The sequence below is a fragment of the Lytechinus pictus genome, chromosome 13, assembly GCF_037042905.1.
Source record: "Lytechinus pictus isolate F3 Inbred chromosome 13, Lp3.0, whole genome shotgun sequence".
Lineage (NCBI taxonomy): Eukaryota > Metazoa > Echinodermata > Echinoidea > Temnopleuroida > Toxopneustidae > Lytechinus > Lytechinus pictus.
In genome coordinates, this window is record NC_087257.1 from 8,621,636 (window position 1) to 8,693,724 (window position 72,089).

The 72,089-nt window shown below is 37.3% G+C and overlaps 3 protein-coding genes across 6 annotated transcripts; all 3 read left to right on the forward strand.

Moving 5' to 3' along the window:
* The first annotated feature begins 317 nt into the window (after positions 1-317).
* LOC129273952 (deleted in lung and esophageal cancer protein 1-like) lies at positions 318-33,278 on the forward strand. 4 transcript variants are annotated; one of them, XM_064108463.1, is made up of 30 exons: positions 318-409; positions 1,090-1,345; positions 2,874-3,027; positions 3,770-3,880; positions 4,876-5,000; positions 6,392-6,606; positions 7,177-7,346; positions 8,213-8,386; positions 9,130-9,263; positions 10,115-10,207; positions 11,261-11,351; positions 11,872-12,034; positions 13,195-13,393; positions 13,854-14,285; positions 15,905-16,129; positions 16,505-16,669; positions 17,484-17,653; positions 18,678-18,831; positions 19,325-19,435; positions 19,859-20,007; positions 20,645-20,851; positions 21,988-22,213; positions 23,108-23,282; positions 23,808-24,154; positions 25,214-25,434; positions 25,865-26,207; positions 27,565-27,729; positions 29,680-29,833; positions 30,566-30,686; positions 31,132-33,278. In XM_064108463.1, exons 2-30 carry the CDS (start codon positions 1,127-1,129, stop codon positions 31,253-31,255), a joined length of 5,337 nt encoding a protein of 1,778 aa, XP_063964533.1. In that variant the 5' UTR covers positions 318-409; positions 1,090-1,126; the 3' UTR covers positions 31,256-33,278. The 4 variants fall into 4 exon arrangements, with proteins under 4 accessions (XP_063964533.1, XP_063964535.1, XP_063964534.1 ...); XM_064108465.1 differs by having other exon boundaries at positions 17,511-17,653; XM_064108464.1 differs by having other exon boundaries at positions 328-409; positions 6,395-6,606.
* Positions 33,279-35,175: 1,897 nt separating this feature from the next.
* Positions 35,176-47,818, forward strand: LOC129274968 (DDB1- and CUL4-associated factor 13-like). Its single transcript, XM_064108676.1, has 10 exons — positions 35,176-35,330; positions 37,857-38,056; positions 38,275-38,382; positions 39,762-39,851; positions 40,725-40,880; positions 41,519-41,679; positions 42,069-42,233; positions 43,540-43,675; positions 44,987-45,150; positions 46,064-47,818. The coding sequence occupies exons 1-10, from the start codon at positions 35,258-35,260 to the stop codon at positions 46,149-46,151; spliced, it is 1,341 nt and encodes a 446-aa protein (XP_063964746.1). The 5' UTR covers positions 35,176-35,257; the 3' UTR covers positions 46,152-47,818.
* Positions 47,819-53,970: 6,152 nt separating this feature from the next.
* LOC135156435 (growth hormone secretagogue receptor type 1-like) lies at positions 53,971-54,792 on the forward strand. The gene has a single exon (XM_064108921.1). The coding sequence runs from the start codon at positions 53,971-53,973 to the stop codon at positions 54,790-54,792; it is 822 nt and encodes a 273-aa protein (XP_063964991.1).
* Positions 54,793-72,089: the final 17,297 nt, after the last annotated feature.

The following is a 72,089-nucleotide window of genomic DNA, read 5'->3' on the forward strand; positions in this document are numbered from 1 at the left end:
GGGTGATTCCCGGGGTGATTCAGTACCCCCAGCACCCCCGCTTCATAGAAACATCACTTTAAAAAAAAACACTTAATTTTCTCAAGACGGGACCCAACCCCTTTAAATTAAAATGGACATATAAACCCTTTTGAAATAAAGTATATTTCCTTGGTAATTTTTTTAGAGAGCTACTAAAAGTACATAGATTTAGGTAAATAACTAAACTTTGATGAAAACTAATCTAACTTGTTACATTATTGTATATAGGCCCCTGATCCACTTTGGAAATTAGAAATAAGAAAAAAAAAGAAGAAGAAAAAAAAAGTTGTAGCGCCACCTTTTGGTATTGAGCCATAGCAACGAAAATATACGGAACCGAGATGTGGAGTAGAAATGTGAACAAACAACCCTCAAAGACAGTGTAAAGGTAAGAAATCAATGATTTATAATCTTTATTGATATATATGGTGATGTAATGAATTCAGTTTTATAAAAGTTTCAAATGAATGCAAGGAAGGAGCTGAGGACAGGCTCGAAATCAATTACGAGAGCGATCCATTGTTTATTAACGGTCCCACTTGTGTATTTTTGTGTAAGCCCCGCCATATCGGTCGTAGGTTTTTTTTTTTTACACTGCCGGCGCGGCGCCGCTTCCGGCTGCAAGCCTGGCCTGGCTCGGGAGTCGGGAGGCTTCTTCCTGACCGGCGTGTGCAATTAATTATACATGGAAGAGAATGGTTGATATTGCGTTCGATAGGCCTAATCTATATGTATTCTTCTGAGTTACACCGAAAGGTTCACAGTGGCAAATTGTCCATGCAATGCATGATGCATAGACTGTGTACCGGTACAACTCTGGCAAATTTTTGCCAGAGTTTTTTAATGTGTAATTTTCAATGGCATGATTTTGTTTGCCAGAGTTTTTTATGGCAACAGTTTTATGCAACGGTTCCCTGGACAACCTGTGGCCTTATTTTTTTTAGTAGAAAATAGATTAGGGCCTAATTGATATTTTGTATTGATTTCCCCAAGATCTTTGTGTGACAAATCAGATGCTTCAGATTCCTTAACTCTTCTAGTGATATTTTAAATCGTTATTATATCCAGATTCGCTCTACAAGCTCAAGGAAACAAACTAGCCATTATGTCGACCAAGGTGGGGAAACTACCGTACGATGAGCCTCCGATGTACCTCCAGCGACCGTCCTCGGGGCGATCTCAAGACGTGACCCACGTCTTAGCGAGGACCTTCCGGGATATCTTCACGAGGGACCTGGTTGAACAGGAGACCGTGAAGAATCTCAACAAGTCACGCAGCGGAGACGATTCCTACCATGAGAAGTACGTGGAGGAACTGAGGAAGGTAAGGAGTGTAACTAATTGTTTTAGGCGGTTGTGAGATGATGTGGCAAGAGTGTCTGGCAGACACCACAAGTAGGGACAGTGATTTTCCGTTTAAAAAAATTGCCTTTTCCGTTTCAGAAAATCGTAAATTCCATTTCAGCATGTCAAAAAACGGAAATTCCGTTTCCCCATAGACTTTGTGTACACGGAAAATTGGCAATTCCGTTTACCATTCAGTAGCAATATATCACTCGCGCTGTGCTGGTCAAAATTTGTATCTGCCACTGTACCAACAACGCAGTAGAATCCGCTCTAATCGGATCTATGCGGGTACACAAAATATTTTTACAAACACATCTGACATAAATACATCCTTACCTTTCACATTATCAGCATTATTTTTTGTTAAATTAAATTTTATCGATAATTTTGGGGGTTTTTGGACATCGTTTCGACCAGTCAACGACTTAAGTCTATCCGCCATTTTGGATTTCAAGACCGGAATATCGTGCTGTTACATCTTCAAACGTAGAGGGCAGCAACACACGACCGTGTTGTTTGCATGTGAATGTTTTCGATACGGCCGACCCCGCCGCCAGCTAAGACGCGGGCGAGGCCCGCGGAGTATCGAGAGTGATGGAGTCAAGAGCAGTCACGATGTGTGAATTGTCATACTTTGTAGTGAAGTGAGATCGTGTTTTGTGAGGTTTTGTGGCCAGTTGATATTCGTATTTTGTTGAGATTTTGGAGTAATTACTGTTGCTGTTCTGTGTATTCTGAGGAAAAATATTTTTTCCGTGATTTTCCGTTTGAAAAGGCACTTTCCGTTTCAAAAGGCAATTTCTGTGAATTCCGTCCGTTTTCCGCGATCGCGGAAAATCACTGTCCCTACACAAGCATTCTAATTGACTTAAAGTATCAGTGGAGAGTTTCATTGTAGGGTGATGGAAAAGAAAGGGATAGAAATAAATGAGCCAGAGAAAGTAGCGAAAAAGAAGAAAGAAAATAAGAAAGGGATAGATACACTTTGTAATGCCGTTTAAGTGTAGAAAAATGTAACCCTTGTGACTAACTGGATTTCTTTATATTCAAACACAGATTCCATATTGTGAGATATTGCAGTTGACTTAATGCGTTTGTTTCAATCTTTGTAATCAAATATAAAGGCATTTGTGTGATTGTACATAGTATAAAAGAGAATTTCCTTTTGGTCTTGTTATCAATTATTTTTCATATTTCCAGAGCTGTTTTTCACAATCTACTGAAATTAATCTGCAACATTTGATAAGCTTTAACATTGCAATGAATAGGTATATTCAAGGGCTCTTTTTATCATTTCGGGGATGAATTCGCCCCAGCCCCCTTGTAGGCCTAATTTTTTCCTGCAGCTTACATTATTGAGTAAAATTCCCTGTGACAGTTTGACATTAAGCTATTAAAGCTGCAGTAGCTTTGAAATATGCATTCAAAGCGACAATGCAGGAAATAAATCAAACCGCTCATATCTCAGCAGAGACTGATTAAACGTTCCAATGTTTTACATGCAGGTCCAAGCAGAGCGTGAGAGGCGGATGGCTGAGGCAGCCATGTTGGAACGTCACATCATGCAAGCCCGGGCGAAAGCCATGGCGGAAGATGAGAAGATTCTGAACCAAGTGGCAGAGGGTTGCGATATCTATCATGACCTTGGTCTACCGCCAGGTAAAAATAACTTCTTAGATGTGATTTCAAACTGTGGTAACGATCTTAAAATCAGTTTGACTTTAGCAAATCAACCACAAGCGTGTGTATATTGTGTGCCACTTAATGATTCTGGTAGGAAAAAAAATTGAATCGCAAAGAAACAAGCTAAATTAGCATGGCATATTTATTCAGCTGTACAGAAATACCTATGTGCAATAAAAATACATTGGAAATTCATACATGAAAGAATGATGCAGAAATTGATATGCCTTCATATTTTTTTCGCACAAATCACACCATTTTTCTCATATTAGATACTGAAGAGTCTCAACAAAAAACATGTACCAATCAAAATGAAAAGACACCAATGAGATAACCTGTATAAATAGATGAGATGATACAGATTTTTACCTGGAGGATTTGGGTTTTCACATGTAGAAAAGTATCTAACATTGGTTACAGAAACATTGACGTATTCATGTTTCTCAAAAGTATATGAATTTAAGCTATCAGTTAATAGATTGTGACATGTTTTTCGTAGAACTAGAATATAAATTATCTTGATTTTTTTCACCCAAAAAATCCACAGGTGCGATCAATATTTAAAGTTTTGTTACAAATCATTGATGTCATGAGATATTGTATCTTTACATCAATGGGCTCAGCTTTCCTCTGTTTTATATCAACTGTATAGCTGAAAGGATATTTTGTTTTTAAGAATAATAGTATTAAAAGTAACCCATTTCTGCTTCCTCTGCAGTTAAATCCAATCTGAATGGATGTTTGGACAGTGATTTGTTACGGAGCCATGGTCTCATTGTACCGGAAGATTTCAGTACCGCCGAGCCACCCCTCACCCACGCCCCTCAGGGTAAGTCTACCCCCTCCCCCATCCCCTCAGCGTTCCCCCCCCCCTCATCGAGCCATGGTCTCATTGTACCAGAAGATTTCAGTACCACTGAGCCTCCACTTGGGGTAAGTCCAACCCCCCCTCCCCGATATTGATACAGCAGGGCCCCGTCTTACAAAGAGTTTGCGATTGATCCAATCAATCGCAACTATGGACAGCCAGCAACATCAACATCTATTGTGCATGTTTGTTCAAAATATTTTCGAACAATGACGTATATTCATGCATTCATTGTTTTCTTAAAATTGTGCTTTTGTTTGTTTACAAAATACATTGTGCAAATTTCCTGTAGAAAAAATTATGACACTGATGGATTTCCATAGAGTTATGATTGATTGGATCAATTGTAACTCTTTGTAAGACGGGGCCCAGGTATGCATATAGCCACCTGTTCTACACATAAAGTGTACCATCTTCACTCCCTGGGGAGCATCCTGGCCAGGCAACCATTTTTTATAGGGGGACACATGCCAATCTGATCACATTGATGTTCACTCCCCAGCGGATACCCATTTAACATCTGGGTGGAGAGTGACAAACATGGATAAGTGCCTTGCCAAAGGACTTTAGCACCGGGTGGGAGTCAAACCCTCGGTTTAATAATAATAATAATCATAGCTGGATTTAAAAAGCGCTTTTTGCCAGAGGATACAAAGCGCTCCTATTATTACCCCGGCTTTAGCTCGAGCTACTATCACTGGCGCTCAGTGCATGCAAGTAATTACTCCTGCCGGCTACCCATTTACCTCACCTGGGTCGAGTGCAGCACAGTGTGGATAAATTTCTTGCTGAAGGAAAACACGCCATGGCTAGGATTCGAATCCACGACCCTCTGTTTCAAAGGCGAAAGTCAGAACCACTAGACCACGAGTCAAGTGACCGAACCCCTACACCACGACACCTCCACATACAAAAGAACTTTTCTAATCAAGGTCTATTTTTTTTGGTCATTACAGCTGGTATAATGCCTCACTATGCTGAAGCCACACAGACATCAACCAAGCACACAGAGGGAGGGGAGAAGGGACACGCCCATGATGCGACGGATCATGGTCATCGTCCTCCCAAGAAAAGATCCGGGGTAAGCATCATGTCTCCACGTGTCTTAGCCAACTTTAGAAATCCCTCATACAAAAGAGGAGTAACTGTAAAAATTGACCAGACATTCCTAGCTGCGAAGTACCGGTAGTACTGATTTTCGCTATTTAGTACTGAAAAATGAGAAGAATGCTGATGGTTTCATGCAAAATACTGATTTCTAAAGTTCCACTTTTATGTGTTGTCCTGTGGTATTTCTTGAAAAATACTGATTTCCAGCTTTTAAAGGACAAGTCCACCTCAACAAAAAGTTAATTTGAATAAATAGAGAAAAGTCCCACAACCATAACACTGACAATTTCATTAAAATCGGATGTAAAATAAGAAAGTTATGACATTTTAAAGTTTTGCTTAATTTCACAAAATAGTATATGCACATCCCGGTAGGTATGCAAATGAGGGAACTGATGACACCACTCACTCACTATTTCTTTTGTATTTTATTATGTGAAATATGGAATATTCTAATTTTCTCCTCATTGTCCAGTGAAACAAAGTTTTATTTCTCCCTGAACATGTGGAATTACCATTGTTTAACATTTTATGGTTCAGTCAAGTTGGTTCTTACCGTCAGATCTGTAAAAATTTAAATAGTGTATAATTCAAACAATAAAATACAAAAGATATAGTGAGTGAGGGACATCATCGATTCTCTCTTTTGCATGTGACTAAATTGTGCATATAACTATTTTGTGAAAAATAAGCGAAACTTTAAAATGTCATAACTTTCTTATTTTACATCCGATTTTGATGAAATTTTCAGTGTCATGCTTGTCTGAGTTTTCTCTATTGATTTAAATCAACATTTTTCTGAGGTGGACTTGTCCTTTAAAGCACTAAAATGTTCTTGTTCAGGTTGGCAGTAAAGCTAATACTGAAAATCACAATTGATGCCAAAGTAACACTTATCTAGGTAATATTATGCAATGAGGCGTAGAATGTAAAATTTTGCTAGCAGGGGCAATGGGGATAGTAGTAGTATTGCATGTTATGATAGTTATTTACATAAAATGAAACAAGAAAAAAATAAATGCATGATTAATTTAAGAAGTACAAGAAATGCTGTAAATGAGTTTTGGACATATTTAATGTAAAGGCACATTATATTAAGTGCTACAAACTAGTATGATTTTATCCTATTTAGCAGGATTTTTTAGGGTAAAGTTGCACTAGATATGATTTTTCCCCTAGAAATAGGATTTTTGAAACTTGTAAGAATGATGATTGGGGGCATGTTTTTCAAAATGTTTTTGAAAAATGGGATTTTAGGCTTGAAAATATTATAAAAAGAAATAATTAATAGGATTGTTTCACAATTAAGGTTGTCAGCTCTGCATATTAATGCTTCCTTTTTCATCCTTTTAATCTCTGTAGAAGAATGATTCCAAGAACAAGTGGAGAGAGATGACGTCACCGCAGACGAGGGAGAGGAATCGCAAAGACATGGCGATGGTATTCAGCAAGTCCAACTTCCTGCGCAACCCCCGTCATCGACCTCCGTCGTCCCTAGGTGGGGGTCGGACGCTGGTCAATCCTAACACCGTCACTCACAAGCTGGGAGGGGCTAAGTCTACTGTGATAGATGTAGGGTAAGATAGTTCTTCCATTCATTCATACATCTGTTCATCCATCCATTCATTCATTCATCTGTCCATTCACCCATCCATTCATTAAGTATTCATTTCTTCATTTATTCTTTCATTCATTCGTTCATTCATTCATCCATCCATTCATCCATCCATCCATTCATCCATCCATCCATCCATCCATTCATCCATCCATCCATCCATTCATCCATTCATCCATCCATTCATCCATTCATTCATTCATTCACTCATCCATACTCATTTAGTCATCCACCCATCCATTCTTTTAATTATTCATTTATTATTTCTTTCACTCTTTGAATAATGTAAGGATGTACATATTTAAGTAAATATACATGTAAGATCGATATTAACTCTTAATATTAAAAGGCACTTGTTTGTTTTACTCATTGGCTAGCTCATAATACATGAAAGGAATGATTGAAAGTTCAATATCTTTTCCTAGTTTTGACTATAGATATATCCACAAGAATCAAAGTTGAATCAATTATTTTTGATGACCTTGAAAAGCATATTCTTATTATAAACACTGCATAACTTATTGTTTTATAGGAAAAAAGAGTCTTCAGTCGTTTTTGTACCCTCGCCATCTACCATTGTCTTCAGCAACTATAAAGTGGGTCAAGTCTACGAGATGACCCTTGACCTAAAGAACGTGTCCGCAGCAAGTCGTCCACTCCGAGTCCTCCCTCCAAAGACGGAGTACTTTGCTGTAGGTCTAGGTGGGTTAAATACGGTTGTGCTCAAAAGTTAGTGAACCCCACCAGAAAATGAACATATTTAAAGTGTTCTAGTTCTGCCATGTTTTTAGAAATTGAATTGGGAAGTCAGGTGATAAAATATTATATTCAATAAAGTTTGTTTCTCTGGGCTCTCCAAACATTTAAGTGTCATTATGGAAGATGTTGATCATCATGGTAGTAGAAATTGCTAAAAAGGAGTTGATCTGGGGCCCATTGCAGAAAGAGTTGCGTTTAAACGCAAGTCAAATAATCAACAAGTCAAAAATGCGCGCTGTTGATTGGTTGTAAATCAAGTTGCGCATGATTTTTAGAGTTGCAATTGATTGCAACTCTTTCTGCAACGGGCCCCAGTTGCCACAAGATGAACAAAGTGGTAGTGCAATGTGTTTAGTGTTGCTGTTGTCGTTGTGGTGTTTTAGTGTTTGTGTCTATATTCAACACTCAGCATGAAGGAGTGCATTTTGTGGCAGGGTTCACTAACTTTTTAGCACAACTGTACAATGTTATTTTGTATAAAATTGGCTAAGTCCTGGTACCCTGTTTCATAAAGAGTTACGACTATTGCCACTTTGTTATTGTGGCAACTACCATGGGAACAGCATCTAATCACAATCAAGGTTTCCAGGGAGGATTCCAATCATGGCAAATTTACAATAGTTGTAAGTCTGTATGAAACGGGCCCCTGATCAACTTTAAGATGTAAGAGTCACCGACACTTTTGGGAAAGCCCTAAAAACTTGTTTGAAATATTTCGTATGGTTTTCGTACGTGCATTGGATCACTCTATTGTAATTATTTACTGTGAATGCGAATTCTATATTTTGAATTGCTTATTTTTGTTGCAGGTAAATTTCCCGGTGAGGAAGGCATCGTCGCTCCAGGAATGAGCTGTCAGTATAACATCCGTTTCATGCCGGATGCTTTGATGGACTTTGAAGACGAGCTGACGGTCAGTACCCAATCCAGTCAACCGATCACGGTCAAGCTCTTGGGTCGCAGGCCACCCCCACTTCTTACACGTAAGTATATATTGTATTATAGAATCAGTGACATGAATTGTATGCTTATAATTTGTCATTACAACTTCTGTTTATATATGCATAGAATAAAATGCTTGATTTGCCCCAGGAATTTTTGTAAGGAAAGAAGGCAGAAAGCGGCTATAACACTCAAAAGATCAAGTAACTTTATTACATTGCTCTGCGTGAAGTCTCCTTTACTTTGATATTCATAGTTTTACAAGCTTTTATTCTAATTTTACCTCACTTGAAGTAATTTTTTTTTCATGCTGTATGATTTTGATTATATATTTTGTGTGTGCATTGTATGTATGAAAAGAAACGATTGAATTGAAAGAGTTTGGAGAGCAGAATTACTCTACTTCTTTTTTTCAATCTATATATTATAAAGTGCTTTTGGCATGTTGCTTTGTAAAGGGGCTATACAAATGCAAAAATGTATGTATTAGTATGTACAGAATAATTTCACATCTCAAATTTGATTATCTTTTATGGTTGTAAGAGAACAGCTTACACCTATGTTCTGTACAGTCCTATGTAAAAAAAAAAATTATGCAAAACAAATTTTGTGGAGCAGTCATGAAAAATTGTGGAGCAAATTGTGATACAATATCAGGCAAATTATTCCCTGATGTATGAATGTCCAAATGACTTTGTGAAGTGAATTGAATTTTTTTTTAAATAGTGGAAGAAATATCAAATAGTTAAAAATACTTTTTGTCTTCTTTGCCTTGTATTTCCAGTATCACCTGTCGTGGATTGTGGTCATTGTCTTGTTGATGGCACCTCAAACACGGAGTTCTTGGTCAAGAACCTCGGCGGCAGCGGACGCTTCTGTGTTATGCCAAAGAAGTGCTGGCCTGCCACCAATTTTTCGGTAAGGTCTACAATTGTTAGCTACAATGGAGAATTCTGGGCAATACCACAAAATGAACGCCATTTTGTATGTCTGACCTCCATTTTACTCCAATCTTACTTTACTATACAAACTGCTCAAGCCATAATAATTTCAGAGCATTACAAATTTATATGTACTGGGCCCCGTCTTACAAAGAGCTGCGATTGATCCGATCAATCACAACTATGGACGGCCAGCAATGTCAACATCTACTATGCATGTTTGTTCAAAATATTTTCTATGATGTATACTCATGCATTCATTGTTTTCTGGAAAATTCACTGCTTCTCTTTGTTTAGAAAGGACATATTTGCATATTTCCTGAAGAAAAAAATAATGACACTGATGGATTTCCATAGAGTTACGATTGATTGGATCAATCGTAACTATTTGTAAGACGGGGCCCTGGAAAATAGAAACAAACCAGTTCAGGGAGTTCTCAAATATAGAGGTTGGAGTGTGATTGACATCCATCTTAAGAATTTTAAGTTAATCCTTTTCTTATTTCCGTGCCAAGTGCTATATAGATTCAATATATTTCAGATTCTTGTTTGTCTCAATTTGGGAAGAATGGTGCGATGTTATTTTTCTTCATATATACGAATTGTGGAGAATATGTCTTTTTAACTCTGATTTTTCATCGATTGTGGAAAATGAGATTTCTTATCTTCAACTTGTTCTATAATTATTTTGAGTGGTATGATAGTATTATATTGCTTTAAATGCTTTGCACCTATCCATGTATATTAGCTAGAAATAAAACTTGTTCAGCACAACTAATGGTATACCATTATCTTTGCAACTTTATTTGATTCTGTATCCTTTTGCAGTCTGTTGCTACGGGAGACCGAGTAAACCTTACACCATTCCAGCTTTATCCTGCCGTCTTCGAGATCATGGAAGGGCATGCCATACCACTCCAGGTCGGTGGGAAATATATTACGTCTTTTTAATCTGCCTTATCAAAAACTTTTAGTCAGTACGCATACTGGGAAGTTTGATTTTGAAATCTGGTGTTGGTGTTGTGACAAAACCACAACATCGTGCTTGAAATCAGGCTGGTGTTGGAATTGACCTAGGAAAATATGACGTATTTCCGGCAGTTTGTGTTGAGCGCTGGTTTTGAATGTTGTCTGCTGGTGTTGACAATCTAAGTGTAATTTTCCCATTCATAGACACCAACCCCAAGATCGGTGTTGGTGTCGGTGTTCATGATGATCAGGCGGTGAGCGAGATGAAACATCCCCGAAGAATTAACTCTTACAGTTAAGATCAGTGCAAATCATTTAGATCTTTATACATTTTACCAAAAAACGGTATTTACTCTTTCAGATTCTTGCAGTGATTTTTGCCTTTGCATTCTGAACGATAATATTTTACTGCAATTTCTCCCTGATTTCACTTTCGTCAAGATTTTTTTATTATTTTTTTTATCAATTCATTTATTCTAGAATATTCAAACACACTCTCAACACCAACACCAAACACTGTACTCAAAATCTCGCCAATGCAGTAGAGCCTGCGGCTCTGGTATATAGCAAAAATATCCAATTTTAAAAACGGGTCTTATGAATGTTGATGCATCGATTAGTGTTCTTGAATGCACTATTAAACATAGCATCATAGATTTCCCTTGGCACAGTGGTCTCGGGATAATGATTATGATGGTGATAATGATAACCATAATGATAATTGTAATGATTTTGATAATGATTACAATTTTGATGAAAATGACAGTAATCATGATAATGATAATGATTATAATGATATTGCAGACAATAATGACATGGATAGCAATGATGATGATAAAGATTTGAGATGATAATGATTCTGGTTTGAGATAAGTTGTAAGTTGTAATGTTTGTGACATTTGGCATTGCCTTGTTGAAGGAACAGACTTAATTTTATTACTTTATTTTCACGTACTCATTCTTTATTTTTTCTTTCCTCTGTTCTTCCCTGTTCATTTTATATAGGTATCATTTAAGCCTACAGACTCCCAGGTCTATGAAGAAGAAATCACAATCGTCTGTGATAATTGCACCGTCAAACACTTTACTCTCAAAGGTAAGGTATATATGATTTAAGCATTTTTTCCTGCTTTGTTTTAGAGATACATGTATATGAACGATTATCATATTAATCCTTATATTATCTTAGACCATAAAATTCAATAAGAATTGCATAATGAGAAATACTGGTTTTTTCTTACATTTTTAGTTTTATTCACCTGAGTGTGTAATATCCTACTTGCTGACTCCCAATACAACATTTTTTTGGTTCTCTTTTTCTAGATGTCGTCAACGCATAGAGACTCTCTAGCACTTATCTGCACTATAAAAACACCATGTTATTATTACATGCGTTCCCCATACTATGGAACAAACTTTCTGAAGACATCAAAGATTGTATCTCTGTTGAGTTTTTCAAACATGGTCTTCAAACCTTTCTTTTTACTTCTTAATTTCTTTATGCGCCTTGAGCACTCTACAGAGTGGATATGACACTTTATAAGTTACATGTATTATTATCATTATTTATTATTTTATAACAATTTTAAACAATTGTTTCCTGTATGTGTGCACAGGTGAGGGTCAGAGAGCCAGGGTACAGCTAGAATCGGCATCGGGTAGCGAGACCAATCCTACCCCGGGTGAACTGGTCGATGTCACAGCTAAGAACCATATCACCTTCGAAGACATCAACCCGATGACCTACGTCACCGAGGAACTCACCATTAGGAATCTCACGTAAGATCACTGGTTAAAACCTGATTTTTGCCTAAAGGCCTCCGTATGCCTTTGGGCATTATGCTTTGTTACTGTAGTGCAGGCTTTTTTTGTGTACTTAATGAAAAATGAAAATGAAAATCCATAATTTATTGTTCGAAATAGACATGAAATGAAATACTCCGAAAATTTGCTTTGCCCAATTGATCGTGGGCCCGGCAGCCGCTGTGCAGCGCCAGATCGACGAGGCTCTATCCCTTTAATCGTTGAACGCCAAACAGGGTAGCAGCAACTCCCATCTTTTAACGTCTTTTGGTCTGACGCGGCCGGGGTTTGAACCCCCGACCTCCCGGTTGTGAGACGGACGCTCTACCAACTGAGCCAACACACCGGTTAATGGTGATAATAATAATAATTTATATTGCTCCATCTATCTAGAAATAATCTATTCAGGTGCATTGTTATTGTCATAATTACCCCAGCTTTAGCTTAAGCAGTGCATTTCAAGGAATTAATCTTGCTGGGTGCCCATTCACCTCACCTGGGTTGAGTGCAGCACAATGTGGATAAATTTCTTGCTGAAGGAAAACACGCCATGGCTGGGATTTGAACCCACGTCTCTCTGATTGAGAGACACGAGTCGTGAGCACTAGACTACAACGCCCCCATATAATGCACACAATAATGTGCTGGACCACTTGCACTGTCTGTCCGCTGTTTGCTGTCATGCCCCATGTATGGTGAACATTGATTATTTGTCACCTTCTGAAATAGTAAAAAGTTTTGGTATAATTGATTATTCATGAGGAAGATATACTGCTTTCGTCTCGTTGAGTCCTCAGTATACTTTTCTTCTATTGCCAAAGTTGATTTATCCCTTTAGAATTCTTATTGTTATAATAAGAGGTTTATTCTCAATGGTGACCCCAACTGGAAACTCTTAGGCCCCGTTTCATGAAACTTGTTGAAATAACAAATTTGCAACAACAGTTTAAAGCTACTGAAATAACTCGATTTGCTTGGCTGATAGTAGTCCTGTTATAGAAGCTGTGCAATTGTTATCATAAGAAGCCTTTTTGAAACAGGACATTAATTTGCCAGTGGGAAACAAGTTTCTTTGTATATAATTTGCATAGACCACATTAATCATCGTGAATCCTTTATCACATTTTGTTCCTCAGAAATGTGGAGTTGCCGTTCCACTGGCAGCTTGTGCGTTCCTCACCAGAATGTCGGGACCCCTTCAAAGAGGCTAAGAGAGACAGGCAGCAGATCTCAAGGGTAGCCGATGAGAGGAATATATTCTGTATTAACATGGAGAAAGGAGTTTTACCACCCTCTGGCACTGCTGTCACCAGTGTTGCTTTTGCTCCGCCAAAGGTAATTTTTTCAAATGTGCCTGTTTCCTTATAAAAAAATTGTTAATTTAAAGAATTTTTTCGTCAGTATATATTTAATTGTAAATTATAAAGAGAAGTTTTGATTTCTTTGTTATTTGTTATTTTATTCTTACATGTTTCGTCTTTACTTGTTTCCTGTTCTCTCTCTTTCCTTGTATGTTTTACTTGTATTTCCCCCTTTCCACTTTTCTGTCTGTTTCTCAATTCTTACCTGTTGTGAATTGAGAATATAAGTATAGATTGCGTAAGTAATAATAAAATTATGATTATGATGATGATGATGATGATGAAGATAGTGAATTGAATTGAAGACAAAGTGAATTTAATTAATTGAGAATGAACTTAAATCGTCACTTGTTTAAACCATGTTATGAGTTTGGTAATTGGCGTTTTTCATGTGGAGACTAAACTCTTGCCCTTTCCTTCATTCCCCCTTTCAGGTGGGGCAGTTTGAGAGCGTGCTCCAGCTTGTCCTGAAGAACATCCCTCGCCCTGTAATCCACAAGGTCAAATCACCCCCCTCCTCGTCACCACCGGACGACACCTCCAAGCAACCTCCCGTCTGCTCCACGCCCCGCCCCAACAGCCATACAACCTCCCAGGCCTTCATTACACAGAGCAGTGATGATGATAGAGGCGATGACAGCGATGGCAAAAGTGGCAGCGGGAGTGGTGATGGTAGTGGTAGTGGTGGTGGCAGCGGTGGGATGAAGGATGGTGGTGTAGGGGAGCATGCAGAGGAAGGCGACAGTCTTGGTCTAGAGGTGGAACTCAAGGGCTTGTGCAAGGAGTACGAGGTCCTGGTCCAGCCCTATGCCATCTTCCTCCCCGGTCAGGTTCTCCAGTCAACGGCAACTCGCAGAAAGTTTACGGTTGGTATTTCAGGTTTTCTTTACATGTGCATATTTGATGTTATCAATCAACAATGAAATAATTAATTGGAATATTTTGTTCCATCAATACATGAGAGCAAAGTTTACTGGAATGTTAGATTGATAAATAAACATTAGCAAATTCAAAAATTAATTTTTGTACATTATTGATGGAAGAAGAATGTAATATCAGAGCTGCCAAATAGTACGATTTTGTCGTATTCCGTACGATTTTTCACTTAAAATACGACACTAGGATTTTTACAAATAAAATAACAGAAATCCACCTCGGGCAATCATTATTGAAAAATGTTAAGTTTTGGTGGCCCGAATCGGGCAACCAATAATTTTCAAAGTAGCGCAATTTTTCTCCCGATTTTGCACCATTTATCAACTTTATACAGTTCAAATTGCAACCAATTCGTCATGCGCCCTTTTTGTTGATCTACACACAAATACACACACACATGACAGTACATAGGCTTACCACTCTAGCATACAGTAGCTATTATGCAGCCGGCCGGCTGGCGTGCGTGAGCTTTGCATGAAACCACTGCAGCTACATGTAGCTATCTGTGCGCTATCAGCCTATTCAGACTCGGGGAGCTACGATACGAAATGTTGCTGCTAAGATATCGTCCACAGAACTTTGAAAATCTATTTGCAAGCATTAAAAACAGGAATTATGACCTCTCTTTTGACTCAAAAAGACCGATTTCCAAATGTATTAATACACATAAAAACACATAGGTGAGTACATCACAGTCCCATATGTGCATTTGTATGTATGTTGATACTTGGTTTCTTTCGAAGCTGTGTCTTTTCTAGCAAAAAATAAGCAGACAGTTTTTTCCTTTTTGTCTCACCTGCATAGCAGAGTGAGACTATAGGCGCCGCTTTTCCGACGGCGGCGGCGACGACGGCGGCGGCGGCGTCAACACCAAATCTTAACCTGAGGTTAAGTTTTTGAAATGACAGCATAACTTAGAAAGTATATGGACCTAGTTCATGAAACTTGGCCATAAGGTTAATCAAGTATTACTGAACATCCTGCCTGAGTTTCATGTCACATGACTAAGGTCAAAGGTCATTTAGGGTCAATGAACTTAGACCATGTTGGGGGAATCAACATCAAAATCTTAACCTAAGGTTAAGTTTTTGAAATGTCATCATAACTTAGAAAATATATGGACCTAGTTCATGAAACTTATACATAAGGTTAATCAAGTATCACTGAACATCCTGCATGAGTTTCACGTCACATGACCAAGGTCAAATTACAGTGAGCACAACAAAATAATGAGATGTATAGTAGGAAAGTACACGACGGGTATGAATAGGATTTTTTGTCTAAAAATAGGATTTTTTGGGTGAAATAATAGGATTTTTTGTCAAGTGTGGTTGGCAGCTCTGTAATATACTATTTGTACAAAAGGAAGGGCATTTTGAATATTGATTAATTTGAATATTGATTAATTTCTTTTGAGTTATTTCTTGAGCATTTGTGTTTTTTATTGGTACTTTTCCTGTATATATATGTTAATTTCTTTTGCATTTATATGAACCATTGTTTTTATGAAGTTTAAATTCTGCTTTCGACCCACATTCATGTATTTCAGATGTTGAACTACAGCAAGTTTCCAGTCGTGTTCCACTGGACCTCATTGAAGGACAGTCACATCATCGAGGTCCAGACCCCGGAGGGTCAGATACCGCCCGAGAGCTCGGTAGAACTCGAGATGACCATCATAGGCGGTCATCCTGGACACATTGACTATACCTTACACTGCCAGATTGACCACCAGGAATCGACTGTACCGCTCAGGGTGGTGGCTGATGTCAAGGTGAATGAATGATTGATGGAATAGATTATTATAGTTTTGGTTTAACCCTAAAAGGACTAGGCTATTCAGATGTATTAAGGACCGGGGGTTGGGGTGAAGGGGGTGGGGCATTTCATATTTTTCATTTCGTATATTTCCATTTCCAATGATTACAATGATGGCCCTCCCCTCTGATCTTGGTTGCCATTTGTTCTTTTTTTTAAATGAAAACTACTACAAACCATTTAACATCTTAATTTAAACCCCAAATCAATTAAGCAAACCAATTTGACTGAAAAGTTGGGGTTGGACTTATAAAAGACATGATAGAATTGTCCCATTTTAAAAGAAAAGAAGTTCATACCGATAATTCATTAAACCTCTTTTTTTCCACAGGGTCCTGAGGTCTCGATCGAGACGCCCTCACTTGACTTTGGATTGGTACGCCTGGGTCAGACGGTAAAGAAGCAGTTCTATCTGACCAACGAGAGTCAGTTCCCTGCTAATTGGAATCTGAAAGAGAGTGCAGAATTCCTGCTTAAAGATCAACAGTCTGGTCAGGTACGGTATTTTGTTATTTTTATAAGGAATACTCCCCAAGGAATGAAGTGGAGCATTGTGGCCCAGTGGATAAGTCTCCTGACTTTGAAACAGAGGGTCGTGGGTTCGAATCCCAGCCATGGCGTAATTTCCTTCAGCAAGAAATTTATCCACATTGTGCTGCACTCGACCCAGGTGAGGTGAATGGGTACCCGGCAGGATTACTTCCTTGAATGCACGAGCGCCGAAAGGCAGCTCGAGCTAAAGCCGGGGTAATAATAATAATAACAACGCGCCTCGGAATAGAATATTTCTAGATAGATGGCGCTATATAAATGCCTATTATTATTATTAATGGAGAATGTGCTTATATTATGAGCCTAATTGAAGCAGAATGAAAATTTCAGAATTCATTTTGGGCAACTTAGTGGCTGGCCACCATAGTGACACGTCTTTAAAAGGTCTACGATATATTCTTGGTGCGCTCATAATCAACCTGATAGTGCCTGATATAGTGTGCAATGTAAATTTGTGGTGGAAACCTAACTAATGCACTGCGATGAGCCAAAAAAATTTAATATTATGTGACATGTATTTACCAATTGTAAGGTACTTATCACTATCTTACTATCATATTCAACACCTTATCAACTTAGAATAAATGTTTGAAATTCTTTCATGTGTAAGTTGTGTTTATAGCAAATCAGATTAGACAATAATTTACGTTATGCTAATGAGAAAAGTAGAACAAGGGCAAGATTGATTTAAATGTTATGTAATATTTTTAAATTTATTTACAAGTTTCTCTATGTTGTTTCTATCCAAAATCCATTAGCTGCACTCTTCCTTCTGTATATTTCAGGATATTTCCGAGTTCACCATCACACCCAGCAGTGGAGAGCTAGGCCCTCTCTTGTCTGTTCTGGTAGAGGTTGTCCTTACTCCGGCCCGCCATCGTCAGATAGACTCTGTCATTGAGCTGACTGTAGAGGGCGGCAAAACTGGGTAAGGAGGGGCGGATGGGAGTCCAGTGAATAAATAAATATTGGCCAGAATATTTTGTGCTTCCCCATATTCTTTGGTAATGTAAAAAAAGTATAATAATGATAATAATGATAATTCTTGTTTTACCCAGGACAGCCACTTCAGCTTTTTGAATTGTTCTCCCAGCGGGCCCTGCATTACATAAAGTTATTGTTACCCTTCTCTATTCTAATATTTCAAGCGCCTAAAAAACAAGAAGATTCTATTTTTTTGTCTTTGATATGACTAGGTCTGGGATCGAACCCACAACCTCCCGTTCATAAGGCAGATGCTTTACCACTGAGCCACCATGTCCGGTTAGATAATGATATGAATAATATGTCGATAAACCAATATGAAGGAATATTGCGTGATATCTGCTAATGAATAGCTAACTCCAACCGGACAATATTTGTTAATCCTTATTCTGTTCAGCCAGGCATGCAGGCAAAGACATCTATGTTGTATTGCTTATATTGCATTTAAATTCCTTCACTGTAAAGTGCATCCCAGAAAAGAGGAAACCGTAATTCAGTGTAATCATGTGCCATCATGATCATAAATTTGCTTCATTAGATGTACATCAATGAAAAGATCTGCTTCCCCTCTTTCATTTAAAGCCCATCTCAACGTTCATAATGTAGGCTTGACTGAGTTAGAAAAATGGAAAATGGTGCTACCACATTTTCATTTGCACGAGCAAATTACGATTTTGAGTGGGTGTTTCTGGCTTTAACTGCTATCTTTTCAGGAAAAAAGGTTCATAACTTGAACATCCATCTTTTCCTCTTCCATATGAGACCTTATGCATAAAATATGAGTGATGCATGGTAAATTGTATATGGCGAGGTTCAGTAATCCTCTGGTGTGTATTCTTGCATGCATCCTGGAGCTACCAGAGATTTTCCTTGTGGAGTTAAAAAAAACTGACTGAATAAGTTTTAGGGAGTTTTTGGAAACCATCTGATTTAATAAGAAATGACTTTATAACTTCCTTCACCTCTAGGTATGTTGGTGTGTATGGTGAGGTCCAGAGCCCTCAGGTCTGTGTCCTGGAGAGTACCCTTGAGCTACCTGAGATCTATCAAGGAATTCCTGTCACTCACACCGTACAGCTCTTCAACCAGACCATGCTACCGGCATCGTACCAATGGCAACAGGTAAGCAATGCATCTTGATCTTGATTATGTCAACGTGGTGAGGTACGTTATCTCGCCAATTCGAGTCATGAAAAATTGCATGTCAGCCATCTCGCTATGTTAACCTGCAACTTTTCATATGTCAAATGAATGTGGTGAGATAACATATCGTGCCATGGTGACATAATAACGTTACTACATCGGCTTTACAAAATTGATTAAGCGATGGCACTTGTAAAGCCTTTGTACTATTTCAACTGTCATCTTTGGGTATTAAGCATACTCCCAATACATGATATGCCAAATGATGCCCTGATTGTTGGAGAGACTCCATAACAACTTGTCGAGAATTTATGAGAAGGGATATGCAATTAATACCTATTTACCGTGGAAAAAAGTGTGGTGTATATCATCTCATTCATAGTTGCTCGGAACTATATCTATGCATTAAACTATTATCAGATACAACAATTGTAATACTTGTTTACTTGTTTCGTGTTTTGATAATTTGTAGCCCAAAGGGAAGCAGTCATCAACTTGTTCATTGACCTTTGACCCGGAGCAAGGCATTCTGGGACCACATGAACAGCTTCCTGTGTCGGTGACAATTGTAGCCAAAGAACAGGTATGATACATCAACTCTCTGAGAGTCCATTTTTAGAAAATTCATTGTTAGATGAAATGTAGGTACAGATATCACCATGTAGCGCAATAGCTCTATCATGTTAATTTATTCAAACCTGTTAAAGACTGAATGATTTTGCTCTAATACACATTTTCTGTATACTACATATTTTCAATACTTTTTTTAAATATATCTTATCCCCCCCAAAAAAAGTGATATATATTTGTTTTCATCCACTAGGTATACTTTCACAAAAGTTCAGTAAATTTCCACGGCCCTTGTGGCATCTCTCCCAAATGCATACTGTTGGTTTTTCAAGAAACCTTGAATAGTTCCATGATTCAGGGTATAAGCTTCCTCTGTCACTTGCTTTGCAGTGGTGATAGATAATATAGCTCTCAATCTCTCTCTTTCCTACCCAAGGGCCCATTGTCTGATGTATGGATACCTTGTTTGGTCAGCGGAATGGTCAAGCCTATATTCCTAGCTTTGTCGGGTGATGTCCAGGGACTAAGGGTGACCTACAGGACACCCGACATCAGACCATCTACTGTGATGGATACGGAAGACAGGTAATGTGATCTAGTGTGGTATTGAGCAGGGATGTGTTCGAGGTCAGTCTTGAGGCCAGATTTTGTCGGCCTCGGCCCCAGGCCGAGTCACGTACAAAGTCTATGGGAGCGGGTTTTTCGCCAGCGGCCTCGTGCCTCGGATGTACTGGCCTTGGCTAAGTCACTGGTTATTATCATTTACTTGCTACACTTAGATATTTCTGATGCCACCAGTGTACAAAATCTATGGGAGAAGGTTTCTCCAACAGCCTCATGACTCCGAAGTACAGGCCTTGACTATATCCCTGGTTCTGAGAACCATACAAATGAAATATGTATCAAGAGATCACTTTAATTTCTGGAAAAAATCTGAAAATGTTATCCTTTCCTGCACACCCAATTTATTTGCATAACTTATTGTAAGTACACAGATGAAGTGCTCACTCTCTTATTCCTTCTGAAACAAGGTTAAATGAACTTAAAATTGCATGTGAATAGGTATGTTTCGTAATGGGGTTCTATAGAGCAGGGCTGAGCAGCATCTGTGCAGAACGTAGTATGTAGAGAAAGGAAATAGAGGTCTGAAAAGTGTGGGGGGGGGCACGTCTCCCAACTTTATTAACCAAACCTACACTTCCATTTCTTTTCAACTCATCAGGCTTCCGGAACCTTGTAACGACGATGCTCCGCTTGCCTTGGACTTTGGCGACGATGTGGAACTGGCGACCACGCCCAAGAGATTGGTCTACCTGACCAACCACACAGCCATCCCGGCTCCGTTCTCACTCACCGTGGATAGATATACTGCAGGGAAACCCCCTACTCCGCCTCAGACGGATAGACCCACTGCTGACAGTCCCAGGAGGTAAGGTTGCAGAGCCTTTAAGAAGGGAACAATGAAAGATTCTTAATTGAAATGGATGGTCCGGGCTGAAAGTATTCATAGCTTAATAAATAGAGTAAAATTAACTGAGCAAAATGCCGAAAATTTCATCAAAATTGGATGACAAATAACAATGTTATTGAATTTTAAAGTTTAGCAATATTTTGTGAAAACAGTTGTCATGAATATTCATTAGGTGGGCTGATGATGTCACATCCCCACTTTTTCTTTTGTATTTTATTACATGAAATTAGGTTTATTCAAATTTTTTCCTCCAAGAACTAGAAAAATTGGATTGACAACTGATTTAGTGCATTAGATATTTATTGCTGCAACTTTATTTCATTATAAGGGAGACATATTATTCACTCAAGTATGAAATAATGAAAAACATATGATTTTTATGTAACAACATAAGAAAACGGAAAGTGGGGATGTGACATCAGAAGCCCACCTAATGAATATTCATGACAACTGTTTTCACAAAATATTACTAAACTTTAAACTTCAATAACTTTATTATTTGTTATCCGATTTTTGATTAAATTTTCGGCATTTTGCTTAGTGAATTCGACTTTATGTATTAAGATATAAATATTTTCAGCCCGGACCATCCCTTTAAAGATTATGGCGTCATGTGGGAGGCTGCTATGGAAAAATCCTCAGTCCTTAAACTGCAAGGTACTGGGTTCAAATCCCTGCTGCAGCGCTAATGTACCTTAGCAAGGCATTTATCTGCATTTGCCACACTCAACCCAGGTGAGGTTAATGGGTACCTGGCTGATTCCTTGTAAGCTGGAAAAGTCTGCCGGCTAAGGCCAGGGCAATAGTGTTAAAAATCGTTGAGAAACGCAGACATGAGATGATTAGGTACTTTGTCGAAAGTCTTCGCCGCATCTGTCGTGCAGGATCGCTAAAGTGGACTTTCATTACTGATTATTACGTTTTATCATAGACAAAGCAATTTGGAGCGCAGGAAAGCTGTTCTGAAAGCTGCTTAGCACCTTTATAGTGGGATATCTGCTAAAAGATGCGGCACTGACTTGTGGGGTACCTTATATGTGATTTGTACCATACAAGTATGGATTATTATCATTATTTTCTCATTCAATCTGCAGGCATGGTGCATTACTGAGCAGGACGGCCAACCTGGCAGACCCCAGGAGCAAGTCCCTGGCTCAGAGCCAATCAGACTGTATGAAGGCTATACTGAGAGAGGACCAAGGAACAGCATTCCTGGTCCAGCCCTGCTCAGGGGTCCTGGAACCATTTGCCACCCTAGAGGTGGCCGTGACGGCTTATAGTGATATGTGGGGCAACTACACCGACCAGCTGACATGCAGGGTAGAACAATGGTTTTTATTCAAATTTTCGAAGTCAGTGAAACATTTATTTTCTTCCATTTTCACAAAATATCAATTTTCAATATAATCCATACAAAATCATCATAATAGAGTGGAAATATAGAACAGATTTGTTAATGGAAGAAGGTGTAATTCCCTAAAAGCAAAAGCTTGTGGCCTCTAATACAAATACAATACAAAATAGGAAAGGAAGTATGGCCAGGAAAGGGCAGGAAGAAATAAAGGCAAGGGAAGGGATCTATTCGGTTGATTGATTGATTTATCAATTTTATTTTTCATGATTAAACACAACAGAAAATTAATACATGAAAACAGTTAAACTGAAAAGATTGAAGTAATGACGTAACACATGAGTATATGAATTTGAAATTAAGTAAATAGGAGAAGTATGGGAAGAACCAGAAGGCTATAAAGAGCTTGAAAAGGGGTTATCCCAGTACTTCTTGATGATTTGATGACAGGTTTTTAGCTCATGCTGGGATCCGATGACTGGGGTCGCTTAGAGACGTTATTTGGATGTATTGAGTGCTACGTAAAAGCAAAATATTATTATCATCACTCATTTCCTTTTCAGATATCCAACTTGGAGCCTGTCTGTATTCCAATCAGTATGGGAGTGACCAGTTGCCCTTTCAAATTTCATATTACTGTACAACGCTTGAGAGAAGTTGTTCATATGTATTGAGCACTATGTTATTATTATTATTATCATATATTTCCTTTTCATGTATCCAGCTTAGAGCCTGTCTGTATTCCGATCAGTATGGGAGTGACGAGTTGCCCTTTCAAATTCCATATTACTGTACAGCGCTTGAGAGAAGCAGTTGAGATGTATTGAGCGCTATGTTATTATTATCATTTATTTCCTTTTCAGGTATCCGACTTAGAGCCAGTCTGTATTCCGGTCAGTATGGGAGTGACCGGTTGCCCCCTCAAGTTTCAGATGGCCACCATCAAGGGTCAGATTCCGTTCGTCAGGTTCGGAACCCACGTCTGTGGCGTGCCACCCATCAACAGGCCACTCAAGATAATGAACAACAGCCCCTATGGTGAGTTTGACTTCCTTCAGACTTCTTGATCCCCTCGTTTGTTTAATCATCATCAGAAGTACTAGTAGTAATCCTGGCTTTTTACATTCAGTTTAGACCTCAACGTCAGTTTGGCCAGATTTGCCTCTCACGGAAATCACCCTCATCCCTCTCCCTCCACTTTCCTCCACCACTTGCTTCTTCTGCATCTACTTCTGTCACCTCAAGGTCATGACTTTAAAAGTTACTGTACAATGTAAGGGGGAAAAATTACGAAAGAGCCTTGGAAAATATAAAAAAGCCCCAGAAAATCCCTGATCAATGTTAAAGCTTGTCCAATGTGGCAGATTTCGGCAGTTGGTTGTAAAAAGTAGCCCACAAATGTAAAAGATTAATTTTTTGCTGTTTTAGCATCACCTGTGCGTGGAAGCGGTCAAACACGAACCGAATGACTATAATTACAGTGCTTTGAGACTTCTAAAGGGATAAGCGCTTTATATTAACAAGTATGATTATTATTACTTTAATGGAAATGTTAATATTCAGGAATGCGCATCGACTGGAGGCTCTTCAACCTGATGGAAGATGACCGCAAGTTGATTGACCTCCAGGTCATCTACGGTGATCCCTTCCCCATCCTTGACCCCAGCGGTGCCGAGGTCGTCCCTGAGGACGACGATGTCATCGATGGCATGCGGCAGAGCGATGAGAGATGTGACGGCGACCCTGAGACCGGGGAAGAGGCTGATTGCGGTCGTGACGGGCTGCTGTCCAAGATAGCCGATGATCTAGAAGCGTGTGAGAAGGATAAGACCAAGGTTCTAAGTGTCTTGATGAGAGAGCATGAAGGCGTTCCTGCTGATGGCCCATTCAGTATTGACAAGAAACAAATGGTGAGAAATGATAATGATAATATTGGTACAATAAATGATAGTGATGCAAACGATGTAATAATGTTTACTACAACGATGTGATGTTCTTTTGTTTGTTTTGGACATTTCAAACTAATGCTTGTATTCGTTTAGTTGTGTTATTGATCAATTTAAAGCTTTCTGGAGTTTTTTTTTTACATCCTTTTCTTTTATGGGCGATTTCATGAAATAATCAAAATTTTTGTACATCCAGCACCCACTTTTCTCCATATTCACTACACTTTACAAATCCTCAATTCAGGAGAATTTTTAGGGGACTACAATACCCTCTACTATGAATAGGAACATATACACGTTCATACTTGATAGAATTGTTTCATGAGTAATGATAAATATGATGAAAAAAATATGATTATGTTTATTATAATAATGAACTTTGGATAGAAGTGGATTTGTATTTGTTAGTCTGCAATAATTCTACATAATTTGAATTCAGACTGAATGAATAATGCTCTTCATTACTTCAATTCTTAGAACGGTTTAGTTTTGTGATTAATACATACAAATTGCTGTAAATGATGCTGCATCATTTATTCATTCATATCCTACACAGGTAATATAACCTAAGCACTTAGTGCGATGTATCTTGAAATGCGAAATAGAATATCAGGGTGATGACAGTGGACTTTATACCTCCTTCATTTTAAAGGTGATACGTGGCCGCGGGACGGCAAACATCGTAGCCAGCTATCATGCAGATTCACCTTGAAAAAACACTCTCCATTTCTTTACTATGCTAGAGCTTGTAACCCTGACCGGGGGGTCTCGGACTTCGGCGGGGACTTAGCCACCCTTGGCTACTTTTCAAATTTATTTCATAGGGGAATATCATGCCTGTTCTTAGAATGGTTTATTTTTTGTGATTGATACATACAAAATTTCTGTAAATGATACCACATCATTTACTTATTCATATTCTACACATGTATTATAACCTAAGCACTTAGTTCGATGTATCTTGAAATGCGAAATAGAATATCATGGTGATGACAATGGACTTTTTTCCTCCTTCCTTCAAAGGTGATTCCCGGCCGCGGGACGGCAAACATCGTGGCCAGCTTCTCTCCTGAGGTCTGTCATCTTCCGAGCCAGGAGTCCTCTGACTGCGTCGGCTATGCCTTGGGATACCTTAGCCTTGATGAACCCGAGCTCCTCAACCAGCCCGGTTCGGTGACCCGAGGTCAAGCGTTCCAGGTGCCTCCGCTACGACTGGATTTCACAGCTTACATCAAGACTGCCTTGTAAGCCATCATTATCTTCTTTTTTTTTTTACTTTAAGGAGCATCGATACACCAGAACAGATAAAACAAATTGTATTATAAGCAGTGAACAATGGTTATGTTGATGATGAGCATGAATAGGATAATGATGATGATGATGATGGTGATAATCATGATCATAATGAAATGATGATGACGGTGATGATAATGATGATGATGGTTATGATGATTATGATGAAATTGATGATGACGATTTCGATGTTGATGTCCATGATGATGATGATAATTATGATGATTTGGTGATGGTGGAGAAGGATACCATAATTCTTCTTCATTAGATATTTTACAAACCTTAAACACCAATCAAAAATATATCTTACTTGTTTTCATTTCTTACAGTCTCACCCAGCAATATCACATTCAATACTCTGAGTTTTTTTTCTCATGATAGTGTCACCGTAGAGACCCCCGACGAGGAGGGCCTCACCTACCACACCGCCGCAAGCAAGCTCCTGGACCTAGACCCGCCCATCCCACCCACCCCGACCCTCCACGACCGCCCAGCCGTCCGCTCCACGGCCCTCCATGCATGCCACCTGACCAGCTTGACCGCCACCCTGACCAACAATACCCAGACTCCCCTATCCTTCCAGGCCGTCACCCCGCTGCCCTTCCTGCTGCAGCGGGTGGACCCGGTTACCAAGAAGACCAAGAAGGGGACGGTCGTCAATGTAAGGTCAGAGGTCACGGAAGCAGGAAAGCTGTATTCACTTCCAACGCAACATAACATGCAGGTTAGCTTTAGTGAATTTATATTTTTAAGAGGATGTTAGGGAGATAGGTTATATATGATTTGATTTGATAAATTGAGATTCTTGTAAAACGGATCGAGCATTTCATCAATTGTGTTTATTATTTGAATGATATTACACAGGCACCACCGCTGTTGTCGTAATGTAAGCCATACAATCATACTTGTGTGAATTGACCGAATTGATTATTTTTAGTTTTGATAAGCCTTTTTGGAGAGGATGAAAGAAATTTGAACAAAGAAATAGTAATAATATAGGTGAGAAGATACTATGCTGATAGATTGGACTTGGTTTATCTGCAATGAAAATATGTAAATATTGAGGCTTTAATATTAGGTAATAACAAATTTGCGGCATTACTCCTATGTATTTAAGATCACATGCTCGATCTGTAATGAAAATCATAAGTCAGAAAAAATTGAAACCAGTGGGATTCGAGCCTGTCATCTACTGCTTGCCAGGCAGCGACTCAACCACCAGGCTATTCTGGTTCACGGCTAAGTCACGATGAACAAGAATACAAATACCCTCGATCCTCTTTTTCTGACTCATTAATATGCAAATGCAGTCCGCCATGGACAATGGATAGTAAATAAAGAGGCTTTTATAGGATGTAATAATAATTTGTGAACAAATTTCGGCATTACTCCTATGTGTTTAAGATTGCATGCTCGATCTGTAATGAAAATCATTTTTTGATGAAAATGTGGGTAGCTGAACATGTCAGAACGTTGTTTAGTCTGCTTTATCTTCATGTTTAAGTATGTTGCTTTTGACGTTGTTGTTTTTTTTGTCAATGGAGCTACAGTTTGTTATACTTAATATTATTCTTAAAACAATTTTAATTAGCTTGACTAAAGTCGGTTTTACCATGAATACAAGAGATATTTCATTCTAATGGGGCATTTGCAAGAAACTTGCAATCAATTGCAATTCTAATTCAGGTTCCAAAGTCGATTGAAAGTCATCCATTCTATTGCAAATTTCCATTTGAAAGCTGATCTGCCTATTGCATCAGCAAGTATGAATAAATTTGTAACTTCTGAAGGTTTCCATGGCGAAGAAGAATAGTGTAGTAGGTTTCACGGTACAACATGTATCTATCTTGGGCAAGTGTTGGTCCTGAAAAGGACCACCCAATCTCACTTGCCCAAGATCGATACATGGTGAACCGTGAAACCTACTACACTTTGAATTGATTGGCTTTAGTATAAATTGATCTATCATTGAATTTGCTTTTGAAATTTACAATGGATTACAAACATTTTCTTGCAGCATTCCTGAATACTCGGGTCTAAATGCTTAGGTATTTATATTTGATTTTGTTTGTATGTCACAGATCAAGCTTGCATTCCAGCTGGACCTGGGTTTAATCATGAACAACCTCGAGCAGCTTCTTCTCAACGAGACCAAAGAGGGCGTCCTGCTGACATGCGAGGACAGAGGACGTAAGCTGCACATCCGCAAAGATCTTCAGCTCTGCTACACCAATAGCACCGTCCAGGTGAGGATTGAGAAGAACAACAGTCGTAGATTGATAAAGCGCTATATAAATGCCAATTATTATTATTATCATTAATACCTTGGTCACATTTGCTTTACGGCTTAAAGGGATCGTTTAACTTTGTGAGCAGCTGATTTAAAAAATTCTCAAACTGAGACAAAACATGTGTATGAGTGCATGTATTTGTCCTCAAAAACCCTGAAACAAACCACAATATAGAATGAAAAACTCTAATTTAGATACAAGTAGCAATTTATTAGCTTGATTTTGAGAACCGTCTAGTAGACAGGTTAAGCTTATGACCAGTTTACTCCAATTCAAAAAGTCCGTTGGCTATTTTGACTGCCTTCTGTTGTGTGTATCTCCTATTTACACACACACGCTATTAGCTGCACTGAACATTCCTAGTACACACTGTATGTAGGCCATGCTGTGTTCATCTAGAGTTCGTGTGCTGTGGTGCACAGGTTCACTGTATAGGGGAAGGCGGGGTAAGTTGTGACACTTTTTGCATTTTGCATGATAGAATTGATATGACTAATGATATTGTAGAAATAAGTACCTTGCCTTTAAATATGATTATTGGGAAATCTTTTTCACCTATATTCAACTTTCTACCCACACACTGAAAGTCGTTGTGACCTTTGAAAAAAACGATGTCAAGTGGCACAACTTGCCCCATCTGTGGGGTAAGTTGTGCCACCTTCGGGGGTAAGTTGAGCCACAAAAACTATGTACAAAATGTATGCGGGAAGAACCAGCATGTCAATATTTTATTTAAAGTCTTTTCACTTGCTAATTCTCTAAAAATACTAACATTCTCTAAAAGTAAAAGAACTGTCATGTGAATTTGCTCTTTTCTGCCTGCATATCGATGACTTATTAAGGTTTGATTGTGTTTTTATTTACATTACCATAAGAATTACCATGGCTCAACTTACCCCAGTCCGAACTTAATGCGATAATTTCGCATCCACACATTTCTTATGTATCCATCATGTAAAAAACTGTGACGAGAATGAAGATCCATACCTGGACTGACAATGTTGTTCATATGCTTTATTATATGTAAAGAAGTGTGTGTGTAAAAAACACTTATCTATTTCACACCCTTTTTTACTTTTTTGGCTGAAATTTGTATTTTCCCCTCTAAAAAAAGTACTTTTTGTTTCAAAGTTGAAAACAATGTGGTGGGGTTAAGGGTTATGTAATGGGTCATCAATACATGACACCACCATAATGTCTAACTAATTTATTATTGGCCTGGGGGCGGTGGCTCAACTTGCCCCTATGCTCAACTTACCCCGCCTTCCCCTACACATAGTCATTGAAACCAACTCCCAATTATTTTCAAACTTTGGCTTACATCTTTAAGGTTTTAAAATTGATCCTGTGGATATAATACTTTGAAACTTTTGGGATGGTATTTTTACACTATAAGCCTAATGTTAAGCCCATTTTCAAGAACCAAAATGAGAATTTTTTAAATCAGAACAAATTGAAATGATCACTTTAATATAGGTGGTTTGAATAAAAATGAATAAAACGGCTGTTTTCGACTCGCCATACTGCCGCTGTAGAGCAAATGTGACCGAGGTATAAGTTTTTGTTAAATGTTAAGATTATTTATTTTCAAAGTTTGGAGTCACTCCTAGGTAAAATTAAAGGTTATTTCTCAGGAAATATGCTGAGTGAAAAATGTGATACGTAGTCAAATGGGGAGAAATATCAAGAAATTCTCTGCGAATTCAAATGCAATACTTTTGCTAGTAAACTATCCTGTTCGTGACAGTATTCCGCCCCATTGACTACTCCTAAGTGTGAGGTAGATTTAGTAGAGTCCACCATATTTTTGTGAGAGGGGATTTTTTGCATGAATCTCTCCGTTGAACCAGTTTGCCTCCCTGTCCAAAATGAAAACTTTGTCATATTTTGTTTCATCACTTATAGAAACTGCCTCTGTATGCTGTTATAGTCCTGCCGTCTATTGAGCTGACCCCCATGGTGCTGGACTTTGGGGTCTGTCTTGTCGGTCAAGAGAGAAGCTTGGAAGTGACCATCAGCAACAGGACGGCCTCGGGATCCTACTGGACAGTCTCATACGGTCAGTTTCAGAATACCCTTTGCATAATGTGACCACTTCTCTCTTCATTGAGTGAGGTTTAAAAATTCTTGGAAAAATGCTCTTCTTAAAATTGATAATTTCCTATGTTTCAATTTTTTTCTTACAGTTTTTGACATGAGGAAAATGATTATGACATGAAAAAAAATAGATAATTGCAAAATTTGGTTTTAAAAATTGCTTTTACTGATTTGATAGTTAATTTTACATATTAATTTGATTGCCAATTCAGAGATTACCTACATCTAACCTGCATTACGTGTTGTATCTTGAATTGATTGAAAATTTTGTAGGACTTTTTTCCTCTTTCTCTTTATGTATATTTTCATATTTATTTGTAATGATATCATTCAGGATAAAAACTCCAAAATTATTGCATAAGTAGACAAATTTTCTCTGAAATCCAATGCGTCTCTCTTGTTACCTCTCTGCCGAGTGTCCCATGCTCATTACTACATAGCTGCCAAGTAATACTGGTTTTCAGTAATTATTACTGAAAAATGAGAAAGAATACTGGTGGTTTCATGCAAATAACTGATTTCTAAAGTTTCAAGTTTATGTGTTGTCCGATGCTATCTCTGTGAAAGTACCAATTTTCTTACCAAAATACTGATTTTCAGCCTTTAAAATACTGAAATGTTCTTGATTATGTTGGCAGCTCTGTAACTAGTATTCATAATTGTGAACATTTGTGTTACTTTAATACTCCATCAGATTCCCAGAAGACCACGTCAGACAATGTGTTTGAAGTCTCACCCCCTGCCGGGTACCTGGAACCACACGTCACTCACGTCTCCAACAGCAAGACCATTCTCACTGTCTACTTTACACCACCGTAAGTTCAAACATCAGCTTTAAACCCTGTCTTTGCTCTTAAACCTTTTATTTAACTAAGCCAAAAATTAATATGAAGCAATTTTTATTTCTAATGAAATAGGAAAGATCATGATCAAGATTCCTGAGAATCACTCTTTCTCATTAATTTTATGTAACTGTTTCTTCATGGTTATGAATTTGATCAGTCCATGACATGTTTTCATTTATAAAAATACCTTAAAAATTTAACAGAGTGGACTCTCTGGATAATCTTATTGTTCATCAATATCTTTAGTTCAGAAATATTTGTATGAAATTGAGATTTTTTACTGTGAAAATAGATTAGACTTTTCAGCATCCGATGGTAATCTGTTACAATTAAACCGGTATGAAATATTGATTAATTTGTCATTTGAATTGTTGTTTATCCAGTCTCATGACTTTATATTGTTCTATTCTTACAGGCACAATATATCCTACGCTGGTACATTTGTCTTCAGGGGTCTCCTGGGGGAGGAAACTAGGTACCTACAGGTCAAGGGTCAAGGCTCATATGACAGCCGACAGGAAGCCTTGGTCAACCAATGATGATGATGCTTGCACATCCGGCCAGCTTGCAGTGGATATTAAATATAAAGTTTAGTTTTTGCATCCTGTAACACAAAGATTAGCAATTGATCATATTATTGATTGCAATGATGGATTGTACATTGTGGTCAATGTAACCAATTGTTCACATGTGACTTATGATCAACGGCTGTGGCTTGTGATACAGGGACCTAGTGATAATTTTGGATTCTGAAAGATACTTCCTCAAAATGTCTGGGAAATGATTTTTATGATGCACCTCAGAACCAGTGTTTTCTCTGATTTATCAAAATCACCCAAATGTAATAACTTGAAGCAAATCTGTTGTGAGTCACACGCTCTGTATACAGTAACTATTTGGGGGATCACATACAAAATTACCATCCTCCTATTCCAGCAAAATTCTTTTATCATAATTTTAATTGTCAGCATGGAGATGTGAACACAGGAGTGAGTTTGTGCATCAACTCCCAGATGAGCCAACATTTTTGCAGTGTTGTTCCTGATTATCCCACATTGAATAACTGACAGGATGGGTGGCCCGATGTCTAGACTATTAAACTGATAAAAACATCATCTTTTGCCCTGGATTTCTCACAATTCATGCATTAAACAGCAAAAATATTTGAGTATATGTGCTTTGTGATAAATTGTCTGATACTTCTTTCTATCAATCAATGAAATATTGATCGCTTAGGTCCAGAAATTCCTGTCTTGTCCAGACAAACAACCTGTCCTGGGCCCTGTCTTACAAAGAGTTACGATTGTTCCGATCAATCGCAACTATGGACGGCCAGCAACGTCAACATGTATTATTCATGTTTGTTCAAAATATTTCCTAACTATGAGGTATATTCATGCATTCATTGTTATCTTGAAAATTCACTGTGCTTCTCTTTGTTTACAAAGGACATTGTGCAAATTTCCGATAGAAAAAATTATGACACTGATGGATTTCCATAGAGTTATGACTGATTGGTTCAACTGTAACTCTTTGTAAGACAGGGCCCTGATATACAACACTAGGGTATACTTCACATGCTCAGGGCCATAGAATTCCGACCCCCAAGGTGATCTGGGGGATTATCATAAGGTTTGTGCTGGGCAAGAACTCACTCCTGTGTATTTACCTTTATTGTGTGAGGGTATTTGAGGAGCAATCGTGTGAAGTGGAAAAACTGTTCAACTGATATTCTCCCTTCAATAAAACATCATCAAAAGAATATAATATGAAAACTAAAGATAACAGGTTAAAATTCAATAATCGTTTTCTTCGTTTGCCAGAATGTCTTTTTAAATCTTTAGGTAAAGACGAGAAAGAGAATACAAATTAAGTACTGGAAATAAGTAATAAAATATGTACTACAATTTATTTTCATCTTCCGATCCCTCAACAAGACATTTCTTTAACCCTTAAATAAGTGAGAAATAGAGAATAAAAATTGATTTCTGGAAATGAGTAATGAATATATTTATGCAAACATGATTGACAAAAAAAACCTTACTAATTACTCTCAAGTCCATATAATATCTTGCCTGAGGTGTAACACCGGAGAAGCATTGTACCATATTTCATTTAAGGGATTATATCCCCTCATCAAATTTTATTTTGCATGAATTTGCACAATTATTTGATAATGCTTAAATATTTGTCGGTTTTGAATAGTAGCTGGCCAGTGATCACATACATTTTTCTTCATAGATCTGAAAGAGGGGGCCACCACCCCCCCCCCTTATCAAGCAGTCTGCTAGATGCAAACTTTACAATTTCATTCAGAATGCAAGAAAAATATTTTGTATATATTCATGAAAATCATCACTTTCTAGGTGAAATTATAAGTGACATTGTAATTAGCTAATCTTTGCTGTAATGCATAGAAGATTTGATTTGTTTCTTTTATATACATGTATATATGTAGATTTTTTGTATTGGAATGTAAATATTGGATTATCATCGTTTTATTTATGAACGTGCGTGTATAGATATATCTTTGTAAATAGTTGTAAATAAGATTTATGAAATTCTTTAAAATGAAAAAAAATATATATTTTGTCTTCTTATTGATAGTAATCCAAATATGTCCAATATGGGGGGGGGGGGCATAAATGCCAGATGTCTGATATTATCTATCATTGAAGAGAAAGATAAACAGTGCTAGATGCACGGACGAAAGAAGAGAGTTAGATATACAGGGGAAGAACTGAGAGAATGTGAGGTTGAGAAAGGGGGTAGAAAGGAGATACAAACAGGCTGGTTCAAATTGCAGTGGCTAATAGATGGGGGGGGGGCTTTTGTGACCATGGACTCTCAACAATTTTCATGGCCAAGAAAAAAAGGAAAGAAAAAACAAGTGAAATATTTTATTTTCCGAATTAATGTATCAAAATCTATCATAAAATTATATTTTTGTACTAAGTTGAACATTTTTGCTCACTCAGTTGCAGCTGTGTAGAATTTTTTTTTCCATTCACCATGTCCCCCCCCCCCCCACCCCTCTAAACTTTAGACTTCAGACTTTACACTTCTGACAGAATGATCCAAAAAGCATAGAGAGCAGGATTAGAGAGACCTTTCCCACAGATGATGTGGTCAGTGAGGGCCCCTTTATATTAGAAGAAAGAGGGATGGGGGGCAGGGGTAAATCAGAGATGTGGGGATTTGGAGAAAGGGAAATGTCATGAGATAGAGTGGATTTGAAAGGAAGCTAGCCATACAGTTCGAGAATCGACACCACTTTATTGAATATGCCTGGTTCATTGAGTCAGTGATGTTAGCCAAGTGAGATCTAAGAAAGACATCTCAATATATAGTAGGCCTAAATTCTACAATCTATCATTACAGCCTAAAAGGGTACTCCAGGCTGAAAATAGTATGATTTGAATAGATGAAATAAGATCAGACCAAAAAGTGAAAATAACATCAAAGTTGTGACGTTAAAGATTTCTCTTGATTTCAGTGAAACGGTTCTATGCAATGTCTTCATGAATATTCAATAAACAAACTGATATGTCACATCCCCTCTTACTCTTTTGTACTCATAAGAAATTATATTGATTCAAATTTTGTCTCCAAGTAATAAAAAAAAAACAGATTGACTATTGATTTAATGTGTAAGGTGATGCTGCAACTTATTTTGTTACAAGAAAGACGCATTATGTAATAGCAATAAGAAAAAGGAAAGTCGAGCCATGAAATCATCAGCCCACCTATTACATATAATTGTTTTCACAAAATATTGCTTAACTTTAGAATTCACTTCCTTGCTTATTTGTTATCAGATTTTGAGGAAGTTTTCGTCTTGATTTGCAGTGAATTTTACTTTATCATTTTCAGCCCGGAGTGCCCCTTTAAAGAGAAGTCCATATTGACATCAAATTCGTCTGAAACAGTCCTTACGTTTTTCACAATATTTTTACAAGGGATGTAACGAAAGAAATGAAGGTTCAACAAAATCAATCAAATAATAAGAGAGTCATGAAATCAGACAGTTTCAATTTTATGACTGAAGATGCGAGCCTGAGCGATTCCCCTATACGTCATGTAATATAAATCCCTGCAGAAATACATTATTCCATGCATGACTTTACGAAAACAAAAATATTGAGTAATTTGAATCACAAAATAACCCCCAAAAATCATCATCATCATCGTAATCGTCTATTTTTCACCATAGACCTCTTTTATTCTATTTTTAAAGCAAGCGATCACCATTGTTTTTATCAATATTTACTACACAATCCATTTTTCACAAGTGATTTTATATCTATTGATGAATACTTATGATTTACTATCAGAAATCTTTCTTGTATTTTTTTTCAGCATATTATAGTGTTCTGCAGAAGAAAATGAATAAAACAGAGCAAATCAATCAAAAGCAATCGCCCGAGCCCCCCCCCCCCCCTCTTTTTTTTTCATCGCCGATTTGAAACATTGCCGATACCATTGGGAAGGACATGCTGACTTCGTCTTCATCGAAAGCCGGAATAAAATTGCATTAAAAGATGGTGAAAGTGAAGGTTCTGAGTAGAAATCCAGATGATTACGTCCGAGAAACTAAGCATGATATACACAAAGGTATGTTCTTGATCTTTAATACTGTAAAGAAGTGTGTGTGACAGTTTAGTGAATGGTGTTTTTCTCTTGTTCTTCGTTGTAGTCCCACTCGTAGTTGGAATTGCTGGAAAGTGATACGGTACCGGTACTGAATTGATGATGGCGAGAAATAAACACGGACTCTTTGCTTTATAACAGCTTTAACAATTGTAAAAATGCATGTGCGGTCACCTTTGATACAATATTTAGGTGACCACCAATGAATGGACAGTTTAATCCAGACTCCAGAGACAATCAGACTGAGTCTGAGTGACCAGATTTCACAAAATGAAATACGGGACCATCGACAAGCACGCTGCACGAGCAGATCGACCGAGCCAGGTCTTAACAAAACCAAAAAATAAATAAACAAAGAAGGCTACAGCCCAGGCACAGTGTTAGACTTGTAAAAAATTATAAAGAAAAGGGAATGAAGGAGAGAAAGAAAATAAATGAATTGAGAGGAAAGAAAGAAAAATGAAGGGGAAAATGAAGTAAAGAAAATGAAGGAAAAAAGACAAAGAAAGAATAGAGGATGACAGAAAGAAAAAAGGTTTCCGTCATTTGAAATGAATGAAGAAAAAGAAAGGAAGGGACGATGAAGGTGTGGAACTGGAAGAAAATAAGGAAAGGAAAAAAAGAAAGTTAAGAAAAAAAGGAGAAAGAAAGAAGAAAAACAGGAAGGAAGGAAGGGGAAGAAAGAATAAGGGAAAATAAATTAGAAGAAAAAAAACAAAATAAAGAATGAGAGAGAGGGAGGAAAGAATGAAGTGAGGAGAGAATGAAAAAAAAAGAAAATAATGGAAGGAGAGAAAGACCAACAAGAAAAAGGAGAGGAAGGGAGAAGGAAGCAAAGAAAAGTTTAAGGAAAGAAAGAATGAAGGAAATAAAAAGAAATAAAAAGAAGGAAAAAAAGAACAATGAACAGAGTGAGAGAAAGGATCAGGAAAGAAAGATAGGAAATGAAGATAGATGGAACAAATAAAAAGGCCAGCTGGAAAAATAAAGTGATTTGAATAGAGAGATGCCTGTGTGAATCACACACAGGCATCTCTCATCCCATTACAAGTTCGCACCGATCACAACAAAACTCAAAACGAAAGCTGAAACAACTAGAAAAAAAAAATCCAATCATCTATCAAAAATCTTGATGATATTTGGGGGGGTTATATATTTTTTAAATTAAACAAAAATAAAATGTTTTAGAAATGAATAAAATTTCAAAGTGAACATTGCCAAATTTAAAAATAATGTGAAACATCGCGGCATCACACACAGGCATCTCTCATCCCATTACAAGTTCGCACCGATGACAACAAAACGAAAGCAGAAACAACTAGATCTAGTTGAAAACTCAAAAACTTGCTCCTCCGATTACATCACCAAATCAGTAATCTGAGAATCCATAATATAATTATAAAAATTTCCGGCCGATTTCGTGATTATTTTGGTGGAAAAACTGTTTATCATGTGAGATTGTTTGCACCATTATGAATCTGCTCCGATGCTACATGCCTAGCTAGTAGCCTGCCACACACAGGCAGCAGGCCAGTTTGTTTGCAATGTATTGGGTAGCAAGTAAATCACCGCAGAACTTGCAAAAGTCTACAGTTATCGATTTTATTGTTGTCTCTGCTTCGTCATCTGTTAGTTATTTGATGAAAATTCTTCACTTTTCCATGTATTTATTATATTTTGTGCAATATTCCAAAATATGGGACAAAAAGGCATCCGGGAAGGGTTTGTCGGGATGCCGGGACAAAGGAGCAAAATACGGGATGATCTTGGGAAATAAGGGACGTCTGGTCACCCTGGTTTAATCCCATTATGAACATGCAATTTCCGAAAAGCAGAGGATAAAAAAAGGTGAACAACGTGCTTCCTCTTCATCCCAAAGATCTACAGCTGGTTGCTGCATGGATGAATGAAACAGAAAAATGTGCTCCAAGCACTTCCTCCCTCTCAGTTGAACAGATACCGGTGATAGTCACGTTTTTAAGAGAGAAAGGAGGTACAGTATGAGAGATGTGGAGACTAGAGACTAGAGACTAGAGCTATAGTTAATAGTGCACATGGTCAGCTTTTTTGGTAATTTTATAGAGGAAGCTAGTCGCGGATGGACTGGTAATAAATGCATGGCGAAAGAGATTGATGGCATGGCCACGGACAAGTTGGGGGCTTTTTTATGGGGGGGGGGTTAAACATTTTCAAGACATTTCTATGTAAGTAACCAAACTAATCTCATTTTTTCCCAGAATTTGCTCAAGTCAGTGAGTGATGAATATTAAAACCACCTGTGAAATTAAATATTTAAAAATTGTTCTGTTAAAAAGGTTTAGCATTTTAATTATGGGGCTATCGCTTTTATATATTAAGTTCAGCAATAGGGCCTATTTCAACTTTTAGAAATAGGCCACTTATAATTAAAGTGAAATTTGCCCTGTTGTCATTTATCTTTCTTTATGTTGTTTCTTTGTAGACCTCAGTAATTTTCCATTCTTTTTTCAGTTCCTCGTAATTACGACCCATCCCTGCACCCATTTGAGGCACCAAGGGAGTATATGAGAGCTTTGAATGCTACCAAATTGGAGAGAGTGTTTGCAAAGCCTTTTCTGGGGTCACTGGAAGGTCACACCGATTCTGTTCATTGCCTCAGAAAACATCCAACCAATTTATCAACTGTGGCCTCAGGTGGATGCGATGGCACGGTGAGAACTCTCTTTTTTTTTCATTCTTTGCTTTAGAAACATTTGTGCATTTTAATTCCATGCGATGAATTAATTTATTATGATTCTTTAGGTTTATTTTCTTCCTGTAACATCAAGTGCTACAATAATTTATTTACATGTATGTAACGCATGCTTGTCAAGTATATTTAAGTTGATTAGAATTTGAAATAAGAAACTCTCTGTTTTTTTTTTTTCAGGTCAGACTTTGGGATCTCTCGACAAGAGCATGTCAAAGAACTATCAATGCACACAAAGGTTTCGTGAGAGGGTTGTGTATGGATAAGACTGGCCAGTTCTTATTCACAGTAAGTAAAACAAAAAAAAACTGTAAAAAAATATTCACACATAGCCTTTGAGTAACCTTGCAAAATGAAAGTGCAGTACTCTTAGTACTGTCTTTAATGTAAGTTTGTTGCACTGTGTACTGTATCTTACCCATAGGTGCAATCACATATAATTATACATTACACATGTGATGAAAGCAATATATGCGTGGACTAACAGTAAACATTTGTGTATCCTACCAAGATCAGATTTCTTACATTGTTGAAATTCAGCAATTTCAGTTCAGGTTCCTCATTCAGGTTTAGCAATGCATGAAGAAAAAAAGCAGTGATTTTTACTGACCGTTATAAGCTTCTGCAAATACTTAATAAAAATAGGCATTTATATAGCGCCATCTATCTAGAAATATTCTATTCCGAGGCGCATTGTTATTATTATTATTATTATTACCCCGGCTTTAGCTTGAGCTGCCTTTCAGCGCTCATGCATTCAAGGAATTAATCCTGCCGGGTACCCATTCACCTCACCTGGGTTGAGTGCAGCACAATATGGATAAATTTCTTGCTGAAGAAAATTACGCCATGGCTGAGATTCGAACCCACGACCCTATGCTTCAAAGTCAGAAGACTAATCCACTGGGCCACAACGCTCCAGCGCTACTTGGCATCTGATGAGCTCTGCAGGTGTCAAGATTTTTGTTGAGAAATGTACCCCCTTTTCTAAAGAAATAATTTTGAAATGGTATTTAAAGGACAAATCCACCCCAACAAAAAGTTGATTTGAATGAAAAGAGAAAAATCTAACAAGCATAAGACTGAAAATTTGTCCAAAATCGGATGTAAAATAAGAAAGTTATGGCATTTTAAAGTTTCGCTTAATTTCACAAAACGGTTAGATGCACATATTGGTTAGTATGCAAATGAGGAGACTGATGACGTCATCCACTCACAATTTCTTTTGTAGTTTATTACATGAAATATTTTAATTTTTTCCTCATTGTCAAGCGAAACAACGATTAATTCCCCTTCATCATGTGGAATTAGCATTGTTTAAAAGTATATGGTTCAGCCAAGTTGGTCCTTGTCAAATATGTAAAAAAATGAAATATTGTGTAATTCAAACAATAAAAGCAAACCAAATAGTGAGTGAATGCTAGTTTGATTTTTCTCTTTTTATTCAAATCAACATTTTTTGGGTGGACTTGACCTTTAAGGCAATTGAATTGCCTATAGTTGTGGTGGATGGTGCCAACTACCACTATCTCGGCAATATGAATGCATTCACTATTTTTGTGTAGCTTTGCTATTGAAGGAAAACTCTATTCAAATCACTTCATCAGTACACCAACATGAATTATTTGCTAACCATCAAAACCTCTTCAATTTCATTTCCCTTGCAGGTCGGAGATGACAAAACAATCAAGAAATGGAGGACGTTCCAGAGAATGAACGACACAAGCCAAGAACCTTTGAATACCATTATTGGGAAGGTATCGATAGTCATGATATTTATTGATCATTGCACTACCAAAATTAGAAAAGCATCCATTAAAAGCATAAGTCAGAAGTGCAGGTCCAAGTTTTTTGAGACCCCATTCTTGGAAAAGATAATGTACCTATAATAATCAACCTTTAGGCCTAAACCTGTCCGGATGATGATTTTTTAATCATGATGATGATTATGATATAGGGTATTTATGTTACGTACATATCCACCTTGTTAATTAGGTGCCCAAGGCGCTACAGTTTTTCCCTGGCTAAACTAGGCTACCGATTTCAGTGCTTACGCCTTTTTTGAGAAATTTCTTTCTGCCGGTAGATGGGTACCAGCAGAGAGAAATTTTATATTTCATTTATTTATTTTATATTTTATAGTTGTGGCAATAAATCAGATATATGCATCATTGAACACAAAATCACTTGCAGGAGAGGATTTTCATTGTAAGCAAATTTAATATTGTGGATGAATTTTTTTATTTAATCCTTCAATATTTTATACTTTAAACTGTCATCTGGTATATAATATTAATAATTGTGATATCTTGTTGAGCGCACACACCGTCCAGAGACGCTCGTGGCGCTAGCCCAGCAACAGTTCCTTTGGATATACAAACAACAACTAATATAAACAAATAAAAAAGAGATCTTAACAAATACAACCGAGTACATGATTTCAAAAAGAACAGTTTTGTATCACCAACCGGAATTCCTAGCTAGATCCTGGTGGGGGCTGGTGCCCTCCTACCTGCTGCTCCGTTCACCTACAATTTTAAGGGGCAAGCCCGGTCAGATCATATACTCTCATAAGCAACTTTTTGCATATTCATGTAAATGTACAACAACCATGCATCTCTTATTTTCAGAATATGTTCATCTCAATCGATCACCACTGGAAGGATTCTACTTACGCTACATGCGGGTCAAAGGTCGACATCTGGGACGAGACGCATGCTGACCCCATCAGATCATACTCATGGGGGTCGGATAGTATACACAGCATCAAATTCAACCCAGTCGAGGTGAGTTTACTTATCAAGGTCAAATATAGAGGGTAATGCAATGCATTTATTGTGTCATGTGTTTAATGAAAATTTTGATGTATGAATGTGATAGGAAATGTTATACCTACTTTAATATGCTCTCAGAGGGACTAGATGTGTTCCCATTAAAGGATTCTGAACAAAAAATAATGATATATCATTTTTGGCTGCTGCACCCTTTCAAGCTCTCCCCTCTCCCCAACACACACTTCATTCTAATCTCTCCTCTTATTCATTTTTAAGGACATTTTATCAATGCATGTTTTAGTGTTTATTACTTTTATCAATGATTCTCTGTGCAATTTATATATGTGAATGCTTTTAATTTCATACCATGTATATTTTTAATTGAGACATTGTAAATTGTACATTGTACAATTCAGTTTTTGAACTGCATAAAGGTACCATAAAATTGAATTCTAAAGGAACTTAGTTTAATTTAGCCATGATACATATGGCTGTCTATAATAAAAATTAGCAGCTAATGGATGCTATATTGAAGCCATATCAGTTTCTTCTCAGACTGCCAATTTGTCAAATAAATCCAGTATTTGCTAGCAATGGGTTGCAATTTTCATGAAACTGAGCATTATTCTGTAATCTCTCATTTCTTTCAGACGTACATGCTGGGTAGCTGCACGCAGGATAGGAACATCATTCTGTACGACATGAGAGGGGCGGCACCACTCAGGAAGGTCGTCATGGAGATGAGAACAAACACAATTGCCTGGAATCCGATGGAGGCTTTCGTTTTCACTGCAGCTAATGAAGATTATAAGTAAGCTGATTCAAACTCCAACTCCTGTTTTAAAGTAATGGTTCTTCTCAAGATTCGTAAGATTTCATTTGGAAATGGTTTATGGTAAAGAAACACATTGAACCAGCAAGCAAGTATTATTCTTATCAAATACTTCTTCTTTCTCACTATTTCTGTCTGCTATTCCTTATTCTTTTCATATTACATCAGTCCATCCTGTATTGTACACATTATTTTTGTTAACAAAGCTAGAAGAGGCTGGTGTACTCTTATGGAATCACAAGTTTACAAATATTTATAATCAATATGGAAGAGGCAGCTGTTTTCACAATGTTCAGAAGTTCTCAAGTTTTATTATTACTCCTTGATAAGACCTTAAAAAAAAACAAGTATGTTTGTCTCTCTTTCAGCTTATACACATTTGACATGAGAATGTTAAAGACTGCCCTCAATGTTCACATGGACCACGTCTCGGCGGTTGTGGACGTAGATTACTCACCGACAGGCAAGGAGTTTGTGACTGGCAGCTTTGATAAGACCATCCGGATCTATGCTGCGGATAAAGGGCACAGTCGGTAAGTCAAATGGACATCATTTACCTGTAAACTGTGAATATCTAACAATGCTTCTAGTCACAGTCCTTTAGATGATGAGAATCATCAGACAATTAGAAGTGTAGTAAGTAAATGATAATAACCAGGGATGTAGTCGATGCCGGTCTTCCCAAGTCACGAGGCCGCTGGAGAAAATCGAAAATATCTTATTTCTTTTTTATACGCCCGCCTAGACTTATACAGTACGCCCGTCTAGACGGGACGTATTATGGTATCACGCTCGGTGTCCGTCCGTCCATTAACTTTTCCTTGTAAACGCGTTAACTTCAGTTTGACTTAACCTAGGCTCATATAATTTGGTGTGTATGATACTAGCATGGATCCCAGGAAGCCTATTGATTTTGAGTTCAAAAGGTCAAGGTCACAATGACATTGTTTTCATCTTACCCTTCTAAAGTCCTTGTTAATGCGTTAACTTTAGTTTAACTTAACCTAGGCTCATATAATTTTGTGTGTATGATACTAGCATGGATCCCAGGAAGCCTCTTGATTTTGAGGTCAAAAGGTCAAGGTCACACTGACATGTTTTCATCTTACCCTTCTAAAGTCCTTGTTAACGCGTTAACTTTAGTTTAACTTAACCTAGGCTCATATAATTTGGTGTGTATGATACTAGCATAGATCCTAGCAATTCTATTGATTTTGAGGTCAGAAGGTCAAAGGTGAAGTCGCCACCTTCCACTTTTCTTGCTTGACCAATAACTCCATTTTCCGTGTTACGGGCGTTTTATGTGCTCGCCTTAGTGACACTCTTGTTATTTACTGTTTGTCTAGTGAAATTTACCATACCAATATATGCAACATGTCAGCTGTGTGAGATGGAGTCTTGATGACAACATATTCTCAGTGGATCAAAAAAATATCTGATTTCTTTTTATTTTTTATGTTTGTCTAGTGAAATATACCATACAAAACATATGCAACATGTTAGCTGTGTGAGATGGAGTCTTGATAACAACATATTCTCAGTGGATCAAAAAAATATCTGATTTATTTTGATTTTTCATGTTTGTCTAGTGAAATTTACCATACAAATATATATATGCAACATGTCAGCTGTGTCAGATGGAGTCTTGATAACAAGTATATTCTCAGTTGATAAAAAATATCTGATTTCTTTTTATTTATTTCTTGTTTGTCTAGTGAGATATACCATACCAAACGCATGCAACATGTAAGCTGTGTAAGGTGGAGTCTTGATAACAAGTACATTCTCAGTTGATAAAAAAATATCTGATTTCTTTTTATTTAATTCCTGTTTGTCTAGTGAGATATACCATACCAAACGCATGCAACATGTAAGCTGTGTAAGGTGGAGTCTTGATAACAAGTACATTCTCAGTGGATCCGATGAGATGAATATCAGGATATGGAAGGCCAACGCATCAGAGAAACTTGGAAAGGTAACTATCTTTTGAAATAGTTATTCAATACAATGTATGTTCAATTGTTTATGATATTCTTGGCCTATTTTTACAGAAGGATGTGTTATTGAATTTAGGGCTTTTTCACACGAGAATCTTGAATCACCATTGTAATGATCATTGCAATTCATCTTTAGAATCATCGTACCATTCACACGTTCACTCGAAATTTAAATTTGATCTGATTTGAATTCGAATTCCTGAGCGAAGGCGGTATTATGTCCTTGGTGACTTGTCAATCAAAGCACTGCGTCGCAAATACAAACTACAATGAGTGCATGATAATTGTATTATCTACGGAAGTGCTTGAAAGGTCACGTAAGCTCCGCTCCCCAAAAGATGTTTCGGAGGTCAACCCTTTCAGACGTAAAATTCATACATAATTTGAGTGAACTGGAATTCACCTACGGAGTGATTGTGATTAGCGTTCGTGATTCTAGTTTGGTTCTACACATGCTAAAGATTCATCATTAGAATTATTTTTCACTGGAATCATCATTCAATTACGATTTTGGTACTGTGTGAAAGGACCGAAAGTTTCTTTAGTTCTCTACTTTCTAGTTCATAATAAAAGTTGTAATGCTCAAAACCAGATTGTGGCCTGAGCAGTTTTTGATGTGAAGTTGGTATAGAGAATATAGGGGTCAGACAGACAAAAAATTGTGATTTTTTATGGAATTTCCCTTTAATAAGTATACTTTCTGTGTGATGCATTCTAAAAAAAAAATTTTTGTGTATAATTAGGTGTTCTAAATCAAATACAATCACAAAATCTACACATAATTGGCAGCCATTTAAGGAAACAAAAGAAAAAAGAAAGGAAAAGACATTCTCAAACACTTAATTTCATTTGTACATAAAGATAGATTCCAGTTGTGGTAGCTATCTAAAACTGAGTTCAAACAGAATTAAAAAATATTACCAATCAAGTGCTTGTATGTATAAATGAAAAATATGTGCCAAATGGCTCTGGAAGGAAATGTGCAATTAATGAGAAATGAGTGAAAATTAGCATGAAATTCCATCGAATGTCTGGTATTTTTCCAAGCAATACTAATACACTGTCCCACATATGCTTTTCTGTGTTAGTGATCATCAGAATTATCGATTTTGAGCTATTAAAATTTCATGATTTTGCAAAGATAAGTTTACATCAATGTACCAGATGTAGATATATGACAATATGGTTGCAAGTAACCTTGATTTAAAAGACTTTCTCATGAAATAATTTTTGGCTGCAAATACTTTCCTCTACCTTTAAAGTTGATATTGATGTGTGTCTTTCCACAGCTGAATCGAAGAGAAGAGGCTTCCACCCTGTACAATTCCAAACTAAAAGAGAAGTTCCAGCATCATCCTCAGGTTAAGAGAATCAGCAGACATCGTCACGTACCTAATATGGTCTATAAGGAGACCAAGACAATACGCATACAGAAGGAATCAAGAAAACGAAAGTATGTATTCCTGTTTCATCTCTTTTTGTCCGTTTGGTTTTTTTTATCACACTTTTAAGTGATTGTGATCATTATTATTGTTGTTGGTGTTGTTGTTGTCATCATCATTATTATTTTTTTTAATTATTGTCGTTATCAACTTCAATAACACCTTCACCAACATCATCATTGACCCCATCATAATCATCATCATCATCGTCACAAAATTTTATCATTATCATCATCATTGTCACCATCATCATCACTAGTAATATTATTATCATTCATTTATTTATTTATTTATTTATACAAACTTACTTAATATAAATCATGAATCACTTTTCGATAGACATGTAGGCATATACAAACAAAATGAGCAGTGTTTCATGCTAGTCAAGGGTGTTGAATGCATAATGAATAAATAGCTGTTGCTCAGAAGCATAGCACCCTCACATGTAACACTTCTTACTGTTTCGAATGAATATTGAATGTAATTTGGAATGTTTATGAATTCCTTCGTTCATTTATTGACTTGTACTAATTTATTCATTTTTATATTTAAATTTTATTAATTTATTGATTCATTGATTAATGATTATTTATTTATCTATTCACATATGTATTTACTGTCGGTCTAGTTTATTATTTTACAGATTTCATTAGTTATTTATCTTTTTTTATTTATTTATTTATTTATTTATCTTTTTACATTGATTGATTATTTGATTATTTAATGTATATATCTTTATTTTTTTACTATTTTTTATGCAATGAATTATTAACCTACTTTTTTATATGCTTATTCATACCAGTGTTTATTTATTCATTCATTCAGTGATGTATTCATTTGTTCTTCGTTGATTGATTGATTTATTTATTCGTTGATATTTTCATTCATGTACATGTATCTCTTCTCAATTTGTTTTATTTTTAGGGAGCACAACCGAAGAAAACACAGCAAGCCAGGAACAGTGCCATTTAAAGCAGAAAGGAAGAAACATATCCTATCAGAAGTTGAATGATCAGATGCTCTCTTTGACATTTATTTCTCATTTTTGTGAACATTATGCACATAATGCCTGCTTTATAGCGTATTCCACGCTAGCGCCCTGCTTTTACAAAGGATTGTGATTGATCCAATCAGTCTCACGTATGGAAAGCCAGCCACACCATCATTCCAGGCTAGGGCCCTGTTTTACAAAAAAGTGTCAGTCCCAACTATGGAAAGCCAGCCACACCATCATTCCAGGTTAGGGCCCTGTTTTACCAAGAAGTGTGATGGATCCAATCAGCCCCAACTATGGAAAGCCAGCCACACCATCATTCCAGCCTAGGCCCCTGCTTTTACAAAGGATTTTCATCGATCAAATCAGTCTCAACTATGGAAAGCCAGCCACACCATCATTCCAGCCTAGGCCCCTGCTTTTACAAAGGATTTTCATCGATCCAATCAGTCCCAACTGTGGAAAGCCAGCCACACCGTGATCTAAAATTCATCTGCCATTTCAGTGAATCATTTCAGCGACATTTATCAACAAGTCATAGCTGACAATTTTCCTTGTTTTTGATTGGCAGAGAAGGACCAGTGTCTGATTGTTTCTTACTCTCTGATTGAATTAATTAATTTAGTCAGATCTGACAAGTTCTATACAAAGAACTATGGTGTAGTTTGCTTTCCATAATATTTAAGACTGATGATAACAATCACACTTATTTGTGAGATGATGCCCAGGACATTCTATTCAAATTATTTGAAAAGCTTCCACTATTTGAATATCCATCTTGGAGGGAATAGTGATACTAATGTTCTGATACAAGAGATACCAAGTTTTATGTTTTTTCCTGTATTTTTTATATTTTTTGATGAAATACTGCAGGTTTTAATGAAAACTAATTATCAATCAAAATATTATCATATACATAGAGCGGCCAACCATATTTAAACAAAAAATAGTATTTGTTATGAAATTATGACTAGAATATAAAATACAAAAGGACAGTCTAAACCTACGGGTAATCTAAAAAGGAATTGATGGAAAGGGGGAGCAAAGTAAAGTATGTTGTATTTTGATTCCTTGATATTCACCTTTTGATTCATTTATTCGTTAACATGTTGTGTGGTGACTTTAGTGATTTTTATTCATAATAGAGTAATAAAGAGTACTTCAGATTATTATATGTAAAGACTAAAGAGAGAATTCACTGTGAATCATGTAGGTGATATGAAAGTGTGTGAGAAAAAAAGATGTAAAAAGAAAGATGCATAGATGAAAGGGAGGGAAAGAGGGTGAGGGCAAATATGAAAGAATTTTATGTAACTGTAGGCCTACAGTACCAGGGCCCCGTCTTACAAAGAGTTACGATTGATCTAATCAATCGTAACTCTATGGAAATCCATCAGTGTCCTAATTTTTTCTACAGGAAATTTGTAAAATGTCCTTTGTAAACAAAGGAGAACACCAAATTGTTAAGAAATCAATGAATTTATGGATATACATTCATATCTAGAAAAATTGTTGAACAAACAAGCATTTTATATGTTGACGTTGCTGGCTGTCCATAGTTTCGACTGATCGAATCAAACGCAACTCTTTGTAAGACGGGGCCCAGATCTAGATGAATTTAGAGACAATTAAACTTGGTTTAACCATGGACCTAGGTCCATGGTTTAACAGACTTTCTCATGAAATCAGTGTTTACTGCATCTACTTTAATTTATCTCTTAAGTCAAGATAGGCATTTGTGTTTGATTTAGGGACTACATAACTTTTTCCAACTTGTCCCAGAACATACTGAAAGTTGGGGGTTTATTGTCCCAAGTTTTGGAATGCATCTGTTCATCGCTATTCTCAGGGTTTGTAGTTTATACCAAACATCTCTTCGCATAGATATTTACAAAATTTGTAGAAGAAGCAGGGAGAGTGCAGAATTAGTATTGTGATCAAAGGAGGGAGGGAGAGAGAGGAAAATAATAGGTAAATAGAAAATGAGAGCGGCAGATGAGGGGGGGAGTGGGAAAGAAAGGAAGGAAGAAAGAAATAAAAGAAAGTGGGAAAGAAAAAAAGAGATGGTTGGCGAGGGAGTGGGGATCGGGACTTAACGAAAGTGGGATAATGAGTGTTTTGTTTATTTGGACAATGGGGATAGAGGTTATACAAAATTGGTAATATGGAAAAGAATATAAAGGGAACACCTTATTTTAGTCTGTAGAGATAGAGGATAATCAAAGGAGAGCGGATATGGGGGTTTACGAAATTGGAAACCTGGAAAAGAAACGCCTTGTTTTTAGTTTCAGATTATTATGAGATAGCGAATTGGGAGAATAATTGGAGGCAGAGTAAGACGAATCATGTAAAAAAACTGAAAAAAAGATGAGCAGGAAATAGCGAGGTATAAGGAGGAAAACCAATGGCTTATAACGAGCCAAAAATTTTGAGGGAGCACAGCTTGGTATATGAGAGATTATTTTTAACAAAAATGCCCGACCGAGTGAACAAAATGTTGGCATTTTTTAAATGAAAATCTCCAGTACGTAGTATCATATTCCACCCCTGTTCCTTTGCTTTTCTTTGCTTTTCTCCTTTCTATTTTTTTCGTTGTCATGAAGCTTTTGGGTAATCCGGAGCAAGCGCTGACTTGCTATACTGGCACTTTAAAGAGAGCATTAATGTATTCAGATGTTATTTTTGCAAGGGAGCGTGTAGCGACCGAGCGAGAAAATTTTCAAAGCTCTCAAACTATGGTGAGAAAAGGAAAATATAAAATAAATACCCGCCAAAAATGCAAGACAAACTAAACCCTCATTGACAGTGGGAAAATTTTCACCAAAACACGGATCTGAAGCTGTTCGTGGTTGCCTAGTTGAAAACAAAATAACTTCTTGCTTTGGGGACTTCACGTTTAGTTTAGTTTACTAACTGAAAAAAAAATCGCACCCTGAAAAGAAATGACCTATATCGAATGCAGGTCTGCAGATCAATTCCATCATCAGTGATCATACCTCCCAGGTACGACATGCAATATCAACACTCCATAGACCACAGTCTATAACATGATGCTTCATTATCTCGTCATGTTGTGTCCGACTAGAGGTGTGTCCTTACCGGTCGGCACAATAAAACAGCTACTCTATCTCCCGAGTTACAGAAATGGATTTAATTGTGTAACCGCACGCTAATGGGTGTCATCATTACACCTGCGTGTTTGATTGACGCACGGTTCAAGGTAAAAGAGCGGTGCGATCACAAGTCAAGATGGATATCTAGAAATATGTATCAAAGCGATAATTACCGGGAGCGTGTTATGCGGAGATAGTGGTTGTCGCCATGATACTTACCTACATACTCAATAAAGATTTTCTTTTATTTATTATTTTTATTCCAGTCATGTCCAATGGGCCTCCTCTCTCAGAGATTTTTAGGCATACACTCATATACAAATATTCAAAAATATATTAATTCAGAACATTCTCATCATTAGGGTATATACGATCACTGGCTTATATTACAACGACACCGACAATAATAATAACAATTATAATAATAGGCTTTTATGTGACGCCTTCTATCAAGGAATATTCTATTCGGAGAAGCACAAGAAAAAGAAAGAATGAGAGAGTTTGGATAATTCTCAAATTTGACTCGAAAATCGAGGGATTGGATCGAGGGAGCTAAGCTGGGTGCGATTGAAAAAAAAACAATGCACAGTGAACATTTAGGTGGACTGAGTTTTGTAAAATTTCGCTGTAAGAACTATATGTTTCCGCGCACGCGGTCAGGTCCCCAAATAGAAAGCAAGAGGAAATTTCGCTCCACAGCGCAGGACGGATTCAAGGACACAGGAAATGTATTGTCAAATGCCCTTTATGACAAAGTGCAACCAAGAAGTCTTTGTCGAAAATTGGTGAATCAAAACAGCAGTTTTGTCCTGGACTCTGGACAAACGATATATTTGCAATTTTTTTTCAGCTCCGAATCTAAGGACGAATTTGCTGTGTTCTGGATCACAAATTTTCGACAAAGGCCTCCCTGCTGTTCTCCAAATTTGAAGGGTATTTTCAATACATTTGCTGTGTTCTCCAATCAGTCGTGCGTCGACACTTTCTTTGTTTTTCTTCCTTTTTCCTTATCAAAATTGGGGGGGGGCGAGGTCCATGCCCCGTAGACTCCCTCATCTTAACACCGGTAGGCCTAATTGTGCTTAATGAAATCCCAAAACAAAAAGTAATTAAGGATAGGATAACTCATAGCTGGATTTAAAAGTGTAAATTGAACGAAGGAATAATAATAATAATCCGCATTTATATAGCGCTTAACACATCGGAACGACGTCTCTAAGCGCTTTACAGATAAATCATTACCCCGGTCATCGGATCCTTGCATGCCTGCATACAATGTATGCACCTTCTCCACTTCCTGGGGAGCATCCCGACAAGAGTTCCAAGACTCAATTGCTAGGCATACTACATAGGCTTTCGCATCCTACCGGGTACCCATTTAACACCTGGGTGGAGAGTGGCAATTTGTGGATTAACGTCTTGCCAAAGGACGCTAGGCCATGGTGGGATTCGAACACACGACCCTCTGATTACAAGGCGAGAGTCAGAACCGCCACACCACGGCGCTTCCACATAAATGAGAGACATTGTCTAAGACAGATCTTGCTTCTCCCTCTACCCTTTCACCCCCCCCCCCTTTAACAATTTTACAGGGCAGTCACCACGTGACCTCTCGTATAGTTCCACCCTTATATATATTTGCTACTTTTTAACAAGATCTTATTCAAATTGACTAATCCCCTTCAGCAAAACGTGATAGACTTACTTAAATATTCTAAAAAGGCGTGATAAACTTGAACCAAAATTTTCAAATCCATGTCACGTTGCAAGATTCCGAGAAATGATATCAACGAAAAGCTTCTTATAAGAGATGTTATCGCGCAAAATTGTCTGAAACTAATTCGACTCGATATTTGACTAGGAGTGACAATATTCCCCTTTCTTTAATCGCATTTGGATAAATGTGTATATTCCCAGGATGTCAGTAGATTTTCATAGCAGATTTTCAGTCCGTCTTGTATTTTATGGGGGTTTTATGCTTAAATGTTTGATACTCCTACAAAACCATGTTCCTTATACTTGAATTTCCTCCATGTTCTCATAGACTATGTTCACGGGCTTCTTATTTTTCTATTTTTTCCCCTCCTCATCTTTCTTCTTCTTCTTCTCCTCCTTCTTCTTCTCCTTCGCTTCCTCCTGCCTCCATCCATTTTCTTCTTCTTCTCTCCTTCATCTTCTCCCCTTCCCCTCCTCCTCCTTCTTCTTATATTTCTTCTTCTTCTCCTCTCCTTCCTTCTTCTTTTTCATCATCTATTTTGTCTTCTCCTCCCTCTCCTTTCCCTTCCTCTTATTCTTCTTCTTATTCATCTTCTTCTGCTCTTCCTTTTTTCTTCTTCTTTTTCTCTCCATCTTCTCCTCCTTTTCCTCCTCCTCCTTATGTTTCTTCTTCTTCTCCTATTCCTTCTTCTTTATCATATATTTATTCTTCTCTTCTTATTTTTCTTCGTCTTCCTCTACTTTTTCTTCTTCTTCTTCTTTATCTTCTTCTTTTTCCTCATTCCTTCCCGAACTTCCTCCTTATAATCTTGTCATTCTTATTCTCATCCTTCTTTCCCTTTCTTGCATTCGTTTTTTTTTTTGTCTTTCTAACGCATAGTGTCTTTCCATTCTATATAGCTTTCTTTATCTATATTTATTTTCTCAAAGAATATTATTTTAAATGACATAAGGTGAGCAATAAAGTATCCTATATATCCGACCAAACATTTTTATTTATTTTCTGCTTTGTGATTATATCCTTGCCAAAATCCTACTGTCAACAATTAGCATATTAATTATGGTGTTGTACTGTGTTTCTTACATCTAAATGCATATTTGCACTCCTTACGAGATACCGTTGTTTGAGCAGCAAACTTAGAAATCGCAAGGTTTCGGGTAATTGATAAGCGGTTTAAAGGTCCTGTAAAAGTTAAAGTAAGTTAACAAGATTGACGAAGTTGAATAGACATTGACTTTTGTTTCCGTTAGTGGAGATTACCTTGATCGAGTGCTATTTATAGTAGCGAGTTTTTGCAACCACTCCGCAGCCGCTTTCTGGAACGTTGAGAATCGATGAAAAAAGCCTGTCAAATCACAATGAACGGCTTAGAGGTCATTGTCGAAAATTAAAGAACCGGCCAACAGCAGATCGTCCTAAGATTCGGAGCTGACGAGAAATTGCAAATATGTCGTTTTCCTGAGTCTATAGGACTATACCGCTGTTTTGATTCACCGATTTTCGACAAAGTCTGCTTTTTTAAGGGCTGTTAACAATAGATTATCATTGTTCCAAAAACATGAAAAAGCGTCTGCATAGTACGTGGTTGCGAAAAACTTCCTCCGCTTAGTAATCTACTGAATTGAATAGATAAATTAGTAATATCTTCTAAAGCGTTCGTGTCAATTTAATTTTCAAAAGAGTTATTTTTTTCACTTTTAAAATGTATTAATGATGCATGGTGAGTTTTTTGAACAGGTCCACAACTAGTTTCCTAGAATGCATATAGCATTTCCACTCATTTCAATACAGGATAAATGAGCAATAAATTCCTCGTTCACGTGCATAGGTGCCGTGGCCGGGGATCGAACCCCGGACTTTCAAATGTCTAGTCGGCGCCTTAGACCACTCGGCCACGGCACCACCACTCCATGTTGTATGAGAATGAACGATTTTAATATCGATTCTTTTACATTTGCCAATTAAAATGATGAAACAACAGGGCGTATATACGGAATATTATTATTGAAAGAAAATATAATTGTATCACCATATATTCTTTGTTGCATCGAACCCTTCTTTTTCTCTTTTTTTTCTGGCAAGTCTTTTAAAGATAGAATACATTCGCTATTAGATTCTTGAATCATGACTTAAGATAACTAGTATATAAGGGGCTAAATTACATTTACAAAGAAGAATAAATATCTGTCTCCACTGGCGGATCCACAAGGGTGGGGCACAGCCAGCTCGTGCCCCCCCCTTGAGAGGCATAATTAAAATTTGTAATGTAAAAATGCCGTTAAAACACAAGTGTGCCCCCCCCCTTGAAAGTGAGGACCTTTATTAAATTAAACTTTTTTTTAATGTCAAACTTTTCCTCGAGAAAATGTGCCCCCCCCCCCTCCCCATTTTGGAAAATCCTGGATCCGCCCCTGTCTGTCTGCACGAATTATTGTCTGGTTTAAAATGCGCAAAATGAATAATCTAGGATTATTTGTTCATATGAAAAAGCAATAATCTAAACAAGTTTTTAACTCCTCATCATCATTAGTGGACGAAATTATGTGTGGTCTGGCCGCATCTCAGCCGCATCTTTGGCGCACGCACGGACCGTGCACGCTGGTATGCATGCTATCTTCCTCAGCCAGCGGCAGGTGCTTGACATATTTTTCCTATTGATGAAGTAAATAGTGGTATCTTGTATTGAACTGGTCGTGGCGCTTCTCAGCTCAGCTGCTCGTGAGCGCGAGATTGTTCGCTCTCTCAATCGACCGGGGAAAATGATTTATGTCACCTGTTTTTCGATGTCGGCTTGAATGAACGTGATTTATGGTTTTGCTCGAAAATTTATGTTGAAAACGCCAACTGGAATTATCACTTTGCTTCATTTGGAGATTCCATCATGGGAATTTAATTGGATTTTAACCTTCTTGGATTCGCGAATTTTTGATTACCGACCGGTGTTAGGGGTTTTATCTCCATTTTTTTTAACTCTGGTTGAACAGGATAGGTTTATCGGGAGGAGGTGATGGCCTATCGGGAGGGCCAGGGGCTGGAGCAGGAGCGCAGCCCCATTCGTCCTGAGAGAGATCTAAGTGGTGCTTTAAGTTTATCCGCCGAAGCCTTGACGCTGCTCGGTAATATACTGCCAGTGATAGTGGTGTTCAGGTTCAAGACCCGAGCCGAGAGGACGGTCACAGACATCCTGATTGGAACTCTTGCGATCAATGATATCTTTTCGGTGCTATTGCCTCTACCGGTTTCTCTACCCAGTTTCATTGCTCCTGGTTCCGAATCCGCATGGCACGGGGGCAAGGCAGCGTGTATTTTCTACCAATTCTCTGTCTACTGGCTACAAAATTCAGCCATGCTTCTCGTCACTGCCATGGCCTTAGAACGATGGCTAGCCGTCACGTTCCCGCTGCGATACAAAAGCTGGACCACGCGCGGACGAGCTCGAACCATGATCGTCGTCATCTTCGGATCGACGTTCGTTGTCGCGTGTCTGCCCGTCATGGGCCTGGCTCCACCGGCTGTGTCGAAACACGGCAGCAGGTTCTGCCGTTCCTGGATCGCTACGCAACCGGAGGTCTGGTACCACACCATCTTCCCCATAGTTCTTATATCACAGGGCTGGGTCTCCATGGTACTGGTCCTGGTCCTGAATGTGTGCTTGATGGTTAGACTAACAAGGTTTAGGAGGAGACTCAAAACGGACCGAGGTGAAATGACCACGGAGAGAAAATCAATACGTGAATTTACAAAACTTGTTCTTGTCGTCGCTGTGCTTTTTTACTGTACCTGGTTACCTGTACTCGTGAGTATAATCATAATTTTATTTCTAATTTGATATCAGTTATCTTTTCATTCAACAGATTTGTAAATTCATCAAAGTATCAAAAGGAAAGGAATATGAAATCCGATAATTTAGACTCTTGCTGTGTTGTTTTATATCATTCAACATGTAGCAATGACTTACGAGAAATACATTACATTTACATTTATATCTTAAACTTGCATGTAGCCATAGAGATATATACTAATAACGCTACATCTCTATGCATGTAGCTGATATACTTTCTCGATGGTTATGATTACAATGTGAAACAGCGAAACCATCAAAATCTAAAGGGGAAGACAAGTAACATAAAATCTTTTACTGGGTTCTTTGAAAGTATTTTATCTGCGACAATAAGGGCCGAGTACATAAGCACAGCACTCATGTCATTCCTTTTGGTAGGATATTGAATGATTAACTGTCATCCTCGTCCGAGATGTGTAGAGAGGGCATGATAATAGAAATGCCTTAATTGCTTTAAGAGTCTCAGCGATGTAAACGTCACTCAGAGCTAAAAATAGGATAATGATATCCAAAGTCCTTTTGGATAGATATTTTATATCTTAATGAATACTTGCAATTTTCGTGATCACCCGTCGATAGAACAAATTGTATGAAATGTTTACTCGCTATTTCTCAAGCATTAATTTGTATTAGCCTATTTATCTTTCTCTTTACACATTCTTACATATTGAAGATTACAGTCATCTTAACTTTTTATACCTATATGAATATCTCGTCTTTTTAATGTCAATTAGGGTTGCATTAGAATATAAAGACTAGAGAACAGGAGATGTTCTTATTTCTGCCATGTTTTTAATGATAATAATACCCTTTTAGCATAGATGGCATTATTCAATATTCATCAAAATATTATCACGCGCACGTATGTCATCTGATAGGCCGTATCGATTTCAATTCACAAGCATTGCATGTTAAAGTGATTCAATTCCTATGACTGTAGCGACGAATTCATAAATCCTTGATAACTCCATCACTGCCTAATCTTGCCCCTTCAAGTCGCGTCTTTAGGGCTCGTTCTGTCACCTCCGCAAATCTGCTTCCATCTCGAGTTTAGACGCTGGGGTTATTTTGAGTGTTTGAGTCAACATCCATCTCCAAGAACTGGATACACAATGAGCCTAATCCCACCTAACCACAAATGTGTTTGCAGTTTGTCATCCCATGCTTGTACTTTGGGTTTTTTTTCAAACGGTGTTGGCTTCCCATCCATGGCGGCTAAAAATGGTCCCCTCTCTCTGTGTCCCTCTTTCTTTTGAGACGGTGGATTCCAAAAATATTATGTTACACATACTGTCTGTCTTGTTCTGATCCCCGTCTCCGCCAGTGTACGCCTTTAGCCAGTAGCGAGTACACAATGTTATGTTATTTGTGCCTTTTTATTTATTTTTATTGGAGAAACACTAGCATAATAGGCGATGATTTCATTACATTTTTTTGTCCAGCGAGGGGGGGGGGGGGGGGGGGCGTCACGACACTCTTCCATAGGTTCTTTCGCATAAAATGCAAATCGAGGGGGGCACTTCCCTTCTTCCCCCGTCCCCCGGGGTCGCCATCAATGGTCACTGTAGATTCCAGTGCGATTGGAAATAAAGGAATGTTTCAATTGTTTAATTCAATTAACAGGACATCTATAAAAACTAGGGAGTATCCCCCGACTGTCCCATTACCCAGGGATGCCACCTTTGCATGTTATCGGGCCTTTGAAGGAACAGTATGATATCTTTATTCACTGGGAGTCAATAATAATAAATATAATGATGCATGGTTTTTAGGGCCGATATCTTCACTTGATATGAAACTACCGTGATAATAATAATAATAACTATTCTTTATACAGTGCTTTTCCCATATTGGCCCAAAGCGCTTTACAGCATATTATTACCCCGGTCATCGGATCCTGGCAGGGCCGTAGCTAAAGGGGGGGGGGGTATGGGGGTGTGACACACCCCCCCCCCCTCTCCCAACATTCATGGCAGTCGGCAAAATCATGTACCAGTTGGCAAAATGGAGGATAGGGGAGAAAAAGAAAGAGGGAAAGAAAGGAAGAGAAAAAAGAAAGAAGGAGAGAGGGGGAGAGAAAGAAAGAAAGAAAGAAAAAGAAAAAAAGGAAAGGAAAATAGGGGTACTAACTTCAAAGAAGGTTACGACTTATAGAGTAAAGACAACCAGTTGGCAAATCCAAGTCCATGTAGCCAGGCTTAGAGCCCTACTAGTCAGAAAAATTTATATAGCGCTTAATACATGGTGTTTTTAAGCACTGTACAAAACGATTGACCCTTTGCGCGCAAATGTCGCAATCTTACACATTCGTACAAATAAATTCAACAATCGTAATAATTAGTTTTCTCCCCCACCTTCAAATTAGATAAGCTAATAAAGGCAATAGTTCTTGGATATCATCTTTATAATAATGATAAGTATCAATGGTGCAATGTGGAAATCTTGAATTAAAGAAAATAACATGGAAACAACTGTTATTATCACCCAAAATTAATTCACCGTGCAAAGAGTTAAGTAACATACATTAATATAATTAAACATTTAGCAACCAAGAAAGTAAATGTACTGTGTAAAGTATTGTCAGATACTGAAATTGGAAATACAAAATAATGATAAAAATAATAGCAATGACATTTATTAATCCAACAGCTAGAATACAACAAGTTATACATAATGAATTACCATAAATACAATGACATGTATGTTTGAATAATAAGGCAGTACAATATTGCTATACATACACAAACATAAAATAAAGGAATTTTCGATAAGAAGAAGATAATTAACCAACAATAATACGGTTAAAACTTTATGGCCCGTATTCTGAAGTCGGGGTTAACTTAAACGCAGGTTTAAAGTTGTGATTTAAGTATGGATAGCCAATTGTTACATAAATCACTAACAGTAGAGATATCATATTTCATCTCATTTGGCTCTCAAATCATTCATAATTGTCTACGAAGTATATAGATAGATGATTGTCTGAGAGCACCGTAAACATAATAAACATAAAACTTAATCAAAATTTTGACACTTCTGTCTTCCCATAATTTAGACCATGGTCTTATAGTTAAACCTGACTTCAGAATACGGGCCTATTAAACACTGTTTACTCTATAACTTTACAATTAAAAACTCTGTTCAAAGTTTTAGACAACATTGACTTACTATAACTGTTTACAGTATCCGTTTTACAGTTTCAACAAAGCAGGGATGTCCCTGAGCAATTGCTTAAGATTTAACAGTTTAAATTGTTGAACAACCGCTGTAAAATTTATGATATAACAGCCGAGCATTAACAATGAAGGATAGCAAGAAATAATCGAATATATATACAATAAACAAGAAATTTATTCAAATTGTGCTGCACTAAACCCAGGTGAGGTGAATGGGTACCTGGCAGGAATTTATTCCTTGAAATGCCGAGCGCTGGAAGCTAGCTGCTTGAGCTACAGCCGGTGTAATAATATCCAAGTCCTTTGGAAGCGTATAGAGACGTTATTCATAATGTGTTATGCGCTATACAATAACTGACTATTATTATTATTGGCAAAAAGAAGCTGCTGAAAACTGCTTATCTAATAAAAGAGAGCCAATGGAGTAAATTAGAAAGTCAAAAAGGGGCCTAAGCTTTCGATCCTAGCAGAATCTTCGTCGGACACGATAATGCAACATGGCTAGATTCTTGTCAGAATGACATTTTGTAATTTTTCTCGTGCCATCAAATTTATTCATTTTGATAAGAATCTTTATTTTTTTATTATTATTATTATATAAAGAGAGGGGGGTCATGGATGACGAGACAACGGGCAAGTGAGAGAAAAAGAGAAATTTCCATATATTGCTTTTGTTATGATAAATGATAATTATGCTATTGTATATTTCTTTTTGATTGATCTGTACTTGATTTTACTTGTATTTGTATTTGATTTATATTTTGCGATGGAAATGAAATAAATTTCCTGAATCTGGAAAATGGGGCAAGGAAGGGGTGGGGGTAGATCGGCATCCTGTCCATTATATCATATTGGTATACCATTACATGGTTGTATTGTTTTAGTTAATGGAAGGCTACATTCATGACATTATGTGGTGTGATACGATGTGCGAGGATTTCACATTATCGATGCGGTTTCAGCATGCATGTTCAGAGTCTAACTGATAATATCGGCACTTTACTTTGTGCGGTAGAACTGTCTTGGGACACGATAATGCAACATGGCTAGATTCTTGTCAGAATGACATTTTGTAATTTTTCTCGTGCCATCAAATTTATTCATTTTGATAAGAATCTTTATTTTTTAATGGAAATTATGTTCAGTTCCCCCTGATAATGTGTCTTCTCCAATATGAGTAGATTGTCCCTATATTGTATACACAGGAAACCGCTGTTTAAAACTGTTGTACTTTACGTTTACATGGTATAGCGCTCTTTACTATGTGAACTTTACAGTTTGTTCAAACGGTTCAAACAGGTGTTTAAAGTCTTATCTTAAACTACCATGCTTTATTTGGATATCAAGAAATGAATAATATACTTAGTTGTGTAGACTGCTAAACAACCACTGTGAAGTAAATAACACAGTTTTCGATGAGATTCATGTTCAATTTTAATATCGTCTCATGAGGACATCACAAGTCACTTGTTAATAAACAAGAGATACATGTATTCCTCTCCAAGATTGTTCGCCTTCATTGCATTCAAATCAGAAGACTCTGCCTCGAAATATGATCCAAGAGTTATTAGTGAGTTTCCGCAATTGTAACATGGACGGATTCTACATTAAAGTAAATCTATTGAAAATACTCGTCAAATCACAATGCACAATCGAGAGGTCTTTGTCGAAAATTGGTGAGCCACGACAGCTGATCGTCGTAAGATTCTGAGCCGACGAAAAATTGCAAATGTTGTAGTTAGTCCAAAGTCACCGACGACACCACTATTTTGATTCACCGATTTTTGACAAAAGCTTCTTTGTCATGAAGACTTTTGACAATAGATTCTTTACGTTCCAGAAATCGTCTGCGTAGTGTTGCAAAAACTTCCTTTTATACCGCAGTCGTAAAAAAAACAAATTCAAATCTAAACCGACCAATGGAATCGTCATTAGGTAATTTGAAATAACGTACTAGTAACTTTCGATTAGTCTCAAATCAGTTTTCTTGGAAAGACTGCATGAGACATTTTTTTCTTTCATCCATAACAGGCATGACAGGGGCAGTTTATTGTCATCAAAAATCAATTTCACGTACAAAACTAAACAATACAATTTGCAAAATATCTAACAAAATATAAATTTCTTTTTCCCCTTTTCCTTAGTTCCTTTACAATGTCTAATATAATTTTCAATACCTTCACAAAGGTAAACCATAATTTCTTTTCTCTTTCTTCTTTCTTATGTACGTTTCTTAAATTCATCAATTTATAAATAATCCAAAGTGCTAAAGTAGTGATAGCATCGATCTTCTTTTCTTGGGATTTTTTTAACAATGTATCAATATCAAGAGAAAGGGTCTGCTTCATACGCATCTTTAATCAATATGAATAATTTGTGAAACAAAGGCCTATTCAAACTGCAATACAAAAAACCTGTGTCAAATCTTTCTTGATATTACAAACTTCACATACATTAAAGTTAACCAATTGCCATGAAAACAACATCCTCGTCGAGGGAATTAAGTTAAACAAGAGTTTTAAATTAAATTGTTTCAATTCGTTTCTTTTTTTGTCAAATTTCTCTGAAAGACATTTCTCCAACTAGTAGATTTATCATCTACGTGAGCCATATATGCAGTGACTGAGACAATAATTGGGTATTTTTCGCATTTACTACGGGGAAACAGTTTACAACGCACCGATTCCTTTGAAAATGCAATTAAAATCACAAATAGTTGGTCATCTGTTTGAATTCGAATCTCTTATTTAGTCTGCGGAAATCGTTATTTTATCGGTCGTGTGTTATTGTCGCGCATAGTCCCTCTTCGCGCTTTTGCCAAAGTGGACCGATCTCGAAAGAACCCGTAACGAAGCAGCACGATGACACAAACGTACAAGAATGCCCGATCTATTCCCTCGTCTTCGTTTCTAATCGCACGCCATATCAAACCATTGCTCACTGTTCGTTTGTCTTATTGGGTTATATCAACCCTTCGCTCGCATTCGGCTGCAAATTACTCAAAGAGGTGAACCGAAAAATCGATATCCTTCGCATGTCATATTCATCCTTCGCTTACCGTTCGTTGATAAAATTTGACAATAGTTACTGGTCGCATGATTTGACGGAAATTTTATTTGAATTCGCTGAATTCGCGTGCATTTCGTGCATTTTTCCGATTCGTCACCCTTCGTCCTACATTCAGTCAGGTGTGAGGGGCTTTTTATAGGTGAGATATCGACAGTGATGTACGATAATGGTGTACGCATAGAAGGTGCTTGCATCACTCATAATCATCGGGAAGAATCGAGGGTAACATGCCGTGGGTGCCATTTCATTTGATGATCACCCAAGATGGCTTCGGGTCGGATTATGTAGGTTATCATGATAATCATATTAGCCTTTTCGATCATATTCGATTCGCCTTTTCGTTCATATTCCACGGTAGAGTGGTTCGTGTGATCGTACTACTTAACGAAGCGGACCCTCAGCGTCTAGGCGCGTCAGTGGTATTAACCCTTTAACGACCACGGGATACTCCGTAAATGACCCGAGCGCAATCCTCTTTTTTCAGGAATCGCAAATGAATGAATTAATATGCCGGAGGAAAATGAAATTGATCAAATTAATCTTTTGGAAAAAAGTCCAAAGTAATATCCTCAATACCGAAAAATGTATCTATATTACCGTCTTTCAGAAGACTAGTCTGCTACCAAAACGAATTAGATCGAATGTGGGATTGTCTTAATCCACCCCAATTAGTATTATTTGTTTATCCCATACGCGTCAGTCGTGGGGATGGGAAAGCACAATCGAAACTTCATGTATAAAAATAATGCTACCAAATAAATGCATCCATTTTTAACAGCTTTGTGAAAGCAAGTCTGTTCCATGTTGACATTATAGTGGAACCTGTAGTCTTAATCATCCTCATTGACAAAGGAAATTGTGATAATTCACATACAATAAAAATTGTATTGTTCTTTTAATAAACTTTTAATGTAATTTAAAGAGTAAACCATGCCCCGGTCCGCTGAAACCTGATGTAATAAAAGCTCCTGAACTGCATGTAGGTGGACAATCTGATGGTTAAGCACGCAGGTGACTTTCGGGTCCAAAAGATGTCTAGAAAGAGAGAGAGAGAGAGCAGAATAATGTGGCATGAATTTAATCAAAACAGGATTCATGTGTTCGAGACGAAGAATAATCTTGGAATAAGACCGTGAAATCAAGAAGAGAATCATGAAACGGCATTAAGGGTGTAGAATCCTGGTACGAAGCGCATGATCCAATTTGTTGGCTTTGGGCGCGAAACCCTCAGGGAAAAGTTCATATAGGGGTGAAGATATTCCTCTATAGTTCAGCATCATGGCGCAAAACTCCTTGTAAGTTTGGGCCTTACATCATGTTCCTTGGGAAGTAGAAGTTTGATTTGCAGTTTCTGAATGTATAATGTGCCACCGAAACAAATGATTAAGTATGTGTAAAAAAAATGGTGAGTCAGAAAGAGATAGTGGGGGGGGGGTGGAAGAGAGAGCGGGAGAGGGAGAGTGGGGAGGGAAGAGAAAGAGATTGCGTGGAGAAGACAAGATTAGAAAGGCCGCCATCATTTTCAAGCTTCACCGCTCACGATGGTGGTCTCCTGCATTCGTTTAAACTGATATTTTCTTTCAATTGAATAATGCTTCTTTGTTGATAATTATTTTTCATTGCTTTATTATGACTATTGTTTTATTGTTTTGTAAAACTTAAATGTATCACCTTAGTAGATGTTATGTTGCATATTTATCTTGAATGCATAAATAAAATAAAATCAATCAAATACAGGAAGGGCACAGATGGGGAGTGGGAGTGAGAGGTATAGTGAGGGAGGGGGGCTGAGAGAAATACGAGGAGATGAGGCATCATTACAATGCGAAAAATAGGGGTAGATATGTGGGCAGATAATTATGCATGGTTAGTCATTATTGGAGGTACTCCCCAGCTTTGACTTTCAGTACTGTTTTATATTTTAGGAAATTATTTTTTTTTTGTATTATTCCAATTTCACTTTTTTAAACTAGTTTTAAGCTGTTACAGTCACACCGGTAAATTCAACTCCAGGGGCCCGTTTCATAAAAAACTTGTTCGAATAATAAATTTGCGATCACAGTTAAAAGCTAACAAAATAATTCAATTTGATTGACTGATATAGACTTTTTATAGAAATTTTGAATTTGTAATTAGTATAAGGCTTTCATGAACCGGGAAACAGATCGATCAAAGATATTACGTTTTTTCCCAAATGACAAATCATAAGGTATATCGCTAATCAGAACCGCAATGCATTATGGGATCGAAAAGGGGGCCGTTAGTTAGCTCTGCGGACTGTCCGCTAGTGCGCGTACTCAACGGCCCCCTTTCCGATCCCATAATGCATTGCGGTTCTGATTAGCGATAAACCTTATTGGTCGGTTTGGAGTCGGTTTTGTTGGTATGACTGGAGCAGGAGGCCACTGCCACGTTTTGCGCCACGATTGAAACAGTGGTCTTACTCGTGGTTTAATCGTAATGATCTTATCAGATCGTATCGGGGGAGCGTTTCATCAACATTTTTGTTCGACAAGTTCTCAGATCCGACAACTTCCCTTGATTTTGATTGACTATGAACCACCATTAGTATTATTTACTATGGTAACTGTCGGATAAAACGTCCGACAAGTCGCTTATGAACGCCCCTGAGTGCGCTTATAAACGCCCCTGAATGATAAATGCGTTGTAGTTTTAAGAGAAAGAGGAAGAGAGAGTAAGACTGTCACTGACATCAGATTGATGACAGAGACGGATAAATTTAATGAAATTAGCAATTTGAATCTCATCCATGTTTTCATGAGTTTCATCCTTGTTGAACATGTTTACCCATGTAGTAAACTTCGATAGTGATAAGGCTACATCTATCCCAGTCATAGTCTTCGGGCACAGACTCTGATCGAAACTTTGATCTACAAATGAGTCTTCACACAAGACTAGCATTTCTGTGCATAAGGTAATGGTAGGGACCTTAGGCTGCATATTCAGACCGATTTCCTTGAGTAAAGGGTTTACACAGCAGTCAGCAGAATATCCTAGCCGTGCCTATTTCCACCCCACTCCCTCCATGATTCAAACTTAAAGGACAAGTTGATTTGAATAAAAAGAAAAAAAACCAAAAAGCATAACACTTAAATTTTCATCAAAATCGGGTGTAAAATAAGAAAGTTATATGACATTCTGAAGTTTTGCTTAATTTTGTAAAACATGCACATCCTGGTCGTTATACAGATGAGGGGACTGATGACGTCACCCAATCACTATTCCTTTTGTATTTTATTAAATAAAATATGAAATATTCTAAATTTCTTCTCATTGTCATATGAAACGAGGATTTATTCTTTTCTGAGCATGTAGTATTACCATTGTTTTAAAATGTTATGGTTCAGTCAAGTTGATTCGTAATGTCAAATCTGTAAAAATTCCAATATTGTATAATTCAAACAGCCAAAAAAAGATGAAAGAAACAGTGAGTAAGGGACTTCATTGGATCTCTCATTTGCATGTCACTGAGCTGTTCATATAACTGTTTTGTGAAAAATAAGCAAATGAATACCGATCCCCCCCCCCCCACTTCCTCCCAAAAATCTTCATTAGAAAGACGAAAGTGTAAAGATGCCAACTAAATCTATATCTCAGGAGCATCCTGTCTGCGTTTTATGACATGATGCATGTTCATTAAGGCTTGGTCCCACTGCACTTACCATGCTCACGGATGCAGAGTAGTCTGCAGGCGCAGACCCTGATTGAAACTTTGATCAACAAGTGTGTCTCCACGCAAAGACTAGCACGTACAAAACTTGCTGTTTCAATTCTCAGTACACAAGGCATGAGTAGGCTGCAATTCAGACCCTTTACTCGAGTGAAGGGTTTGCCCAGCAGACTAGATGCAGAGAGGATGTAAAACGGAAAAGAATATGCCATCCGTTTGAAAACGTTATGTATCCGTTTTGTACTCTTTGCATGCGTGTTTCCCGAAATTTTGCTTGTCCGTTGTATCCGTTATGAATAAGTTTTGTGTCCGTCGGCCAGTGGGACCATGCATTCAGTTGCAATGCATGGTTGACTATTTGAGACGTTTAGTTCAATAGAAATGAAAGAATTGTTAATACTCTGAATAGTGGCGTAATGACCCCTCCCCCCCTCCAAAAAAGGGGGCCGCGACATGACGCACGTGCCAAACTTTCTTTAAGGTTCTCGAGAGAACGAGACGAGTAAGCAAAATTTGACTTTTTTTCAAAATGAAAGTAAATTTTTGTGAAAGTCTTTTATTTGCCTATCGTACATTACCCTTTTCCTTTCCCTTTCTCCCCTCCTCTTTATTTTTTCTCGGCCAGGAATTATTGAGGGAATGACCCCAAGCAGCCCCCCCATTTGTACGCCAATGACTTTGAACAATATGTGTTTTACTTAAATGACCCAAAGCCACGTTAGTTCACCTCAGTTCCCGTTTATCCTTTGTTCTATTTTTAGTACTTATTATTATCATTTACATTTAACTCTTTGTTATATTTGACTATATATATTATTACTTTGATTGTATTCTGTTGTATTTTTTTCTGAAGGAAAAATAACAACTCACAAATGTCTGTTCACAGCAAATATTATTTTACCATACAGGAGTTGCATGTGCTTTACCGTCGGAGACAAAATGAGTAACATATATTTCTGTAGTGAATAGTCTTTATGGTCAAGCGGCTAGCTAAATATACTTGTTTACATTGGATAATGGATGGGGTAATGTCGGCTCGTGCTTAGATTGAAAAGGTCTCTGTACGTGTTATCTCCAGACTGTTATGATTATAGTTCCCAAAACATTATATTAAATTATAACAACAAAACTGAGTTACGTCACGCCTGGTAACATGTAGGTCTGTAATGGATAAACCATGGTTTGAGTATTATGTTAGACCTGTAGGCATGACATGCCAGCCGTGATGCAGACTGATATTTATTTCATAAACATCAGATTTGTACGAGGATGCAGATCGACAAATATGCTAAACCTCCCCATCCAGCGCGGGTTTATTTTTCCGATGACTTATTTAAATAGAGTCTTCGATTAAACGTTAAAAAATTGTCATTAGATTAAAGGAAAATAAAACATTTGGAACAAGATGGCTTGTGTGAAAAACAGAAAAATCAAAGAAACAGATCAACGAAAGCTTGATGGGAGGATCTCCATAGCATTAGTGATCGCAATATTCAAATGGTCATAACTTTCTAATTATTTGTCAATTTTTTCTCAAATTTTCTGCTCTTATTCTTTGAATTTTCTGTTTTCACACAAGTCCACATATTTTAAAGGTTTCATTTCCCTTTAAAGGACAAGTGCTCTCCAACAAAAAGTTGATTTGAATGAAAAGAGAAAAATCCAACAAGCATGACACCAAAAATCCCATCAAAATCGGATGTAAAATAAGAAAGTTATGACATTTTAAAGTTCCGCTTAATTTCACAAAACAGTTATATGCACATCCTGGTCTGTATGCAAATGAGGAGACCGATGACGTCATCCACTCACTATTTCTTTTGTATTTTATCATATGAAATATTCAAATTTCCTCCTAATTGTCAAGTGAAACAACGATTAATTCCTCCCTGAACATGTGGAATTAGCATTGTTTAATATTATAGGGTTCAGTCAAGTTTGTCCTTATTGTCAAATTTGTATTTTAAAAAAAATATTGCATAATTCAAACAATAAAAAACAAAAGAAATAGTGATTGAGGGACATCATCGACTATCTCATTTGTATGTCACTCAGTTGTGCATATCACTGTTTTGTGAAAAATATTTTAGATTTAAAATGTCATAACTTTCTTATTTCACATCCGATTTTGATGAAATTTTCAGTGTTATGCTAGTTTGATTTTTCTCTATTTATTCAAATCAACATTTTTCTTGGGTTGACTTGACCTTTAAGTATGACTCATATTATGAATCCATGTGAACCTCTTCATCCTACATTGACATTTCATCAATATTTTTTAATCAATATCCATTTTTTACATAATTTGTCATAAATTTACCATTACGCTCAGTTTATTGTGACGATGGTGTTATATTAATTTTAATTGTTGTTATGTGGTGAAGGTGGGTTTTCATAGAGCTTCCTATATGAGCTACACGACTGGAACATGGTCTACGGTGCTCATTCGACTTTTAGAAATAAATTTAATCACAAGAAATGATCACCGGTCGTGCGTTAAGTCATTCGTATAACCTACGATAAGCTTTATGAAAAACCCACTCGATGTGATATAAATCATAGCCAAACTTTACGTCTAAAGTTCAGGTTCGCGATTAAAGTCAGTTTTAGTTAACCACGAATAATATTTAGCGATCCGTTCCTTTGCGAGCTTCGCGGTGAAATTCACCTGTGCATATTGCCCATCCACTTGAAATGTATCCCACAAGCCCTTGGGTTTATTATCAAATGACCCTTACAGGTAGATGCCCTGAAAGTAAAGCACGATCAAGTGTGAATGCGATAAGTCGAGAACCATATTGGCCCGATAGCCTAAAAGCCATTTACCTTCAATCGCGAATATGAACCGTCGATTTTCTCCATGGAAATTAAGCATGAACTCGACCTCGATTTCTTGCCGTTGGCGAGAATGGGAATTAGATCTTCGGAATTCCTCGGGAGAAATATATCATGCGTTTTTAATTGCTTTATCATCACTTTAAACGTAATATCGTCAGTTTATCTGCCGTTTTTCATTACCTTGAGTAAATGCCAAGATTGGCTTGCTTAAGTTTGTGTACAAGCGTTTTGTTTATAATGTATGCTTCGGGAATGGAAGTTAAAACCTGAAATGATCTGCTTTCAGGGTATGTAGCCCTTTTCATCTGTTGTTTCATACGGTGTTAAGTATTTATCACTATAAACACTAAATAAAAGTCGACTGTGGAATGAAAACTGAGAAAAAATATTATTTTCTCAGATTTTTCTGAGATTCCAAAGTGACCGTTTATTAAAACGCCGTACCCATCTAACCTCTATAAATTATGGAATTTATTATAATATCTGTATGATCATGATAATATTTTAAGTATTTAATGTAATTCTAAAGACATAAAAGAATCTGTGATCTGTAAATCTGTGACTTTTTTAAGAGGTAGAAATGGGATTGGCTCTGTTTTTTTGTAAAATCGACTTATTTAAAGTGTAAAGGATATCAATATTAAATCGCTAAATTTTCTGTTTTAGGGTATACTTTAGGGTATATTAGCACAGTCTATTTGGGTACCCCACTGGGCAATTAATTTTCTTAGAGAACATGTCACATTGAAGGGCTTAATTCAGTTTTATTAAACAATCAAAGGGAACAAAATGTTGGGTTTTTTCTTTTTAAATAACTTTGATTGTGAATTGATTCCAGCCTCCTTTTACTCTCCACACTTTAATTTTAAAAACACATATATACGATCTAACTTAGAGCTATATCCGAAATTGTTAAGCGTTTGGAATTAAACAAAGTAATCAACAATAAATTATCATGTTAGTTTTACCCTATGGGGCTTCGCTTCGACCCCATGTAAAGATTACTTTTTTTACATACAAAGATTCTTTCACTTGTGAAATAGATTTTGTTTCAACTTTATTTGAAAGTTATTCTTGAGTCATTTGTAGGTCATTCTTGGATCATTTTGTTCAAATAACCCGTTTACTAAATTATTAACCGAGTCAAATTCATAATTTTATATTTAAATTCAAACCTTAGACTTCACAAGTCATTGTGAAACACACATACATCCACCGCACTCTCTCTCTCTCTCCCTCTCACTTTTATCTTCCGTTTTCTTTACTCCTTACTCCCTATCTCACGATCGAGTATGAATTGCAATTATCTTGATAACATCAGATGTATCCTTTATTTCGCTCAGACTCTCCTATAGCATATACAGTGACACTTCTAATTATTTGAATGACGTGCCTATTTATTGCCATTTCAACTCCCTCGGATAAACCTAAATTGCCCTCTTGGAAGTATCGGATTTAACGTAACATGAAATTGTTGGACTGGTCTATTTCTGGTTTCGATCTCCCGCCAAATTGCCTTCTTTTACTCTAATGAACGATCATCAATGCTCCCATGACCGATCCTTGAGTTGCCTTTAGCCAAGGCACCCGTTGCTGTTATTTCCATAAACGTGCCCTCAACTCGCCTGAATACAAAGACTAACCAAGCGAGGCGTAACACTCTGGTGTACACGCACACTGCCTTAGTCTATTTCCAAACCCTGCTCGGCAGAGATCAACCTTCATAAAAAGAATAGTCAGCGATTTTCATGGACTATGTTATAAGTTACTGCGAATCCTTGCATCTGATTGGCTGAGAGTGAATTCGTCAGTGGAGATCACTCAGTAAGCTTTTTGTGAAACGCCTCCTGGGTCCCGTAACACAAAGGTTAGCGATTGATCGTACGCTTGATTTTTACGATTGATTGTACATTGTAGTCAATGGAATCAATCGTAGAAAAATGTTCTAAGATCATTGCTAAGCTTTGTGTTACGGGCCCCTGGTCATTGTTTGTTGGGTCAAGGACTTGATGTGACGGATCTTTATCTTTAGGCGATCTCTTCCATCGAATTTCTACTTCGAGTTACTTCTGCTCTTGGCTGATTTGAACCTAAGAAGATAAGATAAAAATCTATTGCTATTATACCATTATATCGTTGGTACATCTTCGACATTTTCCTTTATCGAGCCGGGCTTTGCTGGCTTTCCATGGGCCCGTTTTACAAAGAGTTTCGATTAATCCGATCAATCGCAACTATGGAAAGCCAGCAAAGTCAACATATATAATGCATGTTTGCTCAAATTTTTTTCTAGATATGAATGTACATCCATAAATTCATTGATTTCTTGACAGTTCGGTGTGTTCTCCTTTGCTTATAAAGGACATTTTGCACATTTTCTGTAGAAAAAATTATGACACTGATAGATTTCCATAGAGTTACGATTAACTCTTTGTAAGACGGGACCCTGTTATCTTTGGTAGATATGAATGCATCATGAGTTTTATTTCTGACCACATCTGATCTTTGATGACCCCAATACTTCGTGACATGTTGACCGTTAGAAATTCCCATCTCATGCACACACACCCACCCTCTCATGCACAAACGCACACACTTTTTTTAGATACCAATAATGCATATAGCATTTCCATTTATTTGAAAGCAGGGTAAAAGAGCATTGTAGATTAAATGCCTTGCTCACTGGCATAGCTGCCGCGGCCGGGGATCGAATCCCGGACTTTTTCATGTATAGCCAGGCGCCCTAGACCACTCGGCCACGGTACCTCCACACACCCTCACTCGGTCTCACGCACACACACACACCACTTACTCCCCGATCCCTCCCCCTCTCTTTCTCTCTCTTTCTATTTATCTATCTATTCCGTTCACTAACTCTCTACACCCCAATTCTATTGGGGTCATTATCTAACACATGGTAATTCCTCCTTTTTTATCCCTCCCCCTTTCCACTTCATTTTTTGGTTTTTGGTAGGATTGAGATCCAGACTCTGACTTTACCAAAATCTCAGTAATTCCAAGGTATTTAGTATTATACAGAAACGGAATACCAATATTATTATTAATATTATTATTATTATTATTATTATTACATTGCATCATTTCCGTAACCTACACTTGATACTTTACTTATTTTAATAGAGCCTGTCGGATATAATAATGAGACATTACAGTTTAATAAAACACTCTATTATTATAATTATTATTGTTATTATTATAAAGTCTTGTTTTTTCCAGGGTAGGCTCATCAGTGACGTACACTGTTCTCCCAGAGGGCCCTGCTACATTTAAACACATACAAAAGAAAACATTGATAAATTCAGAATTACATGTGAGCGATTCGCAATTTATCGAAGACAATAATCATGACTCTTACTAGATCCGTCGCTCGACAACTTTGCTTCAAATAGAAAAGGGGCGAATGACATGAGGAAATAAAGATCGACTGATATTGATTTATTCGAGTATTAACCGGAAATGATGATCACGATCCATTATACATTAATGTACAATAAAACGAAGAGCTGTAATTACCCCAGTCATGGCAGTTGAGCGTTTTTGCTTGTCATGATTGTTGATGATGAAAAAAAAACCGTTTACTTGTATAAGCTCCATTTTGCATTCCGAACATGACTATGAATAGAAAAAGACTCATTGTGGGATGGTATGTGAGTAAAAGTAAAGAAGGAATAGGAAACAGGCAGGGGAGATTCAGATGATGAGTGACGGAGAGAGACAAAGAGAAAGAGTGAAACAGACAGGGAGAGAGAATGAGAAGGGTTCCATGACATTTGCTCTGGCGACAATTGCTCAGATGGACAATCCGCACGTTAAGCCAAACCTAAATCATAAATTTTAAAAGTAAATAAACCCTGATCATTATCTTTGCATTATTCGGAACCAAAAACTCTACTTAAGTCCTAACTCCGACCCTATGCCCTCTGAGATAGTCTGGAGCAATTGCCGCATGAGCATATGTCGTGTCACCATGGGGATCAGGAAAGGAAAACGTGGGGAGAAGGAAAACGGCAGGTATAGAAAGAAAAATTATATACCTGGGGGGATAAGTGATGGAAAGCTTTGTTATACTATTTACAAAAACATTGTGAAACGAAAATTAATGAATGAAACGGAACATTTATTCTTTTTATATACCCTTGTTCCAATGTATCAATATTTTTCACGTTTGCAGCCCTGAGGATGAGTAACCCGACTATGTACAGGATAGATTGCATAGTTCTTGGTTTAAGTCCCATCGTCATCACCTTAAACTATTGATCTGTGAATCAGCCCACCCAGTTCAAAATGAAGCAATACTTTTATTTCCATTGTTTTCATCGGGTGCATTTTAATGAATTATATGATGACAATTTCCTATTTCTATTCAAACTTGTTATTGCTGTGGACATGTTTAATGTGAGAATATGTGGCTTTATGATGACCAATGGCATACAGATGAGGGCTTGGGACCCTGCCCCCCCCCCCCCCCTTCCCTAAAAATTGAATGAATT

Coding starts and splice junctions, on each gene's coding strand:
- LOC135156435 (XM_064108921.1), top strand. CDS start 53,971: ATGGCCTATCGGGAGGGCCAGGGGCTGGAGCAGGAGCGCAGCCCCATT.
- LOC129274968 (XM_064108676.1), top strand. CDS start 35,258: ATGGTGAAAGTGAAGGTTCTGAGTAGAAATCCAGATGATTACGTCCGA. Junction 35,331..37,856: donor TAAGCATGATATACACAAAG/GTATGTTCTTGA, acceptor TTCTTTTTTCAG/TTCCTCGTAATTACGACCCA. Junction 39,852..40,724: donor TGAATACCATTATTGGGAAG/GTATCGATAGTC, acceptor TCTTATTTTCAG/AATATGTTCATCTCAATCGA.
- LOC129273952 (XM_064108463.1), top strand. CDS start 1,127: ATGTCGACCAAGGTGGGGAAACTACCGTACGATGAGCCTCCGATGTAC. Junction 5,001..6,391: donor CTCCCAAGAAAAGATCCGGG/GTAAGCATCATG, acceptor TAATCTCTGTAG/AAGAATGATTCCAAGAACAA. Junction 26,208..27,564: donor CAACGCAACATAACATGCAG/GTTAGCTTTAGT, acceptor TGTATGTCACAG/ATCAAGCTTGCATTCCAGCT.